The 72089-nt window shown below is 39.1% G+C and overlaps 1 protein-coding gene across 1 annotated transcript; it reads left to right on the top strand.

Annotated features, from left to right (window-relative positions):
• Positions 1-9324: 9324 nt before the first annotated feature.
• Positions 9325-43411, top strand: ALKAL1 (ALK and LTK ligand 1). The gene is made up of 5 exons (XM_084280012.1): positions 9325-9765; positions 33696-33749; positions 37666-37746; positions 39777-39853; positions 42757-43411. Exons 1-4 carry the CDS (start codon positions 9426-9428, stop codon positions 39839-39841), a joined length of 540 nt encoding a protein of 179 aa, XP_084136138.1. The 5' UTR covers positions 9325-9425; the 3' UTR covers positions 39842-39853; positions 42757-43411.
• Positions 43412-72089: the final 28678 nt, after the last annotated feature.

Consider the following 72089-nt stretch of genomic DNA (forward strand, 5'->3'; position numbering starts at 1 on the left):
GCTATAGACCTTTAAAATTAACTTTTATTAAAGGATTAACATCTTAAAAATAGTCAAAATCTACTATCAATTATTCCTCCAAACTGTTATTTAATTTTGGAGAACTATTAATAAAGTGGGATGTGGTGTAGGTAAAGCCATTGGTGCCAGTGCCTCTATTAACAGAACCACGCCACACCTAGTAGTTTTTTAAAAATAACCAGCAGCTGTATCTAAGTGAATTTGGAAGTTACAGGATCACTGCTCAACTATTCCATTTCCAATACTTTAACCCCATATTTTCCCTAGCCACCCAGTGAAAATAGAGACTGCTCCTTAGGCATCTCTTCAATGGCTCCTTTCCTTGAGGACAGGGAGAGGAGGAAAGGATTGGTATTTCTCTGTTCCTTTGAGTCACTGGAGACTTTCATAGATGGAGACAGTATGTCAAAAAGAACCATTAGTAATTCATTAAATTCTCAGCTGCTTTGCTAGTGTATCATAATTACAGGCTCATATTTAAATCAGTCACCAGGGCTGGAGTCATCATGAATTTTTTCCTCTAGGTCAGATAGGCAGAAGCATTCTGACATTCATAGCAAGGGGATGACCAGCTTCCTCGGGTTGGTTTATTTTAAAAATTCCCTACTCCTGCATGGCCTTCAGGCTTTGGCATTCTTGATTTTTTTCTTTATGCTCCTTCAGACATTTCCTGGAAAGAGTCCAGCGGAGGGTCACAAAGATGATTAAGGGCCTAGAGCATCTCCCCTGCCAGGAAAGGCTGAGTGAACTGGGTCTCTTCAGTCTTGAGAAAAGAAGACTAAAGGGGGACCTTATTAATGTTTATAAATATCTGAAGTGTGGCAGACAGAGGGAAATAACCAGCCTCTTTTTAATGGTCTGTGGGGACAGGACAAGGGGCAATGCCCTCAAGTTGGAGCACAGCAAGTTCCACACCAATATGTGGAAGAACTTTTCCACAGTGAGGGTGACAAAGCACGGGGACAGGCTGCCCAGAGAGGTGGTGGAGTTTCCTTCTCTGGAGATATTCAAGACCCGTCCGGATGCCTATCTGTGCAATACGAGCTAGGGAGCCTGTTTTGGCAGGGGGGTTGGACCCAATGATCTCTTGAGGCCCCTTCCAACCCCTATGATTCTGTGATTCTAGATTTGTCTTTTAGCCTGTTAAAGGCATTTTAAATTTACTCTAGACTATTAAAAATACTGCATCATCCAAAGTCTCTGACAGCATGTGGAGTGCATGTTTTATAGTCTGTTCCAGGTGGGTTTCTATTGCACTCTTAGAAGTAATTTCAGGTTTACAGACTGCAAGACCATGATGGTCTTTTCCAAATTCATGTTTCAAAATTAAAGAATTCTTTAGCATCAGATTTATGGTTTCTGAGTAGGTACTTTTAAGCTAAGTGCAAGGTTCTCTCTGACAAGCTTTAGTCTTTTGCTTTAAGGTATTTTTTTCCAAAATTAAAAGTACATTCTTTATTAGTCTCCAGTTTGTTGTTACTCTTTCTGAGGTGTGAATTGGCAATTCAAGTACAAAATTTGAGCAGCAGTCTCGTTAGTAAGAAGTGGTATTAGTTGAGGATCTTCTGGACATCAAGAGCAATGGTAGGAAACCACACTCAGATGGCTTCACTCCCTGCATCTAGCTGCATCCTGTATGACCGTGCCCTTTTAGTCCCTGCACCCATATTGGCCTGAAGCAATGACCAGTTTTCTTTATCACTTGTCAGTCCACAAATTGATTCTTGATGAAAAATCCCTTCCCAAACCAACACCAATGTGCTTGGTATGCAACCACATGAGGATACTCCACTATCATTTTTAATTTGAAGCTTCTCAGTGAACTGGTTGTTTATCCATTCAGGCCACGTTAACTTTCAAAGCCCTTGATTAAACCATCATTAAGATTCTAAATGCTTCTTAGAAATCTCTTGCATTGACACCATCAGTGTATAGCAGGTCTGGAGACTTTGCCAGTGTACTGAGAAATCCCCAAGCGACCATTGTGTAAATCTATCCCTAATGTGAATACATCAGCAGAAAATGTCTTGGCTGCAGGGAATGAAATCAAATGTCTGGACATCTGCTCTGAAGGTGGCATGGATCTGAACTGGCTTACTTTCTTATTTGAGGGGGTCCCCACAGTTCATTTTTTTCTAAAACTTTTCAAGCCTCTTCTTTCATTCCTGACAGAACATTTCCATTAAAATTTTCTTTCTTTTAAAGCTGATTACCTCAGCAGAGAGAGTCAGTGAGCTCTAGACTTGGGTCACTCTGCTGCAGCACACATGCAATGACTCTCCACCTGTGATGAAGGCTGCCCTTGAGCCTTTCCCTCCAAAAATCCCTTGGTCCAGGTTCCCCGTATTGAAGGCCCTCAGTGTGAGAGGAAATTAAGCAATACTCCAGAATTTGAATGCAAGGTGTTTTGCTTGTTATTGCCCTATCTGCCAAGCCCTGAAAATGCCACTTAGTTTTTGTTTTTGCTGAAAGGAAATAAATTTCTCTCTTTATGTGGTGGTCCTCATGGTGGCCAAACAGAAGTCTTCAAGGAACCTGTGTCACTTGCACAGTAATTCTGGTCAGCAGTCAGCTCTTTGATGGTGTCAGTGAGTTCCTGTCTGCTGGTATGAAGGGGGCATTATGAAGATGTTTTCTGTGTCAGGGAAGAGGTTTATTTTTAACCCATTGCATCTGTAAATTACTTTTAATCACTATAGTGATAGGTATAATTACCTTAGAAACAAGACTTTGTCTTCTCTGGTACATCCGGCACAGCTGAAAATCCAGGATTGGGTTCAAAAGAAAAAACCTCAAACCAGTGAGAAGATTCGGTAACTAATTCTGATTTGAAGATGAGGTAAGACAACAGCAGGTATCTGCTACTCGCTTCCTACATATAATCCTGGCTAAAATCAGAAGCTGACAATAAACCAAGGAACTACTGGAGATTTTCTAAGATAAACTGTCAGTCTTCAGAGTCATGGTAATCCAAATAATTGCTTTCAAATCATTCATGTCATAACGTTTATGAAGGGCTGCAAGCAGTTCAAAAGTTTCCTTTGGTCAGACTGGTTATTGCCTGGTCCTTAAGATCTGTTCTTCTTGGTACACCACTTTTATGTTCTGCAAAATCTGTCCAGATTTTAAAGTCTTTCCATTTTTCTTTGTGAAGTTTGCAGAAGATCTTGTCCAGGGAACAATTTAAAAAGCAAGCAATGTTCATTTCTTGCTATTAAAGTCACGATCAATTGGCCTAAGACTAAAAGTCCTAAAAGGACTATTTGGATTAGGTCCTTGTGAAAAAACGCCTACAGACCCAGACTCTACCTGTCAAGGTGGTTGTTTCTCCCATCTGCCTTCTTCAGCTGAATAGTCCCAGCTACTGGCAGATGGTGCAGGAATGAAATCTTCACAACTGAAACTGTTTCAGGAAAAACATGAGGAAGAATGACTTATTTCACAATTATTTCACCTACTGAATGATTTACAAGTTAGGACTTTTATTTGGTTTTGTTGAAATATCATAGTCAGAAGATGCTTCATGTTTCCAGCTGAGCCTTCCAGAGCACAGGAGAGTCATGGATACTCCAAATGAGACTTGATATGTCGTAGTTGCATGTGAAAAATGCCCCCCAAACCCAAATGGGGGTGACTTCAAAATATAATTTCCTAATCATAAAGCTAGTAAAGATCATGATATCTCTGTAGTAAAAATATTTAGATATGTTACAAGGCAAATGTAGAGTCCTCTATGCAGGGAGGAATAAGCCTAAGCACCAGTACAGGTTCAGGGTTGACCTGCTGGAAGTTCTGCAGAGAAGGGCCTGGGTGTCCTGGTGGACAAGAAGTTAACCATGACCTAGCAGCATGTCCTCATGGCCAAGAAGGCCAATGGTACCCTGGGGTGAATTAAGAAGGGATTGGCCAGCAGGTTGAGAGAGGTTATCCTCTCCCGCTACTCGGCCCTGGTGAGGCCACATCTGGAGTCCTGTGTCCAGTTCTGGGCTCCCCTGTTCAGGAAAGATGGGGAACTACTGGAGAGAGTCCAGCAAGGGGCTACTAAGATGATAAGGGGAGCATCTCTAGTATGAGGAAAGGCTGAGAGAGCTGGGCTTGTTTAGGCTGGAGAAGAGAAGACTGAGAGGGGATCTCATTAATACTTATAAATATCTAAAGGATGGATTTCAATAGCATGGGGTCAAACTCTTTTCAGTGGTGCCCAGTGACAGGACAAGGGACAATGGGCCCAAACTGCAACACAGGAAGTTCCATCTCAACATGATGAAAAACTTCTTCACTGTGAGGGTGACAGAGCACTGGGACAGGCTGCTCAGACAGGCTGTGCAGTCTCCTTTTCTGAAGATATTCAAAACCCCCGTGGATGCTGTCTTGTCCAACCTGCTCTAGGTGGTTCTGCTTTGGCAGGGGGGGTGGACTAGATGATCTCTAGAGGTTGCTTACAGCCCATACTCTTCTCTGATTCTGTGATATGGTTGTAATAATAAAAATAACTTTTGTTTGAATTGGAAAGATGATGATATCTATTTTATGAAATAAGTATTTGAAGCTGCTATCTGAAATTCAGTTAAGAACATCCCACAGTTCTCTGCTGTGCTATTTCTACAGCAAATGCTGAAAAAATAGCATCAAGTTACGAGATGCATTGAGTTTTAAGTCATGATATATATATATAATTATGCTACACTGATTCTCACTTCTCTTTTCGTAATACAGTTTTATTTTAACTGTACAGACTTCCACTGTCAGGCACTTCATTAGCATGTCCTATGCCTTAAAAGCTGCTTGCAAAAAATCTATAGATACATATAAAGAACGGACTGCAAAAGGTATTCAGCAGATCATCTGATCAAGTCCTCTGCATTGAGGCAGGATCCAGTATATTTATATCAGCCTCAACAGGAGTGTACATATATGGCTGTTCAAAACTGCTGATTTTAAGAGAATAGTGTGGTCTGAAACCAGATGGATTCCTCTATTACTTATCAGAAATTACAGCAGCCATCTATAAATTACTGCCTTGGCTAATACATTCATATTTTTGAGGTAATTTTTCATTTCCTCGCCTCTCCTTTAGTAACAGCCCTGCATTAAATCCCAGCTTGACAAAGTCAACAAGAAAATTCCCATGGACTTCAACAGAACCAGGTTTTCCCTCTGTTTTTCTTCTTGATTTAGCTGAGTGGCCATGGAAATCTTTGGCTGACAGATTTATTTAGTAACAGTGAGACATCTAAATTTTAAATCTTTGCTTTAGCCTGTCTGCTGTTTGAGCGTGTGCTTTGGGAATGCATTTAGATAATTTTTACATTTCAGTGTAAATCCTGAGGTAAAATGTCACTACTAAACCAACATTTACCAATTGTTCATTTAAAGGATTTGCGTTGAGGCGTTGAGCTTGACGGGGGAAAAAAAATAAAAGTTAGTTTTCTTAGTGAGCCTTGATGCCAGAGGTACAGTTGGCTCCATGCTGGGCAATGGAAAGCACTAGATCATCCCTCCAAGTCCCTGTCAGCCCTATGATACTTTGATTTAACTAGTTTGGTTTTAACTTCAATCAGACATAGACTGGTGGCTAAGACAGGTCAGAAAATGAAAAGAACATGCCACAGGAAAAAGAATGGGATGCACTTGTTTAAATCCATTGGCTACAAGAAGCAAATAACCAGACTTATTTAGGCTCACTTGAACAGGTTTTCCATTCCTGAATAAGATACTGAGTGCAGTCTTAAGATGTTCTCTTTGATGTAAACCTCACGCTGAGGTTCTTTCTCCATATAATGATGAGGAGGCACATTAGGCCTACTAACAAAAAGGCCAGGGTAACTGTGACCTGAAAATGGGCTTTCAACCTGTCAGAATTGCCTGGGATTAGTAAAGCAGTTATCTTCCTTTGGTTGTCATTCTTTCAAATGCTCTCTGAAGAATTCAATTATCAAAACAATTTAGAAAGAGACAAGGCTTTGAGCAATAATAGAAAACAAATCTTTCTTTGGTTTTATTTTTAAATAAGTCTTTACGGCTCATGGGCATAGAAAGAATCAGGAAAAGCTACTTAAAACTTGTGATTTAGATTTGCTTTGGCTCTAATTAGGTCTTTTAATTTTAAGGCTCACTCCAACTCCCACAGCAGTGAATGGGAATCATTGCAGTAACTTCAGGGCCTGATAGATCTGTCTCTCAAGCTGCTCTGCAGGGACACCTACTCTTATTTCCTTGACTTCTTGTTTATTCTTTTGAAAATACAAAAAGGATAACGTTTAAAAAAAAAAAAAAGAAAGGAAAAAAGGTCCAGGTAACAAATGAAGCAACCAACTTGTCAGTTTGGTTTAATTTAAACCAGTAATTAAAACAGTTTACTGGCCTCCAGATGGGTATACTGGGAATCCAAGGAAAGGAGGATGCAGCCCTTCTGAGGAAGGGAAGCAAATGAGAGTGGAAATAAAGAAGGATAAACTGTGTAGCCCACAATGACAAAGGGTCTAGCTGGGTTCTGATACAGAGATAAAGCCCCAAACTCTCATCCTGTATGTTAAAGTACAAAACGTAAGGGCTTTTTTCTAACAATATTTGTATTGTAGAAACCCAGTGAGGGTGGGGAACATATTTGGCAATCTTTGCTCAAGAAGTCACCAACTTTCCCAAGCTAGGGGCTCCATCATATTGTCCATAGTCAGCTATAGTAGTTTGCAGACCTCTTCGATCCTTTGGGGGGTTGTGTGGGAGACAAGATGAACTATTTGATTGCCTGTTGCAATATTGCTTTTAAATCCTACGACTATTCTGCTACCTGTCTTGAACAGATGTCAAATAAAGACTTTGATTTTGTCATGAGCAGAGAAATTCTTCTGTCTCAGCAGTGCCACATGGATTTCCTTCCTGTGTGACTTGGTCCCAGGGCTACAAGATGCAAACCTAATCCGTGACTAGTTATGGTGGTGGGCAGAGGAGCTCAAGTCAAGGTAACAGTTTGGTCATTTCTAAAGAATTCAGCCCCATTCTGCACTGGCAGTGTGTGTCTCTGAGGGCAAAATAAAGCAACTGTAAATCAAATGGAGAGAAACTTTGAAATTTATTTTTGAGCTGATCATTTAATATGCTGCTTGATTTCTCAGCTCATCCCTGCTCTCCTATTTCCTCTTCATGCAACCTGACCACCAGCTTGACCAAGAAAAACTCCTTCTATGCCCCCAGTAAAGAGGAAGGCAGAAGACAGAAATCATGTAGTGAGAAAGAGATTGACACTACCCTTCTGTTAACCTGGAAATCCACAGGGCACACCAGTACTACTGCAGTACACTGACCTCTAAAAAATTTAGTATGATAAACCCCTTTGGAACGCTTCATTAGTTAAATTTGGTTTGATCCCTGATCCCTGTGGCATCCATCACCCTGCAAAAGGTGAGTGAGGATGGCAGAAGAGGAGGATAATGTGGGGAAGAAGCTGGCTTTCCTTCCCATCACCAGTGATGACACAGTCCCTGTAGGATACAGCCCCGAGGGTCCTCTGCCTGAGACAGCTAGAGAAGGGTACGAATGACTGAATTTTGGGGAAGAGACAGAGTTTGTAGGGAAATTCCATGTGTCAGACAGATGCAGAATAGTTTAAATCTGTTTCAAATCTAAATTCTCCGTATACTTGCTATACTAGCAAATTCTGTTAACAATGTGAAATATTGTCTGGTATAAATTTAAAAATCTGTATTGCTCTCCAGTCAATCTACACCCAGATCGCCTGTATGCACTGCAGCCCAAAAGCTGAGGACTCGACCACTAATTATTTGCTTCCATATTTATGGCTCTTGGAGGCATTTGACCCGTGTGTTTAATAGTTTCATTAGGTCAGTCCCTTTCTTTGCTACCTTCTCATTAAGTCTTGTGGTGAAAAAATTAAAATAGCTATTTTGGAGAACCCAGCTTTTCCAAGGTCCTAACTTGTGTCAGTCTACCACTTTGCCATCAAAACAGAACCAAATTTATACACACTTCAGGCTTCGCTTCTTCGTTCAATAAGAAAGGGGGAGTGGGTGTGGGGGGAGAATCTTTCTCTTGCTGTATTCCCAAAGGAATCCCGCTAAGTTAAAGCACATTTTAATCTCTTGAGCCGGCAGCTTTATTAGTAAGCGTTTCCCAATCTTCGGGGAAATCTAATTTCACAAATAGATTAGAGCCACTTCAAACGCAGCTTTCAGTTGCCATCCACCGGGGGACAAACGGGGAGGAGGAAGTTTGTCAGAAAAGACCTTCTCTGAGCCCAAGAGTGATTACCAGAGGTGTCTCCATCGGCTGCCACCCACCTAAAGTCGATAGTACTCAAATGAGTACGCCGGTGCGGACTATATAAGAGAAGCGCATGGCTCTGGAGGGCGCATACCCCCTCTCCGGGCGCAGCACCGACCGCCCTTCTCCGCGCCCGGCGGAGCCTCCGCGGGGACACGGGCTCTCCAGCGACGGCATAGGACGGCTCTCCCCGGCCCGCACGCACTCAGCGAGACTTGCCTCCGTTTGAAGGTAAGCGGCCGCCCGCCGGCTCTCCGGAGGGAGCTTTTGGCACAGAGCGAGGGGGTGTCGCTGCCCCTGCGGCGAAGCCCGGGTCGTTCCCCGGTTACTCCCCGGGTTTGCCGTACGCCCCGGCGGCGGCGGACTAGGGGAGAGCCCGCAGCCGTCGGGGAGAGCCGGCTGCCCGGCGGCGCCGATTAACTCTTTCGCCAAGGAGGATTTGCGAGGGAAGCCAAGTATAAAACAGTTTGTAAATAACAGAATTTCCCCCTCCTCCCCCTTAATCCTAGCCCTTTGCTATAATTAGAATAGCTTACTTAGGGGCATTAAGCGCTGCTCTCGAAGCCTCAGCCCGTTGTAATTATTTTTGCCCTTTACACCCTGATTTGCAGCAGTTCCCGACGTAACCCCTAACTGAACTCCGTCCCCTTGCCGGTTCTACTCACTCGCCCGAAGCCCGCCGTGCGGCAGTGCCCGGGCAGATGGAGGGCGGGGGGCGGGCTGAGCCCTCGGGGGGTCCCCCCGCCGCAAGCATCCACAAGCGCGGGAACGCTGGGGGCAAAGGGAGCCGAGCAAATCCCCCGCAAAGCCCAAGAGCGCAAATATGTGCGGCGGGGTTAATACCCTTCCCCTAATCCGTGTCTATAAATGCGCCCTCCTGGGCTGCTCGGGGGGCTGGCGGGCAGGCGCGGCGGGGTCTGCCGGTGGCGGCCCGTCGGGTCCCCGCACTGCGCCGCCTCTTGGCGGGGCTGCACCCGGCCCGGGCGTGCGGGAGCAGCGGGCGGGAGCGCACCGCCTCCGCGCCCGCGGGGGTGCCCCCGGGCCATGGGGGGCGGGCGGGCGGGGTGCGGGCCGGGCCCGGCGCTGACCGTCTTCGCTCTCTGCCTCCTCCCAGCGCCGCAGAGATGCGAGGGGCGAAGAAACGCCAGGCGCTGCCCGCCATCGTGCTCCTGCTGCTGGCCTCGGCCCCGCCGCCGCCGGGCGCCGAGGGCAGGGACCTGCCCGCCACCGGAGCCGAGCGGGGGGCGCTCCTCGACTTCCTCCTCCAAGCCCTGGGAGACGGCGACCGCCCGCTGCCGCCCCGCCCGCCGCGGAGGGACCGGGTGATCTCCCGGCGGTACAGCGGCGGCGGACCCCCGCCGCCCGACCCCCGCGCCATCGCCTCCGCCGCCGCCCCCCGGTCACCCCCGGCCGTCGCCGCCGCCCCGCCGCCGCCCCGGCTCTTCGCCGCTGCCCGCCACGGAGGTAAGAGCCACCGCGCTACCCGGCGCAGGGAGCCCGCCCGGGGATGCAGCCCGCGCTGGGTCCCGTCCCTACCGCCTCCTCCAGCGGAGAAGCCCGACGGCGCATCCGCCGGGAGAGCCCGCTGCAAGCGGGAGGGGGCGAGGGGAAGCGGAGCGGGGGGTGCTGTCCCGGGGAGGTTTCAGCCTTCACTTGGGTCGAGTCCCGCCGAGGGCAGCGCAGCCCAGCCCGGCTCCCGTGCCGGACCCAGCATCACGGGGGACGTGGAGCGGGAGCATCGTGATGCCCCAGCCCTGCAACCCAGCGGGAGTTCAACCGTGGGAGGTATCCGGGACACCAGGGAGGTGAGGGCCACTTGGCCTTCAGTACTTTCAGCTGGGAGTTCAGTTGTGGCCACAGTTGACCTACAGCTCCTCCGAGCAAGCCACCCAACTTCCCCGTGTTAGAGCGCTGCCAGCTCTGAGGAAGCCACGTTTCCTCCTGTTTGGGACCAAGTAATTTGTCACATTCCCGAACTCAGGACCTCCAGTTTACACAAGGAGGAGATACGACTGATTTGAGAGGCAGATGCCTGGGTTTACTCCTTTAAACTTTCTCTTCAACCTGACTGTTTCCCATGTGCTGCATTTCTCTAGGTTTGCAGGGGCAGGTGCTGGAGATGGGCAGTGCTGGGCATGGGGGCTTCAGGCAGGGAGCAGTCCCTCTGGTGCTGGCACCGGTCAGGCATGGCCGTGGCAGACAGGAGTAGTTGAGGGTCAAGCACAGCTGCCTGCCGATGTTGACAGACCGTGCTTGGCCAGGACACTGGTCAGTGGGTCAACTCTGCTGCAGCTGGTTTTGATACAGAGTCACGCAAGACATTTCCTAATGGACTGGAGCTTCCAGAGAGGTTTGTGTGGATTAGTCAGGATGGTGCAGTTCAGCAAGGAGGAGGTTATAGTGACTGTCTCTGGGTTGCGTAGCCCACTACCATTTTTCTCTTGTTGTCTGCCAGAGACCATACGGGAAAGGAAACAAGTTGAGGAGAGCTGTGGAAGTTTGGTGCCCCTGGAGAGCACCCTTGTGGCTGGTAATAGGTGGAATTAAGATGCAGCCCTCCCCATGTCTCACTGGTAGAGTTGCTTTTCTCTGTCCAGTGGTCTATTTTATAGGAAACTAAACCACATTTTGGAAAAAAACCTTGAATTCAGGTGGCATATTCAGGAGTTAATAGGTAACTGATTGGCAGGGAAAGCACTTGCACAGTCTGAGGAAACTGGACTAAAAAAAAAGACAAATCAAGCACAAAGTAATTAATATGCTGGCCTTGGAAGCTTCTGCTGAGTGTGTTCTGCCCCAAGTATTGAGCATCATGAGTAAGGGGTTGTAGTGTCCCAGTGAACTTACAGCTGTTCTTGCTTTTTCAGAGCATTAAGTCTCTGGTAGTTAAGGGAAATCCAGCCCAAACCAGATTGCCACAGATTTGTTTGCTGACGGGAAAAGATGCTGCTGGTTATCAACATGACTGGTCATGAGTGATTACTTACAGTGGCTTGAATTCTGTATCTGCTGTAAACAAACGCTCAGTGTACACTTTTCCAGGAAAAAATGAAAAAAAAAGGTAGAAGGGTCATTTAAGACAGAATAAAGAAAATTGAGCAGTCCAGTTGCTTCTTATGTTTGAAACAAAAAAAACCCATCCAGAACAATGCCATGTACAGAGCAGAGCATTCAAGAAGCATAATTTCTGTGTATTTTCTTTCTTTTCCCTTCTGAGGATGCTACTCTGTATTATCAGTGAGCTAAGTACTAGGGCTGAAATGTGCTTTCACTCCAGTTCTTCTCTCCCTCACTGTCAGAACTAGTTTCAGCTTTCAGTGTAGACACATGATGAGTTAATTCAACTCACTGAGTAGCACCTTTTTTTTATTTCATGTGGGGGCTTATTTAGCTGTTTGCTTAGTAAGGAGGGCTGGCTTGGAGGACTGGCTTGGAGTGCCACAGGTTGAATTTTAGGAGCAGCATAAGGCAAGTGGCTGGAGTACAGGATTGGGGGTGAGGTTTGAGAGGGGATGAGACCTTCTTACTGTGATGGGGACCTGCTTATTTAGCTCAGGCCATAATGGAAAAGCAGAGCATCACAGAGTGTTTTCAACGAGGCTGGAAAAAGAAAGGTGAGACACTAAGGGTTAGACATCCTACATGTACTACTCAGTTATAGACACATAAATAAGATATAAAAGGAGGAATGGTTGGTCCGTGGTGCCCTGTCTGAATGTGGCTTGTGGGCCATTCAAGGACAGGTCCTGGGCTAGAGGTATGTTATGGGCCTAACAGCTGGACTTGACTTCATGCAGGTTCGTAGGAGGGCAAAGGGACATGACAGCACTGAAATAGATCGGACAACAAAACCTGCCCTGCCCTGTTGGGGCAGTAAGCTGCTGTGACCTGCCTGCAAACAACTCTTTAGGTGTTCTTTTTCTCTTCATAATCAGGCAGATATTCTGTGCTGTGTGTTCTTTGGTCATATGAAATATTTTTTCATGTGCCCTGTAGGACCCAGAAGGAACACCCCCACACGCAGCAATAAAGATACCGCTTTCACCATCAGTGTAGTTGCCTTAACTTCTTATCTCTTTTATCCCTATCCCTTGTTCTAAAGTCTTATCTCGCACAGATTTGTCCCTGTTTTTCTTGGTGACCTGATTAATGAGAGTGAGCATTTGCTCTGAAGAGTATATTCAGAAGAAATAATGTATTCCAACTAACCAAAAAGCAATCTTCCATCTTTTGCTAGGATTTCTGGTAGGATGTCACTAAAAATACAAGTTGTTAGTGTGAATTATTATATCTAGTGGGATTAGATTTTCTGTCACAACATCCTTTACTTGCCTCATTTCCATGAAGTTCTATGCTTGAATGTGGTGTTTTAGTTTTTAAGCTTCACTGTGAAAGCTCTTCAATGGACAATCTTTTTCATAACTATCTCATTTCTGATGCATAACCGGTCAATTTTTATTTATTTCTTTTATGAAGAACCCAAGTACATGTTTTCACAAAGAGAGGATTCAGCATCAGGTTATTTTTGACTGTCATGTTGGGGGAACTAGAATTGCTTGTCATTCTCAGATTTTCTTTGTTACCTTTAACCAAACACTTTCTGCAGAACCAAAATAGCTTTCCTGTAATTAGATTCAAAGAAATCTTGGGAAATAAAAAAGTCTGCATTAACTGTTCTTTCATTACATATTCCCCAAGACAGTGGAGAAATGAGCTATCTAAATTTACAAGGGGTAAGGGGATGAAATTCGTCTTTGTGCTGGGAGACCAGTGAGACATTTTAAAACATTTTGATTAGTTATTTCTCAAGCATGAAGGAATGAAGATAAATATTGCTCTCAATTTAACAGTATGTTCAAATTAGCCTCCTGAGCATATCTACTTCAGATTTAGAATAACATATCAGAGAAGAGCATTTGGCCCTCAGACTATTTAAACTTTGTGGTTAAACTTAAAGAGTTCAGTTTTATGCCAAAATTTCTTACACATCAGCAGAAGAAAACTATAAGTTGTCCCATGACATGGTGCTAATTTATCCATTATTCACTATGAGTTAGATTTGAAAGATATGTTTGAGGTTTATTTTAGTTTACAGTTGAATCAAACCCATGTAAGTTTACAGAAAGTTTTGTTCTTTTTACTCACATAAAAAAAATCTCCTGAAGTGTAGTGATAGTTACGGCTGAAGTCCCTAATTCTGCAAAACCTGCTGTGCCTAAACTACTTCAGTGAATGTAATTACTGATCAGAAATAAAAAATGGAAAAAAAGGAGACCATTGAGGAATGTAAACCTTGTCCCTAGGAAATTAAAATGTATGGTATGGCAGAGTTCTTTGTAATACTTATGTCCAATTATTTTTCCTATTAATAAAATTACCTTTTTTTTTAAAGTATATTGTGTTAAAAAATAATTGCTGGGCATTCAGGAGGCTTAAAAGGAGATGACAGTTAATTATTTAAAAGAATAACTGTTACACTAAAAAAAAAACAACCCCAAAATAAATGTTGGCTCATAGTAATTATTCCTCATTCCACATCTGAAGGTTTTGAATGAATTCATTTTAAAGTTAAGTTGTTGGGCAGGCTTTTCTGGAATAGAACTAGGCAAATATATTCTGCTTTCAGGGGTTTAATGTAAACTATATTCCAAACAGTTAAAGGACTTGTTTTTCTTTATAGCATATTCAAGATTAAAATATATTCCAATAAATAACAAACTTAATGAAACATTACATACTGTTCCTCACAACAGAACATCAGTACAGCAGTCCAGGGAGAGTGCAGCTGGCTTGGGTACTGGAAGTAGTAAGGATTCCATGGGACATTGTGCTGCCCAGACCAGTGGTTGCTGAGGCAGGATTGGAGGGGCTGTGAGGATCTCACTGCACCACGGTGAAGTATGAACAGTCCCAATGAGTTCAGCAGAAATGTTACCTTGCCTTGTACCAAGATTAGGTGCCAGTTCTACCCCAAAAATATTGGTAGGCAGGATAGATCTCTGCTACACAGTGTTTCATTTAAATGAGGAGATTTACTTTAAATATATTTATATTATTCTAATCTCAAAACCATCCTCAAATTTTCCTTGATAAATTGTCCTAAACAAGTTGATATTGGCCAATTTTTAATGACCTGTTACTTTTTCACGTAACAAATACATAGTTCCACACACCCACAGGTTTAATTCTGCCAAGTGCATATTTGTAACTGTACTTGTATTTATAAGCATATTTAACTTTTTCCATCTTTTTTAAATGGGATTTTTAATGGCACAAGCATTTCATTCAGGTCAGCTGTTATTTGTCACCAGCATTTCCTTCCAGAAAGTGTTATCTTTGTATTGGTTCCCTAAACGGTGAGATGTCTGTGATCTCAGTGCCCCTAGTTTGTGTGCTGACTTTCTGAGTGCCTAATTAAGTCCCAAATGCAGCAGAGGGCGTATGTTCCTTCAGCCTTCAGTTCTGCTCAAGTGCTTGGATCTATCATCATGCCCGGCTCCTTCACGGTTACGGTACCTTTATGACCTGTAACTTTGCTGCTGTATTTGTTTCCTTGACTTATTGGGTTTTTAGGTGTATTGTGCAATATTCCTTGTAATAGCAATATTGTGTGCTTGGCAAGAATGGCTGCAGGCAGGAGATCCAGGCCACTGAGCAGAAAGCATCTGAAATCTAGGATAAGCCCCATGCGATGGTGGAGCTCATGGACCAACCCTGACAGCTGATCAGTGAGTGAGCGAAGACAAAATGTAGTTGTTGTGTACATTGAGATTTAAAATGTAATGAAGTCTACCAGAGTAGTCCTTAAAATGAAAAATGGGTCTGGGGCTTGTTTTAGTTTTGATTCATATTTCTTTAAAAATCATAGTCAGCGTGACAGGGCACACAATTACTAATGGGTAAAGTTTTAGCCCCAGGAAAGTGAATGTCAGAATTTTCAGTGAATTAACCAGGATTGGGCCTCAAGTACCCCAGGACTCCTCCAATACGCAGGCAAGTGAATAACAAAACAGAAGCTTCACTTCAAAGTAGACCCAAGCGCATAACTGTAACTCAGGAACTATAGCATGCATTTTGAATTAGTCTAGCTTGGCACTAAGCCTTTGAGCAAACTGAAGAGTCGATATATTTTGTAGGGGTTTTTTTTCTTTATTGCAGGCACAATTTGATTTTTCAATCAAGAAAGAATAGCAGCTCTCTGTGTTTTACTGGTTTGTTATTTCAGGTGTTAATCTGCCCGACTAAAGCCTCGGAGAGGTGGGAGAATGGTAGTATGCAGATATAAGGATTTGCAAGACCTTTACGATTTGGTTGATAAGCTTGAGTCTTGAAAATACAGGACATGATTTTGATCTTTAAATGTGTCTGTTTACAGGGAGAAAGATTTAAAATGATAAGTGTAACTATACATACATACACACGTGTATATAGGCGCAAATATCTTTTAATTAATGGGTTTTGAGGGCAATTTGAGGGAGAACAATGTGGTGTTTCAGATCTACACATGAAAGTTAAAAAGGTGGCTTATAAGTGTAGAGTGCATTTTTCAAAGTCCTTAAAATAACATAAAAATCATTGCATAGTGGTAGTCGCCATGCAAAGCAATAAGCAAAACCTCATAATCAGAGAGGGGCTCGAAGAAGATGCACCAGATCAGGAAACGGCGACAGGAAGGCTGCAGAGAGACGGGCAGTTTGGTTCCATCCCTAAAGTGTGTGCAGTTCCAGTGTTCGCTTTGGGATCATTTCATTATTAAAGATTTCTCCAAGTGCCCTGACAAGAGGGAGAAAATATCCCCTTTTATTAACACCTGTTTTCTAGAGAACTAAAGTTTTCAGTGGTGTTTATCGAGTAGTTTTTGCTAAAGTAAAGAAAAAAGAAATTACTCAAAGGTAGAGTGAATCTTATGTTAGTGTTTTGTAAGACTTGCTTTTAGACATACCAAGTAAGTGTACTTTAATAGCTGTAGGTAAGCATCTTCTTTTCCAGTAGCTGCATTATGCTTTGGTCATTTGTTGCTTACATTTGGTTTTGATGATGAGGAAGAATATTAAAGCAGACTGTTGGGAAAGAGTATAATGGTTTGTGAATGTAGGCACACATGAGCAGTGTTACACAGGGTAATGTATGTTTTTTCCGTTGGAAAAAAATGTGTTCCCTGGGACATTTTTTGTTTGTTTTGACTCTTAAGCATTCGCATGAACTCTCTGCCCTCAAGGCTACAACCAAAACTTAACTCTGGTGAAGAAAATATGCCAAAACTTGAAGAACGACTAGAAATCAGGAGAAGATAGATGCCAGAAAGCAGTTTGTGAGAAAACGTGCAGCTGATCTCCTGTGTGACCCTCAGTTGATGGTTAGGCTCTTCTGTTCAGGGCAAGGGTGACTGCTTCATTTTGTCACTTGTGAATTAGAGGTTACACCGTTAGTGGAAGTCCTACAGGCTGTTCATTGGTGTTTTGGGCATTTTTAATGTCGGTCAATTGGAAAACAGTTGCTCCAGTGAGGGAATTGATTGGCTATTGATTATATACTGAGGGTGCAATTCTTTATCTCTAGGGTATAAACAAGATTGGTTGATTAGTGGCCATTTTTATATTATCCTATGTTTTATTATGTCTGCTGGGCAACAAAAAAAAAATAATTGATGTGCAATGCTCCACTGATTTTGCTAAAGCAGTGCCTAAAAATGTGTTTGTTTAATACAGAGCTGGAGTTACAGAGTTTTGAATCATGGCTACATTTTAAACCTAATATTTTGGTTTTAAAAATGCAATTAAAATGGTCATGTAATCTAACAAAACCCATTTATGGTAAAGGCACAACTTTGTGTAGTAACTATGTTTAAACTTTTTTGTGAGTTTTTTTTTTTAAAGTCCGTTAGATATATCTTTGTTAATTCAAGTAAATTGGTTAGATTGCATTTTAGTACATGTTCTCTTGCTTACATGATTTGAAATCAGTGCCTTTGACTGAAGAAAAAGATTTAATGTTACATCAGTAAAGCAACTTGGTTTTGGACAACTTCAGGAGTAACATGGTGCAAAACTAATTAAGGCTTTGCTACTTAACTTATGTTCTCTCTTTTATCTGACCCTGTGAAATAAAGGTAAAAAGCAAAATAAAAAGCTACTGGAACAGTCAGACACCTTTTCTTTTAACTTAACCTTCACTGTTTATTATGTCAAGCTGTATGTGGTATGCTTCAGCAGAAGGAACCATTGAAATGATGTACTAGGAAATGCATTTTCATCAGTATATTTGGCAGGACTGGATGTATGAGCTAGATTAGTAAAACCCTTACATCCCCTTGGATGAAAATAGCTGAGAGGGTAGCGGTGTTATTAGTACTGTAACCATGATAGTGTAATTCCTTCTTCCTTGTCTGTTAATGGCATAGCACAACGAACACATGAAAGATTTTTACCTTGTCATTGAAATATTAATTTAGGATTTTTAGGAAAAATATTTTCAGAACTCATCTTTTACATGGTGGACAAAGACTTATTTATAGTCAAAACTTACCAATATGAGTATTTCTTGCCATCTCCAGATAAATCTTTTGGGTCAGAAGACAATCTAGAGCAGGCTAAGCACTTTCATTTCATGGTGTGGGTCTAAAGTTTGAACCGATCTGTTGGCCAGATTCATTGCTACTAATTTAGCAAGATAGCCTGTGCAATTTGTGCTTCCCATTATTTTATGATTAGATCCCTAGTTTGCATATAAAGATAACACAACGTAGATTTCCTCCCCGTATTCAGTTACAAGCCCCTTTTCCAGATGTCAAGCAAATTTCAGACTTTCAGAAGAGGGATTACTATACAACAAATCATTTGTGTGGATTAGACCAGCACAGTTACAGCAAATTTAACACCCAGGTTAAATTTCATGAACAGGGTAACTCTACATTACCTACATGGTGGAGTCACTCCATGTCTATGTATGTGATTTGGCTGCATGGCACTGTAGAGGATCCCTTTTCTAAGCTGCTGTCAGGGCTTTCAAAATCCTTAAAATTGATCCAAACTGCACATTTATACCAAAGTCCACTGACCCCAAACAGAGAAGCACCTCCAGAAGAGCCTTACTTCTTCTTTTGTTTTGGATAGCTATCCCTTTTCTGTCAGAACAAGGAATGAAACAAGGACTAGATCTGGAGATTAAATAGTAACAATAATAAGTGTTATTTTAGAATAGATAGAAATCCTATTGAATATCAAGGGCAACAGTTCATTTTCTTTGCAGTTATGGTCTCCATCTCCACGTACCAGAGTAGTAAGAGCACTGTAAAACAGAGAAATACTAAACTTGCCCAGCCCCAGCACATGGAAAGTAGGTTTTCTTTTGTTGTTGTTGTTGTGTGGTTTGGTTTTATTTAAGACCAGTGCTTTCTGCTTAGCACATTTGGGCCCACTGAAATACGTGGTTTGCATTTATTTTACACCTGCTTCTGACCTTTAAGATAAGACCTTGAATATCAGTATGTCTACATAGCTCACTACGTTTATGCATTTATATATAACACTACAATAAAAGATTTTAATCCCATTTATCATGTATAAGAATTCTCCTTATGTAACTGTGTTAGGGTAAAATGACCTTAGACTGAGTATAAACATGGGACACGTTTACTGGGATCGGAATTAAGGTAGAGGTTCAGAATAAAGTACTTAGAAGGGAGAAACTGCGGATTATTAATCTATTATGGTAATTCTGAATCTGTCCTAATTCAGAAAGGAATAGAAACATTTCTAAAATAAGCACAGGAAATGTAAAGTACAGTTAAACATTACCATTTGCACAGCAATCAACCTGGAGTCTATTCATATTTCAAAAAAGAGCAGGGTCTAATTAAGCTCTGGCAAACTCAATTCTATTTCCTTTCACTCAGATAGAGTTTGCCTGTTTGTCAGTGCTGAGTTTGGTTTGTATGCGGTTAAGCACATGTCATCAGCTTTCATTCAGATGGTTCTACTAGTTCATATATTGCTTTTGATGTATTGCAGCTGTTCTTGTGTTTAATTTATGCAAATATTGTAGAATCTACATTTCTTAGCAGCCATGATAGTTAGAATACTTGAATAGAGTGCTGCAGAATTGCAAGAAGTGAATTTCCTCTTCATATTTATCAATGTGTGGTCTCTGTATCTCATTCTAAGAGGGGTTCTGCCGTCAGTCAAAAGCTCTCCAATAACTTTGCAGGCATAATTTGGAGTCTTTGGATTCAAATGAAATATCTGCCTTGACAGTTTAGTGATTTTAAAATAGCTGGTAGATGAATGAATGGAAATTGTTATCTGTTACAGAAAAAAATATAATTATGAATGGGGAAAGACAGCTTCAGTAAATCAAGGTCTTTAATAGTTTGACCTAACTTATCTATATGTTTTACTATTTTCAGTTAATTATCCTTTCATAGTTTAAGGAACAATTAGTATTGTCATGCATCTTTCCTCTTGGAAAGAGTGAAGTACATATTCACAGTTTAGTATTCAAAATAGCAAGAGTTTCATAATGCCATGCACTTTCCCATTTGAATTGCTTGAGGGATATCCTACCCTGTTTACCTGAATCTCTTAGAAGAAAATATAGCTCTTTCCCATAAACTCATGCATCTGGTCTGTAAGTTTTTAGAGATTTTTTTCTTTTGCTTTTCAAAGTCTCAGTGTTTTCCATGTTCACATCTATGACAGAGGAGATAAGAAAAAGGATGCTTTAGAATTATGCACATAGTGCTTATCTGTATGTGTGTGCTGCTCTTCAAGAAGCTTACAATGCAAAATAAAGTTGCTAAATTATTTTTTTAAAATTTCTTTTTAAAATGTAAAACATGTTAATCTAGTTCTATATCCTTTCCAGTTCTGTTTACTAAAGTGATCCCTAATAGTAATAGCAGAAAAGCAATTGCATACACTATGTTTGGCTTATTTCTTGATCCCACAGCATTTTCTGATGAAAACAGGGATTTGCAGAGTGGGGAAAAAAAATCCATGCTTCTTAATGTTCTTTTGCCAAACAAATGTAAAGGTCTCCACAGGCAAGGATTAACTAATACAAATATGCTTTCTAAGCAGCTGTTGAAGAATTACTAATAAACATCATTATAGCTCAGTTCAAGATATTCAACCTTGTAAATATATCCTGTTATAATTTCATTATGGTTGGCTGATGCCCTAGGAGAAGCCAATGTTTCAACCTCTTTGTTCATGTCTTAATGAATTATTGGAAAGTGGCTGATTAGGAAGCGCTGAATCAGAAGGGGCTGCCACATTCTCAACGTTACACTCTTTGATGTTGTTTACCTCCCAAGTCGACTCTTTTCCTTCGCCAAAAATCTCGGCACACAAAGCTGTGAGCCTACTTTGCTGGGCAGTTGTATCCCAATACATGTCTGGAAGTCAAATCTGGTAGGTAGCTACTTGGGGAATGTTGTAAGTGTTCATCAAAACTCATACCTTAGAATAGGATGCTGCCCAGAAGTGGGGAACAACTATATTGTAGCTAAAGGGGATACAGCAAAAGAAGTGGGATTGTGTAAAGAAGTAAAAAAGTAGTAAAAGAAGTAAACTCAAGTAAGAGCAGTGATAAACTACAACCTGATAGTTTTCATCTCTGTTAAGCTAGTGTCATTTAAAGACATTTTCATTGGGTACATCACCTGAAATAATATAAAAGGAGCAGCCGTTAACCACAAAGTTCCCCACTGAGGCAATGGGTAAAAACCACTCTAATTCTTTTCAGCTTTGGGGTACTCCTTAACACAGAGTCTGCTCTCTTGGGGAGGAGAGAGGGAGTTAAAAAAATTGGCTTGCTTGGATTGAGGGTCTTTCTTTAAGGATGACCTTGAAATATGATTGAATTCTTAAGCATGGCATTCACACATAGGAGTGACCTATATTTTTAAGAGTTGAGAGCTTTTGAGATGTCTCATTGGTAACGCGTCTTTTTCTGAAATACCACAGGAAGAGCTTCATAGAGGACTATGTTTTCACTTCAGTTACAATAGCCTCTAGATTACTGAAAATTAAATGAGTGGCTTTAATTTGAAGAAGCAAGTATGCAGGTTAAGGATACTTGAAGTGATGAGTGGTGTAGCCAAGCCTCTTACTCTTTCCCAAAGATGTCGAAGATTCAGAGGGTGCAAAGGAGGAGGAAATATCACAAAAGCTGTTTTTACCAGACAGGTAAAGACTTATTCATGCTGGGAGAATCTCCAGCTGGGAAAATCCATGGTTGTTATAGCCTTTGTGCCACCAGAAAAGAAAAAAAAAAAAAAAGGGTTGGCTCATAGAACAGAATCTGGCTCAAAGAACTTAAAATAAATATCAGATGTCAGAGCTGTGACTTAATTGTTTAGCTAAGTAGATCATGTGAATTACACACAGATTGAAGACCTGTTTTTGCTTCTGTTGAAATCAAGGAGAACAGAATCAGGCCATACTCTCCTTTCAATGTCTTTCAGCCCTCAAAAATGTGTTATGTGAGAGTACAGCAGCTCCTAAATTAATTTCTTGTACCAGTTGTGAATTCAGAGAACTGCTAGTACACAACTGCTTTGAGTTTTATTATTGTAGATGTAAGCTACGACTGTAAACAGAAGGCATTTCCTTAGTTGCTCTTGGTTTATATTTCCAAGTTTAACATTCAAAAAATGGCTTCTGTCACTCCAACCCTAGAAATTGGAACTCCAGGTTAAGACATGGGTTTCTGACAGTAGATAATTTCAAAGAGATACCTCAAGGCATACGTGTATTTTCCTCCGTTTAATCCAGTCTCGGAATTAGAGCTATGCCCCCACTCAAAGGCGCTAGCTTATAAATATCCCTTTGAGGAACTGTAGTTCAGAAAGCCTTATAATTTACGGTGAAATTTTTTTTTTACTTCCTTAATGATCATATAAGAGATGTTTCTTACCTTTATGAGTATGAGGAAGTTATTTTTTCTCTGATCATTACAATATTGCACGTTTCCTTTAGTAGTTTAAAACTCTCTATCAAATACGAAAACCCCCTTGTTTAATTATGAAGGTCTTGCAGGAAGGAGGAAACTATCAGAAGAAAGACTGTGGCAACTAAAAATTTTAAAGTTTATTTATATAAGAAAAATTTAATTACCTGACTAACAATCTTAAATTCAGGAAGAAGGGAAAGGTTTTGGGAGAAGACATCACATGTGCAATTGAAAGTACATTTCCATTACCTGGCTAAGGGCCTTCACATAGTTGTACTGACAGAGTGAAATATTGGTAGACAGGTGACAGAAAGAAAAATGTTTGGAAAGATCTACAGCCAAATTCTGTACCTCTAGAAATTTTGCCTGTATGATGAATGTCTTTTGGTACAGTGTGTAACTGATGACATTATAAATGAACAAAGCATAGAGAAGTTACTTAGTATCGTATTTCTGGACCCACTTGGAAGGTACTGTGGGAAATATTCTGATTTAGATAAGGCAGTTTTCAGGTGCTGGTTTCTGTGTTCACACTGCAGAGAGCGTCCCTGTCCCCTGGCCAGCCAGGGTTCTGCCTCTGTGAGCTCATGCTGGTGATAATACCATTACTGCAGTCTTTCAAGCAGCAACCAGCTGTGATTTCTTTTTCTGAGAAATGAAAGTAGTGTCTGAGAGCTTAGCGAGCAATTACTTGCCCTTTACAAATGGTGAGTTAAGCAAAGACAAATCAGAGTTTGAGAGGGAGGGGAGGAACATAGTATCACCAGTGTTGAAAAACCTCAGTTGTTCACAGCAGGCAAAAGTATCCTCCCCATCCTGTCCACCTATCCTGACACTTCAGGTGTGATTAAATGCTGCTTCTGTAGCTCAAGGGGGTGAGCTCCTTCCAGCCTCAGGTTATGTCCTTGCCACAGCTCAGTGCCCAGGCTTGGAGTAGCCAACCCTAGGGATAATCTGTTGCCCTTAAGAGGGTGTTGAACTGGAGGCTGGCAACCCCTTTCAGGCTGTAAATAGTCATTGCTCTGCTGAGGTAGGAAGGCCTCCCTGGAATTACTGTTTGTGCTGTCGTCTTCACAGCAACGACTGCTGCTAACTATTCCTCTCACTCCCTGTTCCCGTTCACAGCTCAGCAGAGACCAGCCAAGATGAGGAGGCCAAGCAGAATGCAAGGAAGGAGAGTAGGCAAGGTGTGATGGCTGGGCAATAGCAAGGCATGGGCAGGGAAGAGTAGGGGCAGTGGCTGACTGGGTACTTCCTATGGATGTGAACAGGTTTTTATGATGCTCCCATGACTGCAAGTCAACCTTTTCTGCTGCTAAGACTAGTGGAGGGACTTCAAAGCAATTTTCGTCCATAGCTTCTGAAGAATCAACCTAGGTATGGGTGATGGTGGGAATGATAAGTATGTGTCCTTCTCCTGCATAGGTGCTCCAAGTAATACAATAGGTGTGCCAAATGCTTCCATGCCTGTTTTTCCTACTTTTGTTCTCTTACTTCTGGATGTGTTTTCCATCCTCCTTCCTTGTGCTGTCACAAGTGCTCACACTTTTGTATGATATGGTAACGTGCATCACAGGGAGTGGGAAACTGAGACAACGTGAGCAGTTGTGGCATCTCAAAGATGGTCCTGTAAACTCAAATCAGAAGGTTGGGTCATAAAGGAAAGAATCTCTGTATCCTTGCCAAATAGTAGCATAATACAATGAAAAAGAGCAAGCTCAAGTAAAATTAATATTTGCTTTGTTTGCTCTTACTATTCTGATTTTGTGAAAGTTTCTGTTGAAGGACCAATTACTCCTGAAGCACAAAAAAACCCTAGACACAAAAATTTGTCTCAGAGGACTTTGTGTCACTTCGTGTCTCCTCGCTTGCATGAAGAAAGGGAGATGTCCCATAGATTGTGCTTGGGAGGGACTGTGTTGGTAAGAGTGCCATGATACTAACTGGGCAGGAGCTTTGACCTGGGCACTCTGCTTTCATTATGTCCTGGGAGATCCAGTAGAGAAGAAGGAGGATTATGGCACTAAAGGTCTCACTTCCTTAAAAAAAGAAGACAAAATTCACTTTCATTCACTTTCTACCCCAGATGAATGGACAGAAAACTGCAGCAGTGAAAAAAATGTAGATTGCAAATAATAAGCACAAACTTAAAATACAAACTTAGAATAAAATTGAGCACATAATGACTTCTGATGCAGCATTACAATTGTGGTTCTGGCATTTCAGAAAGAAAAACCTGAAAAAAGCAAACTGTTTTAAAAGCAATTGTCTCATAATGCACACCATTAATTACCTGTCATGAAAACAGCAGTGGTTTATGAACTGAAACATCAAAAAAGGAATTGGATAAGGGAAATTCTTTTCATAAAAACTAGCTGAATCAGTAGGATGCTACTTACGGATTTACTATGTGCTAGAAGTGTGTCGAGGTGCATGAGACATTTAATTTCTAATCCCATGTACTCCTTTGTAATGTAGTAATAAATAAGTTGAATTAATTCAGAAACGAATGCCATTTATTATTTTCCTGTAAACTTAGAATGAGTGAGGTAGCCATTAAACAGTATAACAAACAAATGTATTTATTCTCATAATAATGGACATGTTTTGCATGTCTCATTGTCATATATTTGCAAGTTTATATAGTCTTTAGGTAAGACATATCACTTAATCAAAAGCACTCTATGGGTGCAGGAGTAGTAGGGATTCCAGGAGAAATTCCTCCCTCCTAGGTGCTCACAGGCCATGACCCAATAGGACGTAACTGAGATAGCTATTTGTTGAATTAAAGCTACTATTTCATGCTTAGATGCATATGGCATAAATCTATTTGATTTATTAAATCCAGCCATCGGCTATTTCAGGCAACATGTCCTAGAACCTTGTTCATAACCTTTCTGAAGAACTAGAATGTGCCTAGCTAATGTAAGACTAGTCTTGCCCATTTATCAGTTAGCAGAGATAAATAAATATCCTTTTCTTATTGAAGAGTGATCCAGGTCACATTAACCTTGCGTTTTTGTGTTACTATTTATATTACAGCATGTGCAGAATCTTCCATACTATTTATAACTGTTGCTAAAGCTTACTGCCCTGTCCCTCAAATAAAGGGAACTGAAATCCAACTGAAATCAAGTGTCTAAAGTTAGTCACCTACTTCCTTGGTACCCACCTGAAGATCTCTGTAATAACAAAACAGCTGAAAAATATTTGGGTCCAAAACCCCTTCCATAATTCCTTTGCAATTGTATTAGTGGGGTGTTGATGACTGGGGGGCGGACTATACCCCATCAGCGCGAGTGGAATGTGACCTCAGTCACTATAAATTATTTCAGCGGCACTTTAAACTATTTCAAGACTATTTTTAAAAATCTTTAATATATATTTATATATTCCATTCCAAACAAAGGGCAAAGAGCTAGGAATTTGAAATACTTCAAATCTACTCCAAGCTGTACTCCACAGATGTCAATCCATCAAACAAATGTTATGAGGACATATAAACATATAGTTCTACAGACAAAACCAAGGCATGCTGAATTAGCAAGGCAGTATGCCTTTGCTCTCTATGTTTTTTAATCTGTTCATTTTCTCACTCTACTATAGTTTGTAGAAGGTGTCCTTGTCTGGTTTTATCATCAGTTTTAAGAATCTTTGTGCAATACTTCGTTCACTTTAAAAAATGTTCAGTGTTTGCTATACTGAAGTTTTGGTAGAATCAAAAAGATCGCAGTGACTCTCCTGTGAATAAAGACTTTTTAATTTTTATATATATGCAACACCAGATATTGTATTCATAACTCAAGTCGGGAGAATTTAAGGACATACCAATTACTCAGCGTTTAAGAGGAGTATTATTTGCCATGCTCACATCAGAAAAATATTACTGGAATGAGTATCAGGAAAAGTAAACGTTCAGTCACTAGTTTAAGTATCCTTAGAAGCACTGTTTAAAACCTGGACAAGTAAATAGGCATGGACGCATTTATTTGACATGGGAACAGAGCTAGCTTTTTAGGACTTGACTAATGAGGTACAATCATATATCACAATGTGCTTTCTAAATATTCTCTATAAATAAAGTTGAAATACTGAACAAAGATTTTATGGACAGCAAATAAATCCAGAGAGATTAGAATACTGTTTATGTCTACTCTTGGAGAAGCAGAAGATATATTGACCAAGTCATTCGTTATGAATTAATTGCACTCTGTTTGTAACCCTTAAGCTCTAGAGTACACTTTGTATTGCGAGAACTGAAAGGGCTCCTGTTAGATGGTGTAAATGGGCAGCCTAGTAAATTCCACTCTCAGAGTAGAAGGGTTTGCATGAGTACATTCAGCATTTTCTACATTCAGTAGATGGCACTGGTATGCAGTTGTAGATTAATTCAGGATTTTCTCTTGAGCAGATGCTCTCATCTTTGTGAATCCAAGAAGTGTTGATTTAGGTGCTTATTTGAGGTGCTTTTTTTCTTTCCCCCCCTCCCCAAAATATGAAAATATCAGATAATTTTTCACCTGATAGAGCAGACAGCAATAAAAAATGCAAAATATTTTGCTAATTTATTGTACTGTTCATTACACAACAGTTGGAAGAATCTGGCAAGTTTTGAATTTCAAACAGCAGTATTGCATGCAGAAAGGAATGCATCTGTCTGGAGTGTTGACTCATTTTCCATCTATGCCCCATGGAACTTGGTGTGTACTCATCAAAGTCTCAAAATAAAAGTATTCAGTAAGTGGGAACTGTGAGTGTTACTTAACAGAAGTAGGAACACAGAATAATGCACACAGAAATAGATCTTTTCCCTTGTCTAAAGGAATGAATTGCAGATATATTGGGGGAAGGAGTGTGTTTGTGGGGGGTTGTATGTGTGCACGAGAAGGAAGTTACTAAGAAAATTAGAAATTATTAGAAAGATTTTAATTACAGAAAACTGGAAGAAAAATAACAAATCAAAAGCAGAAATCCAGCTTATGTGGTAGAAACCGTAGATGAGGAGGATAAGACAATTAAATTACATCATTTAAGTATATATTTTCTCATATGGCAGTTATTTCTAACACAAATAATAGAAAATGTTTAATGATTTATGATTGTTAATGATGGAAGGAGTTGCTCTCTGTTGCACAAAGCAATGTTTTTTCTTGCCTCCCTATGGGAAACCCAGAATCAATTGGTGGTCCCCGAGTAGGGAATACAAATGTCACACATTTGCAGCTAAGACCTAACTGCATCCTCTGTTTCTCTGCTATATCAGACGGCACACTTAGATCCAGAGAAACATTTAGATCTATATTAATGTGTCTATTGTTTCCAGAACAAAAAGTAGTGCCATTCTGGTAGCAATGAAATATCAGCATTAAAGGAAGGAAGGGGGGAGAGGGGTGGTGGTAGGGAAAAAGCATTTCCAGCATAGTAAAAGCTTCTGAAAATCCTTGGTTGGGCCAGTAAGGACTTTGTCCAGCCACAGGACCAGAAGTAAGAGTTTTGTGCAATCCGATCACAGCCAAAATACAATAACCAAAGTAGGAAATTAAGACCTTTTAATTGGTTACGGTACTGAAGAAAGATGTATGCATTAAATGATTCAACTCTGCTTAGTGTCACCTGCTGCTGGGGGCTATTAGGAGCCATTGTCCTGAGTCTGTGAAACCTGATGTGACAAATACCCTAGCAAGGGAGGGGGATTGACTCCCTGTGACAGCTGCCCACAGTGGTGACCACATGTTTCTGTCTACATCTAGCCAGAATACCTGAATCAGGTCTCTAGATGCATGCTTCATGCTCCTTTTACCCACAAGGTATTTTACAGTGTGGTTCCCATGAATGGCACTGTGGTCAAACACTTGTGTTTTACTCAAGATTACACCATACTTGGCAAAATTTTACCACTGGGATGCCTTACTGCCTGATCTTTGCACTGTTTTCTATACTAATTGTTGATTTTGAGAAAAAAAAAAAAAATAAAAACCTCAGGCTCTACGTCTCTTCCTATCGTAGAAAAAAATAAGGCATACAGAGGAAGGATGGTTCCTGTCATTAAAGTTTCTGAACAAGTTATAAGTTTGGAGGTTTTTTTGGGAGTTTGAGGGGCTTTTTTTTTCTTCCTTTTTCTTCCAAGCATTGCTCTTTCTAAAGATTTAATGTATTTTTAAGACAATCATGCTGGGGATACTTCTATCCTGGCATTGCAATGTCATTCCATTCACTCATATTTCTAGTATATTGCATTACTTGGGTATTTTTCTCTTCTCCCTGTCTGTTTTCACCTCTGAAATACTTAAGATATCAATTTGAAAGATTTTATTATCATTTTCACCACCATAGTTTTTCCATAAACTAAATCCATCTTGGCATTGCGGAATTTATGCAAACCTACTGCTGCTGGTATTTCACCTGGTAGTATTGTCACAGTAGAAAAGGGTCTACTCCCCATCTTTAGGTACTATGGGGAATTGCTGGTAAAGAAAAAAATCCACCCAAAGAAACACTTGTTTTCTAAATGCCATAGTTACAAAATTGCTTTAAACAAATTATGTGGGAGTTAAGTTTTTTTGTAATATTGCATGTATGATGGGTTGTGGAAAATCAAGATTAATTGATATTAGACTAGGAAAAAATATTACAAGGTTGGTAATGCAAGACCTTCTAAAATGTATTTCTTTTTATGAAAATAAATGTGGGTTGAAAAGGATTATAAAATAAAATATGACTAGGAAAGCAGAATAAAAAGCAAAGAAAGAAGGGTAATTCTAACACATTGCCCATCTAAAAAACAGAAAAGTACATTAACTCAAAATGGCTTTACCAGAATGAATGAATGCCAGATAAAGATCATATAACTGTTATATGATATAATAAGGTGTATTACCATTGCTATGGACTATATCTTGGACTATGTATGTATTGTAAAAAAAAATTCTGTGAGGTTATAATCATTTGAACTGTCAAACTCTGTAACTTCTTGAAGTGCAGGACAACATGAAGCCATGAAACACCTATTATTCCATCATGTGACATGTCATTTCAAAGTATGTTGTACAAAATAACAGTGGTTATTTTGAATTAACAATGGATATTATGGGAAACAGATAGTTATTAAACCTGGCTAAAGATATTAAGCTTTAAATCCTGTAATGGAGAGCACTTTAGCACCTGCATGTGAATCTGACAAATACTTAGGTGGCAGACATAGTTATAATGTTAACTAACATGATTTCTGGTTTTATGATTATGTTTTCCTGAAGCATTTACCAGCTATGGAGAAGCTTTTCATAAATGGTTTAAGGCTTGATATTTATTTATTTATCTATCTGTTTATTTTTTTATTTATAATCATTGAGGAAAAATTGCTTTGGATTTTTTTGGAGTGGTTTTGTTTTTTTTTTTTTTAGATGCATGAATATTCTTACAAAAAGAGATACTGACTATGACTTTTATTTTTACATAGCAAGACTGAGACCTGGCCTGAGTTCTGCTACTGAGATACTGTAGATCCTCCTGGTGTAGACCTGAACTAGTGCATGATCTGAAGTAATTATTGCTGTCTGATTTACACAGCTTCTCTGAATAAGCTAAAAACAGACAAAGGCTGCCTGTTCGGACCATAAGTGAATCGATATCTTGATTTTTTTTTACCCAGGTGATATCACTTGAGGATATGGAGTTTTTATGTCCCAAGTAAACAAACTGTTGTGGGGATTTGGCTTATTTCAGTGTTGTGAGAACAGCTCTTTTTATTTATTTATGCTACAGCAGCACATGAATTTTCCAGGCACAGTTATGGTAATATGGTGCTGGAGATAGTGCAAGCACAAAGTAAAAATCAGCACCTGCTGTCACATGTCACAGCTTCACAGTCTGAACAGACAAAACACAGAGAGACCAATGGCAAAGAAAGGTGAAAAGCCTGATCCAAGGTGAAGAAACTATGTCGTATATTGCAGGTTAAGCATATGCCTGAGCCCAGGGCCCTGACGTATTTAGTCTACTACCTCTCTGTAATCGTGTTCAAATTAATGAAAAGTTAAACATTCATGTCAGCTACCAGGTGCTGAATAGCAACTGAAAAGTGCACAGAATAATTTTCTGGGGAATTAGCTTAAGAACAGTGATTTAAATCAACTTTGGAAAGTACAACAAAATGAGAGTGCAGAGCTGGAGCAGCTGTTGCTTGCTGCTTCTTAGCTCAGACCTTCTTAGCTGTCCCCATCATCTCACTGATCCTAGCATGGAATAGAAGTCAGGCAGATGCAGTCACCTTCTACCTAAAGCCATGACAACTTCTGTGAAGTGTCACAACTTGAGAACATTTACAGTATGGATGGTTTAGAACCAGATTTTCAGTGTAAATTTAACTATTCTGTCTGTGAAGCAGAGCTGTAAAATCCTTTAAATTAGTCTTGTCCCTAGATTTTTGCCATAAATACTCTTAGGGTTTTAGACAGAAAGTCCAGTGGCAGATATGTTCTAGCACCATTTATTAGCTGTCCATGGTCATTGCTGCTTCTGAAAGGGGTGTAAGATGGGCAGCATTTTGCCCAGATGAATAATCATCAGAGGACACACGTAGAGATAAATGAGAAAGAAATCCTTGGACAAAGATTATTTATGATTATAAACCAAGACTGTACCCAGGTCAAAGCCAGAGTTGATAGCACCAGTCCCTTTTTTCTCACATCTTCTCTCTCTGGTGAGCAGTGCAGGTTTTGTAAGCCTGAGCACAAGAATGTCACAGTTTGAATATTCTCCCAGCTGATTTTAAGCCAGTTATTATATCCCATGGGATGTGTACTGGCTTTATTTTACTAGTTTGTATGATGTGCTCTTCAGGCAAGAGTGGATTGAATATACTCTCTCCCCTCAGCATTTCCTGTTCATGTGGGTTTCATACTTAAAACATTTTTATTTCTTCATTTCCCTGTTTCTTTTGTGATTTTGCCCAGTGTAACTTTCAAGTGTTTTGATTCTAGTAATGCTTTGCCAATCCATCATATTGTATTCAAGTTTCTGCTTTTCCATTGTGAAATTAACATGCCAAAGGAATTTAACTCGCATTGTGAGGATGTGACTGTACATAGTGAGATTGGTTATTAAGCTATCTGTCTTAATAGGTGATAGATACCTCATGAGTTAACTAAGAGCTTGTTAGAAGTCACAAGAAGCTAGTGTAGAGGTCTTGTCGTGATGATTTTTTTCACTGCTTTATAAAAGCATCCTGTATGGACCTGAGATCCTGTTTCTGGCTGCAGCACGATCTGCTCAGGAGTCAGCATATTCTGTTCAAAAAGAAGTTCACCAGTTTGATTGACGTACTGAGTCCTTTGAGATCTCCACCTCACAGTTGTGTATCGACAGGAGGGTTTCCCTGTGCTGCTGGAAGATGGAAGAAAATGACTGCTTGTGTTGGGCAATTCATAGTTTAGGCGGAACTGCCCCTGCCCTTAGAGCCTGCAGACAGAAATGGTCCAGTAACCTGTGCTGCCCGTGATTTTCATACGAATGAGCCTAGGTTGGCTTTGTGGAGGGCTGGGGGTTCACCCATCGTGTTTTACCAAGTGAATGCCCTGTACTAGTAAGAAAACAAAAACTTGAAGAGATCTGCAGTGTGGGCACATGTTGAAAAGCAGATTGCTGCCTGGAGGGATGGCAGCCGCAGCAGGGGAGGAGCAGGCATGCACTCAATATCCTTCAGCCACTTTCCAACACACGACTGACCCAGTTTTCCCTACTGGGACAGGCGTAGATGAGCTGGTGTGAACCTTGGGCTGATGTAGGTTACTCGTGGGAAGCAGAGTCTGCAGCGTTCCTTCTCAGGGTTACTGACACAGCTGCAGCTGAAGTTTTATGCTTGCAATGCCTAGCTCCTTGCCTGAGCATCAAATCTGTTTTACCTTCTGTGTGTTTAGCACTGGGGTTTTGGCTGTGTACTGTTTGATGGGCTTCTCCTAAAGAATTGTGTCTGGCAAAAGGCAGCTACTGTTCCCACAGCAAATTCTAAAGACTTTGGATGGACCGGGATAGAAATGTTATTTCGAGCAGGAATGGCCTGTTCTTAGCTCAACCTCCACCAGGCTTTGGTTATTCATCAGTACTGGTCCACTTGAGGCATCTCATTCAAAACTCACACAATTTGACTGTTTTGTCTTTTCATTCTGTGTAATTTTAAACTACCTGACATGTCAGAAAAATTCTAAGTTTAATGGATAAACGGTGGTATTTCATTTGCAACGAGGAAACAACTTAGTTAAAACTGAGATTTTTGAGGAATCTTTGGTAAATGAGGTTCTGTAACCTTGTTAAATTGCAGTAAGATTTGGGCATTTCAGCTTAAAATCCCAGCCTAAAAATACACTCATGTGACCTCTGAGAGACTGCCTAAAGCCAGTGGTAAGAATGAGTTTTGGCAGATAACCAACATCTTCCTACAGTATGAAAGTAAACTTGCTCTCTTTTGAGTTGAAATATTAATTCAGGTGGGGACTTGGAAAAAAATAAATAATGTAGGATAATACAAAGAGCTGAAATGAGATTACCAGTAGGGAAATATATTAGTGAATAAATAGGTTTAGCAGCAGGTCCTAATGCTGTGAGTTAATCATGTTCCTTGTGCAGTGCTAAGAAAGACTTTTGTTTTGAATTGAACATAACATGCAGCTGTTATATACAGTAATAATAACTGCAGTTATCCAATAATTTTTAATACTGTATTTCAAGGGTAAATTTATGAGATTGAGGGGCAGTGGACTAGTTATGAGGATATTTACTTGCCCCAAAAGTTTCTGCTGTAAGCTACAGGCAGTGTCTCACTGAAAAAAATAAAGGTTTTGTGTTCGCTCCCGTTTCTGTTCTGCCCGATTCCTTGGGCTCTTCTGAGACTTGTGTTTTCTCTTACACTTTTTGGAAAAAATTCCATATATGGAAAGAGATTTTTTAAAATTCCACAGCAATTTTTGCAAGAGAGGAGTACTGTTTTTTGACTAATAGTGCAATGAAAATACGCTGGGCCCACATCTGTCTTAGCTGATCTGTAGGAGACTTTTCAGGTACCTGTTATTTCAAGACCCAAAATATGATATTTATCTATGTATTTTACATAATTTGCTTAGGTACTCAAATACTTGTCATAGATGATGCATTATTTATATAAATATTCATAAAATTATAGCTCAACTGAGACCTAAGATATTTAGAAATGATCTGTAGAAAATTTATTAGTGTGTGTTGTAGAATGGCCTTCTGGTATTCATCTGTGAATTACTTGGAACATTTCATATTATTGTTTACACAGACACACAAAGCTGTGAAAATGAAATTCATAGTTAATTTGGGAAGCTTTTGGGTCTCTTTACAGAAGACGTCTTGGCATATTATGCTTTCAGACTGTTTTATTGTAATTTCTATATTATATATGTATTTTTTTCTTCTCTCCTCAGAAATTTTTCCAAGAGATTCCAGTCTAAAAGACAAATTCATAAAACATTTTACAGGTAAGGCAGTTGCTTGCTCTTAATTTACCCACATATGCATATTCTAAGTAGCCATGAGTCACACCATTACCTTTTTTATGTTCTGAACCAAATTTAACGTGTTGTTAAATTTGCATTGCTTAGGATAGAGTTTTTTACAAAATTCTAACTAAATTTGAGTCTTTCTTTGAATAATCTAGTCTAAAATGACTTAAAACATGCTAATTTTCCATTCATGGTTTAAAACTTACTATTTTTATCATCCTATTGTTGCTTGTTGATTTGGAGCTATGCTAAAAGTTTTATAGTGGTAGGTATTGAATGCATACCAGTCTGTATGCTGTAGATATTCTATTGTGTATCTACATGCAAACAATTTCCAGAATGATGTTACAAATGTGGTATGTGTGAGCACCTATCTGCTGTCTCTGGCAGGTAATATTTTAGTAAGAGAACTCATTCAATTTTAAAGTTTTAAATCTATGTATTTTTTCTGTAATTTTTCTCAGTCCTGCCATATTTGTTTTCAAGGTCGCTAATTTTAAAACTACTCACTGGACTGCATGTATCTTTTAGAAACAGAAATATGTGGCCATGTAAATTTTCACTATATCAAGGAAACCTTTTGTCTTCTGTCTTCTGTCTTCTGTCTTGAGATGTATATGTGTGGATATTTATTTTAACATGGCAAACAAATAGAACAAGGAGGGATTAAACAGTGTAAATGAATCAGAAAAGCACTGTGCTATTTCAAATATGAAAGTTTAATATGATTAAGGTCAAGTACTTGTACTTGAAAACTGAGATGGTGTTGTATACTGTACTTAACTTTGGTACTGTTTTGTAACAACTGGAAAAATATTGTACCCTCTGAACATAAGCAAAAAGAGTTGCCAACAGCAAGATGCTTGCACTGCTGCTTTATTCTCCAGTTCCAAATGTTCTGTAATTAAGAAAAGCGAAGGTTTCAGAGTACGACACTGCAAATGTATAGGTGTTTTGAAATGTTATTTGGATTAGTGAAACTAAAAACTAGACAAATACTGTAAGTTGGTGGAAGAAAAAGATACTTGTAAATATAATTATGCATTTCCTTTTTGCTGGAAATTTCAGACAGGCCTTGGCAAGAAAAGTAAGATTTTGTTGTCTCTTTTGCATGGTGGAAGTCTCCTCAAAACTTTAGGATAAGCACAACTTTAAGGATCTTTCTGCCAGCCTCTAACTGCAGCCTAACAGCATCTTCAAGAAATGTGCTCCACCCAGCTGGCCTTTCGCTCTTAGAGTAAATGAGGAACTATGAACGTTACCATTTTCAGTCCATATGAGAAAGAAGTGAAAATAACAAGACATCCAACTATGCTAGCCTATGTAGCACAGGAATAATGGAAATTATTCTCCTTGGGAGGACAGACAAGATTTGCTTATATTACTAATTAATACATTTCCTTTTCATTTTGGACTTTGGAAACTGCTCAGCTACCATAAAAAGCTCAGCAAAAGAATCTAAGAAAATTAAATACTAAATACAGAACAAATTTAATTACTCAGAAACAACAGTGAAAAGCAGCCATGAGTTTTACAGAAGGCATTTTGAGAATACTAAATCATAGAAAAGAAAAAGCAAAAAATTAGTTGAAGGCCTGTTTCCAGAGCTATTCATTAAATTAATAGTGCTTTTCTGCATGACTAGTTGCCATCAAAATAGCTGAAATTATTTGACAAACTTTAGCTGGAATGAAAGAGGAAAGCAAGTTCATTCCAAAATTCTTGAAGTTTATTTCCTTGTTGGCTCAGTAGTTCTGCATGTATCCTTTTACTTTGGTTCTCTGTCTTTTTTCTTTTTGTTTTTCTTTCTTTTTTTTTTTTTTTTTCCGTGCTTGTGTGTTTAAATTATGCTCTTAAGATCTTCAGTGATTTTCTGCTTCTCTTAAAAAAATTAATTTATTTATTTATTTTCAGCATCTTTTTCTGTGTTTTCTTAAAAATAAAGCCTAACTTTGTTTTTCTTGATTCTGTTCAAATCATAATCCTTTTCTAAAATCATCCTTAGTTAAATAAGTTGTTCAGATAAATTCCTTTATTAGTTTATGTGTTAGAACATCCTAAATGAATGAAGTTCTGAAAATGAGGAGAAAGGGGAAAATCAACATTATCTTTACAGTCCATTTTCTTTACAGTTTCAGGGTTAAGAAAATTATTGTACACTTCTAGTATGCCAAGAATAGTAGACACATTTTAAAGCCAAATAAGAACCATATGTAACACTACTTGCTTATAGGAAAAATCATAAATAATCTTGTGAGTCATAAAGCTATCTATCAATTCAGCTTGAAAAGCCAGCTGACACAGAGTTCTCTGTAAAGCATAAATAAAATTAACAGCCTATTTTTGATGGCAAGGAAGACAGCTAGAAAACTATATGTTATTTAAAGGGACATGGAATTTATTTAGTGACAAAAGCTGACATTATCTCCTTATATCTTGGATAATTTCGATTTACATACTTTCTCTTCAGCCAAATTACTCAGATAAAAAATGGCAACAACCTTCCAGTTCAAAGTTGCAAAGGATACTTTGTCAGCTTACTGAAAAGCTTTTTTGTGGCTGAAAAATCTCATCAAATCTACATAATACTGTAAAATATATCTAAAGTTCAAGTGTGTTCACTGTCATAGAGAGGTATCTTCTCTCAGGCTTGTGGTAGTTTGGCTCCATTATCTAGACAGAATTGGACTGATATGTTTTACTAGGCTGATCAACTGCCTTTCAAATTGTGAAATAAATAAATTTTGCCCGGAAATGCTTACTATCTTCCTCTGACAGGAAAGTTAGTCAAAGCAGCGTGCTTCATGTGGAGCCCTTTGTAGCACTGCTTGAAACAAGCTATTCCTATTCAGGGTTCCTTTTTGTGGTGAATTTAGAAGATGCAAGTTAAATTGAGTCTTGTTCAGTTAGTGTCTGTTTGCGTCAGTGTTTTCTGTCCAAAGCACAGGAAACTCATCCTCAGCTGTCAGTGGCAATACTGTTAAGCAGCTTATGTGATGCAAATACTACAATTTTATTCTTTTTTTTTTTTTTCTAACTTGGATGCCCTCAGTAGTACCTTCCCAGGACCATCAGCAATTATGGCTCTTTGGCAACTTGTTATCTTTGAGCCATGTTTTGAAGACCAGTAGCTATATATTTTTATCACATATTAATGCAGGTAGATGATACTGATATCCAGAAGCAGAGGCTGGAAGAACAGAGACACGGCACAACACCCTGGGCACAGGGGGATTTGCCTCACCCAGCTGTTGAAACATGTGCTGCCCTTTGCACATCAGCATCCCTTCTTGCTAGGGCTAATTTAACAGGATATCAGGTTCCTAGATGCTATTCAGCTGTCATTTTTTCCTCAACACCCATACTGTACATTAAGAACTTCCTAAACCATCTCTCTGCAAATTAGAAGCATTAGTACACGAAACTGCTTCATCTTCTCAGGGCTTAGAAACTCGTATTTGCTTAAAATTATGCTTGTATTTATCTTTAGAAATAATACCAGTATTCCTTCCACATTATTCCTTCTGCATTTGAATACAGATGATGGCTGAGAAAACTAAATTCTGTTGTAGTTGCACCATTCTATTTTTTACCATACAAGAAATTTTACTGTTGATTTTGAATTACTGGAATTTCAAGGCTAAGACAGTCCATCATTTCAAAGGGCCATTTTTCTGTGATTCAGATAATGAGCATAACAGCATAGCAACAATATTTCTTTCTGTTATTTCAGTAGCGTTTTTGTACTTGTAGATGCTTAAGGTGTAGTAAAAATGAAATGTAAATTTGTCAAAATGCGTGGAAATTAATTCTGTGTGTTGATATCATTCACTGAAGCTGTGAAGTGGTGACACTGAAAGCTTGTGGTTAATTCCTGCTTACTTTCAAACAGGGCCAGTCACATTTTCTTCAGAGTGTAGCAAGCACTTTCATCGACTGTATCACAACACCAGGGATTGCTCAACACCAGCCTGTGAGTAGCAATTGAACTACTTTGTGATGCTAGTTGTAATGCTTGTTTAAAAGTAACCTACTTTTCTTACAACGTGTTTGATGAGTGGGTCCTTTTACATCTGTTGCTCTTTAGCACTACACTGCTAAATATACCCAAGGACTTCTGAGACACAAAGAATTTCTATCAATTGGCTTGCAGTCAGCAATGTATAATGGAGTTGCTTCAAAATGAAACCAACATAAGTGAAATGAAAGCTACTCTCTAAAAAAGCAGTCAGGCATGGTTATGGAAAAAGCAGATATGAAGCCGTATTATCCTTCCTTCTCCCTTTATCTTTAGTTACTAACTTGTGCAATAAGATAAAATCTAAACCATTTTATACTTTGTCTTAACAATCAATAGTATGCTTATATCTTGGGGTTTTAGTAGATTTCAGTTTGTAATTCTAGTGTTCAATGCCCATTGTTAAAGAACCTACAATCAATCATTTTTGTTATTGATACATGCAGTTCTTCTCAAACAATATTCTAGTATGAGATCCAAAGAAATTTTGCAGCCTGAATGTAATTGTCAGACACATTGAAAAATAAAACTGTTCTAAGGTGTTACAAAAAGGAATAAACCAACCAAACCAACCCAAACAAAATGGAAATACCTTAAAAAGAAATTACTTCAGCATTATCTAGTGCAATGGACAATTCAAATAAAGTGAGTGGAAAATAAGCAATAGCATTTAATTGGAAAAGGTGAAGCTTAGTGATGTGTAAGCACAAACTGTGGACCAAGGTGCTTTGGAAATATTTCAGGTTTTCACTTGAAAAAAATAACACTTCCTGTCTGCAACACTTAGAAAGATGGCAAGACCTTCCTGTACACGTCTGAGATACTCTCTCACCAAAGCTCAGCATCTTGGAGGACTGGGATTTTTTGAAGCAGTCCTTGCTTCCATACTCCCTCTTAAATTGAAATGTAGAAATCCATGGCTGATCCTCAAAAGGTAGACATACAGATTTGTAAGTAGACTTATGAGTGGGCTAGACATATATCTATTACATGCTGCATAACAAAAATACAATGAATGTTGCATGTTGTGTACCTTGATATATGGATTCAGGGTATATTATTTGGACTCCCTTATATTAGGCACCCAAGTGCTTCTCTTTATTTATGAAGAAACACAGTCATAAGATTTCTCATCTAATTAAATAACTTTTTTCCTAAATTTAAAAACAAGATTTGGGTTAGGACTGTGTGAAGAATTGATTAACTACAACTATAAAGATGAAATGTAAAATAAAAATAAAAAAAATTAAAACCAAAGCAGAGGGGTTTTTTTCTCCTTTACATCAACCAAACCCAAAGCAAATAATTATTTTCATTCAACCTAAAATATTCTATTGATCTAAGAAGGAGAGCTAATTATTCATAACTGATTCCACTGTATCCAGCTCTCAGGGTTTAGAGTAATTTTCAAGGGTGATGGTAGCCAGGATCTTTTCCTATCTCAAAGTATTTCTTGTTACCACATAGTCAGATCTTTCCATCAGAAAGAACAACAGTGGCTTATGGACCACTTGAACCAAGTGCACATTTGAACCAAGGATACCAGAGAGACACATAAAAAGTAGGACACTAGTGTGTCTAGTCTGACGATTAGGAGATATACATGGGAAGTATGGATTTCCATCAATGTGGAACAATACAATAGCTTGAAAGAGTCAGACCTCAAACTATCTCACAGTCTGCTGGTTAGAATAGCTTCCTGGTTAATGAGGTAAATTACTGGTCTGCTACATCTTAGGAGGAAACTACTTGGTAGAAAATTGATTGCTACCATCATTCACATTTCCTCTGGAGTCCTGGTTAGGATAAGGTAAAAATCTGATTTTGCATCTTGCACACATAATTTCATGAATTTACATCAGAGAATGTTTTTACTCTGTAGAGTCTGAAATTCTAGTACAAATTCTACATTTAATTTTATGCAGTTTTTTGAGGGTTTCTGGTAACTGAGATTCATTATTGCTGTGGGTAATTTTGTTTTACAGATTATAAAAGGTGTGCAAGGTTGCTAACAAGATTAGCAATGAGCCCTTTGTGTACACAGTCCTAGGATGTTTGCTATGTAAGTATCATTTTTCCCACTCATTTTCTTATTTGTTGAATGGTCTAGTGTTTTCCTTCATACTTGTACCTTGTTATCAGGTGTGCATACAGAAATGTGACATTAACAGAGTGCATCAACATGAAGCTCTGGCACTGCTGTAAGGACTGATTGGTTGGTTCCTCATGGAAATATATATAATCACAGATACAGGCCACACTGAAATTTCCTTCAAGTCACGTGTGGCACCATAGTGCACAATTATGCACATAATTGCACAATGGTGTTCAGAATTTAGGAAGGAGTCTGACTGGTGAAAGAAAAATGCATGAGAACTTCAACATGTTTGTTTCAGGTCTTCTAGAGGAGGGATTTGTTTTTAATCCATGGAAGAAGCAGAATGTCTTGGTCTCAGGTTTGCCAATTCAATCAATCTTCATAGATACCCTGTTACTTTGATCATATTTGGGACCACTTTTCATTCCCAGATTGTCTCCTGAGAACTTCTTTCTAGCTAATACCACTTCATGGTGATGAAAGTAAACTGAACATAAAGATGTGATGAAGCTAAAGGCTTCAAGTAACAGGCTGTGGGAGGAACCAATTCATTCTTGTTTATGAATAGCATGTTAAATGTGTTAATTAAACAGCTTTGTTGCTGATAAAATGAACATCATTGAGTGGGCTGTTTTCTCCAGTTGTTTGCATGTCAATAAGCTTCCAACAGCAAATAGAGAAACTGCACTGGTTATTATTGACCAATAAAATGTATAAAATCAGTGAATTTAATTCATTTCAATTTCTTCAAAGATGGTTTCCTTTCACCACCTCCTACGGAGAAATACTGCAAGCTTGGAGTTTGGGGGAGTTATGTATGTCACTTCTTCCTGCATCAAGACTTCAATTCATACTAATCAAGAATAAGAAAGGAAGAGTAGGATATGAGTCAGTGTTAGCTGATTTGATTTCCAAGTGGAGGTGGGATTCATTTGGTGGCTGTGAGAAAATGCTGTGAAGAATATGGCAATATTTCAGTGCTGAGAAGAAATGACATCATTTCTTTCTCATCTTCTTTTCATTTCTCAACTATTCTCGGTCTGTTTGGCCTCTTGCCTTGAAGTTCTTGCAGATGTCGTTTTGAATACATCGGGGGAACTGAACCAGAAACAGGCAAGGGATCCCATTACTTTGCCAGGATCTCCTTTTCACGACTCAGGACAGGAATCTTTTTCTGAGTGCCCTTTTAGAATATTTTTGTTGTTGTTTTGTAGTGCCTAAGTTCTTACTTGTTTTTCAGTGATGTCACTCAAATCTTATCTTTCTAAAACATCCCAGCACTCTCCCATTTTCTGCATTTTCACCTACTTAGTCTGGGGGTTTTGCCCCCATCTGTATCCCTTTACACCTCTGGCTCAGGTCTTCCAGAAAGATTTCTGGGTGTTCCAATACTTTTTTTTTTTTTTTCATTTTATTTCAAGAGGATGAGTCAAAGATCTATCTTCATAGCCACAGCCACAGTGCAGAAGTACCTATCTCATCTTATTTCCACCTTTAAAATACAAAGGGATCAAAAGTTGCTTTGATTTTCAAATCCAGGTGTTCTAATTTGCCTGCCAAAAATAACACTCAAAGAGATGACATGTGGGAAAGAGAGGGTTTAAATGGTAAGCAATACTAGCGGCTCGTGTGCACTGTGTTCACTTGAAGTTTTATCTAGGCTGATTTTCTCTCTGTTAAAAATTGAGAAACCATAGAAAAAAAAGTAGAGCTATGATCTGAGTGTTTCCCAGCTGCTTCTGTGCTCCTTCCCCCTCTTCCTCCAATAGTGGCTAATCCCAGTAGAATTAAAACAGTCTCATCTTTGTGTTTACTCATATCTTTTTTGGAATGGAAACATTTTCCTGAGCAGAATGAGGAGTGTCAAGAGTTGCTCTTTCTTCCCTTTAAATATGCTGGGCATCACAGGAGTTACATATGTTCATCCCTCAGTAACATTGCACTTCTAGCACAATTCTGGGATCGCTTCTGCTCCATCTTTTGGCACAGAGGATCTGTTTACCCCACCACGCTCACACTCACTTAGAAAGGACAAGGTCACAGTTCCTGTTTACTGCAAGGGACTTTGCCTTTGCTTTAGCATCTGAGAGTCTCAAGAGACTGTCGATTGTGGTGAAGAAGGTGTCTCTCCCACTGGAAGGATTCACAGCTATTTTTAGCCATTTCTCCTACGTACACTAAAGTAGGCTGCATTTTCCTCATTAAAATAAAAAAGAAAAGAAAAAAGAACTGCGGCGCTCTCATGCAAATATTTTCCCGTTAGAAATGAGGTTTTGGCTGTGAAAAAGCGATCACCCCACGGGAGTTGGTCGCCCAAGCTGTACCCGGACCTGCCGGGGAGCGGCCGCGGGCTGCTTCAGGACCATGGAGAAGGACACCGAGGGGGCTCGGCGCCGCGCCCCGGGCGGCTCCCGGGATGCGCGCAGGGCGCCGTCTCGGCTCCGGGGCTGGGCCGCGGGGCACACGCTTCCTAGCAGTTAAGTTACTAGACGTTACGGCTTGTAGAAGGGCTTTTGTTTGCTTTTGCCCTGTTTTGTTTTGTCCTTCCTCCTAATTCGGATCCTGGCAAATTTTGATGAAACGCCAGAATGGAGAAACGCACGTGACTCTGTGCCTGGGAAACTTCCCTGCAAGACACAGCAGCATGGACCACTCTGTGCTAAACATCTCAGCATCAGTGCCAAGGATTTGCCACGGCAAAACTCATTAGTGTGCGCAAGAGGGCAAGACCCACTGGCATTCTGGAGTTAATCTGAAAGATTTATGCAATCCACAGGAAACTGTGATTTATAAACAGAGTTATACTGAGCAGTCTGCCTCTGTGTTTTGAAACTAGATATAAAACAACATGTTCTTTTCTCTTGCAGACTTTCTACTAAGGAGAGAATTCTGATTTGCCAAGAAAGTGCCTTGAAATCTTCTGAGACAGAGAAGACATCTTTTACCTTTTTGATTTACAACGTTTTGTTACTAGATGCATTTTATTTTCATATATTTGTTGGACATTCCATATTTGTGTGAAACATTATTTTATTTTGATTTGTAAATTTGTTGCCTATAGTTCAGACAAGCCAATTATTTAAATACATTGTATATAAAGAATACTAATGATAAACTGATTAAATGTTATAATCATATGCAGGGAGTTGGTACCGTTTTGCTGTTTCTCTTGTTCCAGTGTATTTACATCATTCTGCTCAGGCTCTTACTTTCATTATTTGCACTAACTTGAAATGCAGAAGTCTGTGTAACTGAAATCTGAATAAGCTGTAAGTGGGGAAGTTTTACTTGCCATGGAAGAGATTTTATATTATGAAGCTTTGTTAATATATACATATATATTATTGCGCATCAGAAAAAAAAAATTGCTCAGAAATGCACCTTGCTTTCAGGAACATTTGTATGACTATTCTGGATTTTCATCAGTTACATTTGTACTGGCACTTATGGAAAGAGTTGCAAATAATGTAAATATAAAGACTGGAAAACTGCAATGCAGTTTTGGTGGAATAAAGAACATAAAAATAAACTATTTTTCAGGAGGGGTTATTTAAATTTATTAAGAGGTTGCTTATTTTATGTATAATTCAATTTACCTGGTGAACTTGAAATAATTTTCCACTCAGTGTTGCTTTAGGTTTTTTTACAGACTTTCATTTTCAAATGGCAAATTTTATTCAGATATTTATTTTTCAACTGAATGGGGTGCAAACAAAAATACATCGTGCAGAGAGGGTAATAAAATAGCCCAGTAGAAGAAAATACTTTAAAGTAGAATGTCATAAAACCAAGGGGTATAATGAATGAATTTGTCTGCTGATGCATCAAGTTTAACTGTTTGGAAAGCATCCAAAGCACAACTTCTGCATCTTTCTTGTTTAAAATCAAATGGTGATGATAACACTTGCTACCAATTTGCCTCAGCTCTTTCATGGCAAACTTACACAGTTGCTTTACAAAGAACCTAGTACAAAGTAAGGCTTTTATGGTCAGGCTGAGAGTAATTGGCAACACACGTTAACTACTGTGACCAAATCAAAATTCTTCTGCTTAACTGACCATTCAGACTAATGCCCTCAGATCAGATGTTGTCTCTATCCTTTCCCTCAACGTAGGCTTCATGTGCCCCTTAACTGTTCGGGACAGGACAGACAGAAGCTCTGCCCTGGGATTCCTTGTCAAATACTAAAAAGATGCTTTATTGTTCAAAGGGAATTTCTTTCTTCTCTTTACATTGTTCAGTGTGTTTCAGCACTGAAGTTGTACAGTGTCCTGTAACGCACCAGTTAGTCCATCCCACAGCTTCTGCAGGTACTACCATGTTCTGTCTGTGCAAAATTACAGCAGCTGTTTCTAACCAGGACCTTGGTAACAGCTGCTGATGGAGTTGCTCTACCTGCAGTCCTGGCTAGAAGGTTGCTCTGTACCATTTGTATTTATGCTTAACACAGTGGTTTCTCAAACCTTTTGCCATCATGTTCTTTTGATAAGAGCAGTTTTCCAGCCTTGTTCTAGACCGTGTTGGAGGCAGTATTCATAATGAAGATAGACTAACATATGGGAAATCATAGAATCATTGAATCATTGGGGTTGGAAGAGACCTCGAGGTCATCGGGTCCAATCAGGATCATTGGGTTCATCCTAGTGGCTGAATGGTGAGATGGATAGTCTTGTTCTTCTGTGTGCAGCATATTTCATAAGAGGATTATTGGCCAAAACAGAAGCACTGCAGCCAGAGGAGAAAGGATGAGGCCCAGAACAGAGATCACAGGCTCTGAAAAAAAGCTTCTGTCTTTAGTCGTGATTTTGTATTTCCACTCTGATTTGGTTTCTTCTCAATTTTTACAAAAGATCCCTCCTTTTGCTCCTCAAGAGGCTGAGAACAATGAAAGCAGAAGCAGTTTCATTCCAGTTAAATGATCACCTTTCTCAAACAACTTAATTGCTTCAGACTTCTGACTGTAAAGAAAATCACTGCAGGCAAATAGTATTATTCCTTCAGCATAATGAGGAGGGATTCACAAGGCCACCAGCAATGTAACCTTGGTCTGAGTGAATGAAGACTAGAAAGCAAAGTTTGATTTTCTCTATTTTTGAGACCATCTTACTTTTTTATCACAAAACTGTAGAAGGATATTCTAGTCTGTGTTTTAGGTGCTATGCAAATACACCACAAATACCCTATTCTTAAAGAGGTTAAAGCCATAAAGTAAAGCAGTTTGAGGAGGGTGTGTACGGAAGCAATGACCTTGTGATGATTGGTGATGTGAATAATGACTTGTAATCTCTCTAAAGGCACACTCAAAAGAGAGATTTGACAGCAGACAATACAACAGACAGACGTTTATAGGGAACTCTTCCCACCATGAGGGCTCTGGTTGGAGAGGGGGTTCATGGAAACTTTTCGAAAAACCAACAAACCAACTCTAAATCCACATGGGCAATAAGTGACAGTATAAAAACTTTATAAGGATCAGAGACTGAACTTTCAACGTGTAATGAGATATTAGCTTTAAAGAGAAAATTACAACCATTAAACACCTGGAAAATGAGGACACCTAAACAGGCAGAAAGCAAAAACCTGCAGAATCACATTGGACACAGGCAGTTGGTCACCTTTTATGAAGGTGAGATTTAAAATAGCAATATGAATATGTACTTAGATTGTATCTTAAAGGTTACATAAATGGCTATAGTGGTTGTCACCTGTGCAGGAGGAGAGGAGGGAAAGGATGATGTTTAGGCTTGATGCCCAGATTGATGAATACAGTAGGCATAGGAAAACCTTATTTTTTTTCAACCTGGCCAAAGAAACCAGCTTGATCCTCCTGCCCTGCCATAGGATCCCTAGCTTTTGTGGTTTTAACTCCAGCCAGTAACTAAGCACCATGTATGCCCATGGGGATGGGGAGGAGAATGGAAATAAAACACCTCTTGGGTTGAGATAAGGGAAGTGTAATAGGAGAACAGATGAAGATTATAATAATAACAAAAACAAAATAATGATAATAAAACCCAAGTGATGCACAAATGCAATTACGCAATTTCTCACCATATGTGGAAGGAAAAAAAAATCCTGATGCCCAGACTGTTTCCGAGTAGCAAAACTGCCTCCCAGCTAACTTGCCCAATCATACATGGAAAATTATGTTATATGGTAGGGAACATCCTTGTGGCCAACCTGTGTCAGTTGTCGGGGCTGTGCTTTCCCAGCTCCTTGTGCAGCTGGAAGAGTGTGGGACGCTAAAAAGTTCTTGCAACTACCAAGCAACAACCATCAGTGTGTTATCAATGTTATTCTCATGCTAAATCCCAAACACTATACTAGCTGCTGGAAAGAAAATTAACTCTATCTCAGACAAAACCAGGACAGTGACTCACCTGGGTCAGAAGCTTGCATTGTAGAAATGACTCCCAGACATGTCAGAACAACCCAGCAATGGGTGGCTTAGCGTGAGACTGTAAGCTGCAATATTTGGTTGTTGCAGAAGGCTAAAATGAGTGGCTGCTATGCTGGAAAAGCATGTATCTGCCTGATATATGCCCTACTGCACTCAGCATCCCATGGCCAGGTGCTACCTACGCTGGACCTGAGTGGGGAAAGATTGCTGAGTTAAACAGAAATAAAGGAGAAATGCAAATAGAAGGAGTATGGATAGGCAGCAGTTTTTTGCACTGGGGTATGATTGAACTCTGTATGCTAATATTTGCTGTTGGCTTACATTTCATCTCTTTTTTCATTAACTGTCTTAAAAGCTGAATTTATCACCCAGTCTTGGACATTTCACTGTCCCTGTGAATACAAAAGCCCTATCACCTGCTCACAGACAGGTGTTAAAAAATCAGATTAAGCTATCATTATTAAAAATCCAGTAGGTTGGGATTTATGAGGTCATAAAAGAGAGGAGTTCAGAGGAAAAACGGGGTAGAAAAATTGTGAAACTTTCGTTCAGCTTCACAGTAAGAAAATAATACACAAAGACTTTGACAGACAAGTTTGTACCATTTGATAGCATGTGTTTTGCTTTGGAAGGGTATTATTTTCAACCATATCAGCATCATTTTGCCATCCATGTAGAGTGTTATTGATGTAATTGCATTTCACTTGCAGTATCAGAAAATCTCTGTGCCCTTTTATCAAAGACATTTCTGCTAAGAAGAATATTCTTGTAATTGAAATTGCTGTGTGGTTTTACACTGACTATGGTAATTTTTGCATCTTGTACATGAAACAAGTTAATGGAATGATTACTACTTCAGTTACTACAAACAAAACGGGTACCCTTTATTTGAAATGTTCCTTGATGATCATAAACTCTTCATTGCGAAGCACGTTTTGCAACAGTCTTCTCTGCAATATGAACTCCATTTAACCGTTTGCCTCTGTTAAATGCATTGTCTAAATAGTACATATATTAAATGTTTCTGATTTATATAACTGATGTTCCTTTCCTAGTAACATTCACCCTGTTTATTTAACTACCGTCACACAATGAACTTATGTTTTCATGAAAACATTTCACTTCCAGGTTCACCTTTTGCTAACAAATGTTGGCTCAAAAGCCTATAATTAGATATCTGCATAAATATGCAATGACTATTGTCACGTGCATTAGTTTGTGATTATCCACACTGAATTTAATTATCTAGTCATTGCTGTTGTTCAGTATCATAAGGAAACTTTTAAAGGTCAACTTTCAGCTTTGATACTCACAGTGACTTCTTAGCAGCAACAAAAACATTTAAGATTGATCAATTTTTGATCTTGCTTCATAAGAGAGGGGTATATTTGGTCATAAGAGACACCTAGGAGGAGGAACAAACCAGTCTTTACACTTCCCTTTTGAAGCCTACTTCTCCCAATAAATATGCCTCTAGCTTGCAGTACTCTTACTGCTCCAACTAGAAGCTGTGAAAAGCCATATAATCACTTGCTTGCTACATGGCACCTTGCAGGCTTAGATAGAAATACGGGCGAACCCACCCTCTGTAGTTCCTTTGTAGATTGCTCAGATGAAGGGGTAGAGACATAAATACTGGTTTCTTCCAAGCATGCTTTATTTACAGAAGACAAGCTGATGTTTGCTCACCCAAATGTTCAAAACTAATAGGTCCAGCACCCAAGCCACTATATTTGCCAATTGTCTTCATTCTGTGCACAGATAGGACTGTACCGATGCCTAAAAACTGGAGCGTGAAGTTAAGCTGTGACAAGGGTTGCAGCTGATTGCATAGGGAACTGGACAGGACATACACCCACTCTGCCTATACTGCTGATAGTGGTCCTGTGTGTTACCTGCCCCAGTGCTACAGCATTCCCTCTGTCAGGGGGGCTGGATCTCAGCATGTTGTAGAATTTGTTGTAGAACTGGTATTCAGCGCTCTCTGGTAAGGGTTCCTGATAGCCGGGGTGAGGCTGTGCTAGAACAGAAGTAAAAATGAACCGAAAAGGAAGATGTCTCTATGAACCTTTAGTTGGAAATCAGGAAGTAGCAACGTTTGATGTGAAAGAAGGTAGAGAGCCATCTTTTTGGGATGTCTCGATTTTTATCCTGAAAGTTGCAATGAAGGAGCTCAGATGAAGTATAGAATAGGTACTATATAATTTCAATAATTTCCATCAGCATTACTTCACAGTCAAGAATGTTTCCAGTCATAATAAAAGAAAAGTTATCCTCAATCCTATATTATATTTTTACCATCTACACTGTGCTTTTGCAGCAAAGCTGGCACTATCAGTTCTATGACACCTTTAATAAAAAATTAGACAGCTTATTTCAGGGATTTCCTTTTTAACTGTTAGTTGTCTGCTTTTTACAAATAGCTTTGCTAAGTACATCTGAGTACCTCTAAGCACTAAGGGGAAATACTCTCAGAAGTGCATAGAAGAGCTTTCACAGGTAGAGAATTTCTCTGCATTTCAAAGTAAAATCTCCACTGAGCAAATGAAGTTATATGAACTGACTCAGTCATGAGGGTAGTGTATACTCAGGAATATTTTCATACCAAAGTGTCTTTATCCTTCCTTCCATCTGCTAAATATATGAACTTTTACCAAACAACCTACACGGCTTTATCTTTTTAATCAAGGTTATTGATACAATTATTGTCTCTTATTGCTTAAAGGTTTTGTGCATCTAAAGTTCTGCAAACTTGTACAGGAATGACAGTTTGTTATACTTCTTGATAAATCAACTCATTGGGAGGCGGTGTGGTTCTGCTCCCAGCTGGGGGCTGGGCACCATGCAGCCACTTGCTCGGTGCAGTGGGGAAGAGGAAAAGACAAACCTTGTGGTTTGGGGTAAGGATAGTTCACTATGGCAGCAGAGAGAGAAATAATAATAGGACTTCTATAACAAAAAAATGTATGAAACTGGTAATACACAATGCAGTTTCTCAACAAACTACACAACTCCGGCCGTACAGCTCAGAGGCACACTGGAGCTGGACTGCCCCCAAAAGCTGCACATCCTGGAGCTAGGCACTCCTCCCCTCACCAGCCCCTCTTCATGCTGAGCATGACATCATTGGTATGGAATACCCTCTTTGGCCAGTTTGTGTCACTTTTCCTGGCTGTGTCCCCTCCCAGGTTCCTGGGTGCCCCTGACTTCTTGTTAGCAGGGAAATACGAATAACTGAAAAGTCCTTGACTGCTTGGCAACAACTAAATCATCAGTGTGTTACCAGCATCCCTCTCATCCTGTCTCCCAAACACCATTACACCAGCTGCTAGAAAGAAATTAACTCTATCCTAGCCGAAACCAGGACAGGAAGGACAAGGAGAATGGGTTTTTCTCCCATCGAGGCACATCAAGCAGACTCACTGTGTATTTACAGGTGAAAACCAGGCACAAAGCACAAAAACACCGATTATGAACACTGGAGGTTTGAACAGGCCTAATCATACCCAAAACCAGGGTACACAACAGACTGACTTCGCACTTAAGTCACAGACTTAGATTTGGTTGCCACCTGAATAACAGCTTTTAAGTATATATAGGCCTGAACTCTTCTTGGTGAGACCAGAATTTGTCACTTTATGGAGTTACATTATATTTTCCCAAGCAAAATAAGATTAAACAAGATATCAAATGTATTCTTGCAGTTAATTCATACACACAGGCTCACATTGGAAAAGTGACACCAATACAAGTGCCAGACTGCTGAGAGAACTAGCTTGTCCTCCACTGTTTGATCTCCTCAGTCCAGGAGGCATAGTGGATCTTCAGGCTCTGTGGAAACTTAATGGCCAGTGGCAGAATCATAGTCATGGCTTGCTCAAAGAAGGCTTTGGATTAAAAGGTTTTTCTAGTAATTTTTTTCTTTAAGAGTTGAAGGCATACCAGTAGTAACAATCTGAGAGAATTTTCAATTTTAATTATAATCTACTTTGAGTAGTAACGAGAAGGATCAATTGAGTCACACTACATCATGAAACTGATTTTTGGAGAAGAAGTGAGTAACTCAGAGACATATTAGCATGAGAAAAAGCAGTGTATTTCAGGCATGGGTTCTAGCTAGAATCTGCCTAGACTCAAGAGATCCTGGAGACCTCACTTGAGGTGAAGACTGTGAAAGAGAAGTAAGCTTTGTTTTTGTATGAGTAAAATATTATTGGAAATAATAGAATGTAATAGTTTTTGTTTGAAAGGAGGGAATGATGTTTAGAACTCCCCAAATTAAATCATAACCCTTAAAATTTGTAAACAGAAAAGGAATGCAGATGCCAATGGAAAAACTTCTCTGAATAAGTCAGAGTTGAGGAAAGAAGCCTATATTCTTAACAGAACAAGTGATCATGGAAATGACAAAAGCTCCTTTTACAAGTTAAATATCTATATAGTAGCCATTCTTGAGCTCAGGAGGTAGAAATATGCAGAAATTATATTAAACAAAACAAAAAAACAATAGAGGGAGTCCCAGATGGTATGAGCAAGTGACAAAATGCATCATGAAGAATGCAGATATAAAATGTAGAGCATACTTATCTCTTTCCTAATTTTAAAAAAAAAAAGAATTAAATAGGAGTGTAAAAGCTTTTCCAGATATCCAAGGCAAGTCCACGTAGGAGTAGCTAGAAACCTGCTGTCTTGCATGTAAGCTCAGTAGCATACATCCTCTTCCAGTGAATAAACCACAGAAATTTTGGTTTGTTTTAATTTTAACTTTTCCAGCATAAAATATTGAACTACTTTATTATTTAATACTGCTAATACATGTAGTGGGAGAACAGGGAAGAGCAGAGGGATAGGTATGTGATGTTTTCAGTAAACTCTCTGGTGGACTAGGGAGTGCATATTCCAAGGCATCTTTCCAGTTGGGGCTCTGCCCAGAATAGAAAACCCTAAACCAGAACCACAATATGTGAAGCTGCTTCAATAAATCTGGCTTGCACAAGTGTTTAAGTTTATTAAGACTTCACTGCCTGAAAGCTACTTGGAATTATTGCTACAGCTGGATTATAACATTCTTTCACCAGTCCAGTATTCTTTCCTCCATGGAAATCTCATAACTTATGTCTACTCCATCATGATGATTACTAGCTTTGAGCCACAGGAGGCACATGTACGATAATATTTTTGTCATGTGGAATTTTTATTTTTAAATCAACATAAGGTCTAATAATAGCTTGCAACATGATGTTTGCAAAATATCTTAAGGAAGATGAGATATAGTCAAAACTTCCACTAGAAAAAGCTGTCTGTATGTAAAATCTGTCATTCCTAGATAGAATTCCTGTCACTTGTTAACTAAAGGAAATGTAGCAATAACAAAAAGAGCTGGACGTGATCTTGAGGCTTGATTCACTCTCTACAAGATTTAGCACTCTCCTTCACTGATAAAAGTTAGATTAATTTATTTTATCTTCTGGCATTTAATCATAGAAAAGAAGGGATCTGGCAAATGGGGAGAAAAATGATGTGATTTGCCCAGGCACAGCAGACTCAGTAACAGCTTTCAACCAAGATAGTCCGATCCTACCACATGTATGATAAAGTCCATTCTAGTGTCTGGATGCACTGTGTTTCTGTGGCTGTAGTCTCCACTAAAAAATACATGCTCTTTACCCTTTCACCATCTCCCAGTGCTAACCCGAGTGTATGAATAAGGAGAGAAATACAGTTTGTTTTAATATGCTGCCAGTCCGGAGAAAGTCAGGATTAGGAGTGGGAGAAGAACATGTCTATTCCCTTCATTGCCTCACAAGAGATGAGATCCTAACTGACAATGACTATATTAGAGGCACAACATGAAATAAAGACTCTTACTGTTTTTTCTGGATTTTTTTTTGTGTGTGTCTGTGTCCTGCCCCAAACTTCTAGACACATTTATCCAAATGGATTTTCTGTGCTAGATTAGGTATATTCAAGCACCTGATCTTAAAGACAGCAATATGTGGTCTTTCATAATTTTAATAAAGTTTATCATATGCATAGCAAGCACCACTTCTTCTGTGTTTTATATATTCTAGATTTTTGTCTGTAGAATCAAAGGCAAGTTTAGATAGATTAGAAGTTGCTAAACTATTGATCTTAAAGGAATTGTGAGTGACAATTTCTTATTAATTGGGAGAGTTGTTGAAAAGGGAAATTAATGCCTTTGAAGCCTATTAAGAATTTTTTATTTATGGTTTGTTAACAGTCATGTTAAATAATCACAAAAATGTGGCAATTATATGGAATATTTGGTGACCAAACTGATTTATAAGACAGGCTTGCTTTGACATTACTTTAATCTTAGCAAAATTAAGGCTGTACATCTAAAACTATGAAATGCAGACCTCATATACAGAGCAAAGAATTACTTCTGGAGAGAGTTCTAGGTTCATATTAGGTGTGCTAGGGAGCTTTTTCCTGACAGTCAAAAGTGGCACTACATATGTAGTAAGTTATCTCACAGTGTTTTTCTTCTCTTTATGGCTATCTGTATCTTCTCTGTAGAGCTCTAAGGTATGTAGGTTTCTTGCATTAGTGGAGAGACAGCATGGAAGGAATACAAATATCTGGGAGCTGGAAAGTACATGTTAGAATGACTGAATTAAAGTGCTTGGTCTGTCTAGTTGGTTTTTAAAGGCTACCAAGTAATGAATAAATCTACATGTTTAATTACTTTCCCAAGGGAAAAGCACAAATGGACTTCATAAATTTGTATGGAGAGCTACAATAAAGACCAAAAGTTGGAAGCTGGTGTTATGCAGATTCAGATTTGGAATGGCTGTAAATCACTAATCATCTGTTCAAAAAATTAATCTGTCGAGGAATGCTGGATTCTCTGGAAACATCAGGAAATAATTTAAGATGGAGGTTTTTCTAAAATATGCACTAGGTTAATTCATACGTTATTAGGCTTAGTAAGTAGCTAATCATATTAAGATGTCTTGGCCTGCAACACATAAGAAGTTGGATAATCTAATGATGTTTTCTGGCCTTAAACACTATGCTTTTCTTTCCGCCTGTTTCTTTCTAAACAGGAATTCAGGAGGAGAATGGCAATGACTACAGTCTGTAAATAGGTAGTCCTGTAAAACCTGGTAGGCCTGGCCTTTTCCACAAGAAAATGCAGTTTTATTGATGATGTACTTACACCATATAAATAACCTTGATGTATCTGAAATTTCCAATGAAAATAAACTATTGGAAACCAATAGTCAAGGGTAACGAATAAAACAATTTTTATTGACACTTCTCTCCTTCCATTCCCTAAACTATTGAAATGAAGGCTCTTTATTGACAGCTTTCTTCTAGGTACAGAACAGACATGAACAAGGCAAATATCCTGGTTATATGACTGAGTTATTAGGTAATGACACATCATGTAGTTTTGACTTCCCCTCTTAGTGGCTGTATATGTGATGGGAGGTCAGATAAAGGAAACAACTGTTCTGTGTAACTTTCTCTGAAGTTGACAGAACCCAGTGAATGTTTTTCTTTATTTAAAATATTCTAAAAACTTCCATGTTTTCTCAACATTATTCTAATGCTGTACTTGATATGTGTGTTTTGTGGCTATTAGCAGCTATGAGAGCTCTGTGCAATTGCTATGAAGAGAGAAATGGAAAAGGCAATGTCTTTCCTGAGAGATCCAAACTATAAAACACCCAGGAATTCTTGCTGTACTATGACATTGAACTGTCTGAGGATGAGAACCAGGCTATGATTAAAAATGCCAACCCAATAATTTTGTAAAAAATAAATTATTTTTATTTTAAAAGAGTTTTCAGATTTATCTTTTTTCTCTGCCTTCTTTCTTCTAATATGACATACCAAAAAAAGAAATATATAGCAGTCTTTGGCCTAAGTGGTCACTACAGGAGAGGATCACTGGCAACATTAAAGCAGTGCTAATGAATAGCAAGGTGGTATTTTATGCACTGAATTTATATATGTCACCAACAAATGGGCAAATGCTTATGATGTCTAGGACAAAAATAGAGAAATAAGGGAGTCCTGCTAGCACCGTTTACTTTGCCTGTCATAGAATAGGCTATACATCTTCATCCATGCTGAACTTCTACATAAAGGTCTGATAGTCTAGAACAGTTCCCACAGTCTTGGCTTGTGATGAAAGTGACCCTCTCTCTGTGTCCTGCATGGCCTGCTTCCCATTTGGCCAAATCTGAGTCCCTGCATTCCAGAGATCTGCGCCATATATCCTTTGTATATCTGAATCATGACAAGGATCAGCTGATATAAAACATGAGGAGAGACATGAAGGCCATTTTTGCAAGAGCCTCGTGACTGCAGGAGGCAGATTTGCACTAATTCACATCAGTGGTGTGTGTCTTCAAAGAATGTGAAGCTATGGTTATGTGCAGAAGAAGAATATCACATTAGCATTACGTTTACGCCATCTGGCACTCAGCAGCGCTTGTCCACAACTTTCACAGTGCCAGACTTACTTTGCAATAGCAACACGTATATCTTGACTGTTTCATCTTAAGGATAATTATGTAGATCATCACTAAGGGAAATGCTCCATTCTGTAGCACAGATGTGATTTGAAAAACAGTTAGTCAAGTTACACAGGTTACTCCAGCGTTCTGGATCATTGGGGTTGACTGCATTGCTTTATGAAGTATATTCTGACATGTCAGAAAGCTATAATAACAGTTAGATAGTCTAAACCAATAGCATAGTGTGGATTTTACCATGTTATTAAACTGCATATATGAGTAGTTCCACACACCTCTTTTGGTAATCTATGTAGAACTTGTGTTTTGCTGTTTTACAAGTGTCTTATTGTGTGTTACTGCCAACCAGAACTATCTGAGCACACTGCACAGCGATGCTTTCATGTAAGTGTCACCCCTGGCTCTTTGCTACCAACAGGTCATATGATAGAAGTTATTTACTTCCTCAGATTTGATCAACCACTAGGCCAGTGAGCTGGTATAAAGAATATATAGAACATCAATTGAAGTCCTGTGTTTGCTTAGTTATTCCCCCTTATTTTTAAAGGAAAGATTTTCTTCTGGAGTGATCAAGCAATGCTAAATGTTCCAGCTGCTATTTCCAAACAAAATTCTGCTGTCAGGCACCACTTGTCTTTCAAAGTAGTCTGAATTTATCTGGGCTGCTCAGAGTACTTTCCTGTTGTATGTTGGCAGAGAGATGAAAAGATTCGATTCTACTTGGAAAATGGTAAGGAAGTTTAGGAATTAAACTTATGCAGTAGTCAGAACTTAATACTCTGAGAGTTTGTCTCCAGGTATCTTTAATTAAGTATAGGAGAGGAGTCTCATATCTATGTAAGACAGTTACTGTTCAATATCTCAAAGGTACCTGAATGTGGTCTAAAAATTTCTTTATTTTGCCAGTGTACATAGAAATTATTGCCAGTATAGTCCATGCTGTGGGAGCTCAAAAGAAAATAAATTAATTTGTAACTGATGTTCTGGAAAATCCTTTGTATTCTTATGAAAAAGTAGTGGTAGTATTTGTTTCATGTCTTTATACTACACTGCATCCTTTATTTTATTTGTTTTATCGTTCTCTATCTATAGACAATCTTCAAAATCACCTTATTTTTTCTGTGCTGTGGGCTACAGAAATGAAAACCTTACGCAATCTGAGTGCTTTTTCTTTTTCTCTTTACATTTTACTTGTTGAATAACTCACAACTATTTTAAAGACAGTTAAATTATTGTTTCTAAATTCCCCAGGGTGGTTCAGCTTAAAATTTCAGTAGTGTCAACCACGTTGTTGCCTGTCTTGAGAAAGCTGCAAAGTCTGACAGTGCTTAGCTACCTTTGTCACTGGCTACTTTGCCCATAATCAATTAGTTAGGCTGGAAAAATGATTTGAGCAGTGTTTCTTTGGTTTATATTTCTATCCTCAAAAGCAATGCTTCAAATTCGATACACTGAAATACACATAAACATTTTCTAAATAGCGGCATTACTGCAGTTGTTGAGTTTACTCCTGGGGTTTGGTCATGTGTTCAGGGCTGAATCTAAATTAGGAGTAAATTTGTCTACTTTCCCTACATAGTAAAAGAAGAGAGAAAGAGAAACGTTCCATGAGTCCACATAAAACCAAAAACTACAATCTAACTCTAATTGGAGGAGCTTTATTTTTTCCACTCTTATTCAGGGAGTTTATAGTGAAAGCACTATTCTCTCAAACTGATGTTAGATAGGTAAATCCTGGTGCTGATGTGTAAAAAGAAATGAGAAATTACTGTTATCGTGAGGAAGATAAAAATGGAGGAGGGAGGAGGATAGAGGATTTTGTGTGTTGCTGTGAAAGTGTTCCCTCCTAAGTGAAGGAAGTAGGGGATGTTTTCGCATGTTGTAAAACATGTAGGAATTGGAGCAAATGGTTTCCACTTGTAAGATGGTTATATTAACACTGCCATTTGATACAGTGGATGTAAGACATGTTCCATTTTTGTATTCATGGGTTTTCTTTGGGTTTTTTTTTTCATTTATTTTTTATTTCCTGAGTAGAACAGCGGATTTCAAGCAGGGACAGAAATGAGAAAGGGATAAATGTGTTGAAAAAATGCATTTCCAGTGCGATGGGACATGATGCAAGCAGAAAGTGTTCATGACAGGAATGAGACTTGGGCATAGTGCAAGGTGTGGGAGGGGGGAAGGAGGAAAGAGGACCACGGCCATGGCACTTGCTGAACTCATATGGGAAGTCAGCTTGTAAGGGAGAAGGTAGTTTAACTATTCATGGTAAAAAGACACACAATGTATACTTCTGTGTGAGCAATTCAGAAAAGGAATCACTAGCTGTGCCCAGGTAAAACTCTTAACTGCTAAGGGAAAAAATTAATGGCTGAGGCGTAATGATATTGGCAAAGTGCAACACTTCGCTAGATTGGAGTTGGCACTAACAGAATCAGTGTGTCCCAGGTCAATTGGTAAAATGGAAATAAATAATAGTGGATGGCCTCTTTGGCTAACTGGGTAAGTAAAGATCACAGAATCACACAGAAATTTAATCTTTCTAGCAGCCAAGAAAGGTTGTATGCTGTGTCTTGATGCCATGTTAGCCTGGAATCTCCAAGCACAGCTGGTCTGGGTAAGTCTGCCCAAGACAGAAAGTTAATTATTCCTAAGGATGGAATAGTTTAGAAATAAGTACTCTTTGTGGTTTTTATTCATATTTCTGCCACCAGAAGATTCCGCACACCCTTCCTCTGCTGTGACCATTGCTGAAGGGCTCACCTTGGTCAGCAACTACTCTGGCCTTGAGCCAGCTGGTGTTTGCTCTCTCGGGCCTGCAGAGAACTTCTGGCTGCTTCTTGCAGAAGCCAGCCCTGCATCTCCCCGTTCTCCACCAGAACCCAGCCATGTAAAACTACAACACAGATTACCTGCTTTGCTTTTGGTTTTGGTTTGCGAGCAAAGTTTTGATAGTGGTGGGGCTACAGGGGTGGCTTTTGAAAGAAGGTGCTAGAAGCTTCCTCTGTGCCTGACATAACCAATACCAGCCAGCTCCAAGATGGACCCACTGCTGGCCAGGGCCGAGCCAATCAGTGACAGTCGTAGCTCTTGTGTGAAAACATATTTAAGAAGGAAAAAACCCCACTAAAATAGCAGCAGTTTTTACAGTCAGAGAGATGAGTGAGAAGATGTGAGACACTTTGCAGACAAAAAGTTCACTGAAGAAAAAAGGAGAGGAGGTGCTCCAGTGCCTGGAGCAGAGATTCTCTGGCAGCTTGTGGCAAAGGCTGTGGTGAAGACCATGGTGAAGCAGGCTGTTCCCCTGCAGCCCATGGACAAGGATGAGCAGACATTTGACCTGCAGCCCATGGAGAACCCCACAGTGGAGCAGGTACAGACACTTGAAGGACAATGTGACCTGGTGGGAAGTCCACACTGGAGCAAGCTCCTGGCAGGACCTGTGGCCCCATGGAGAGAGTAGCCCACGCTGGAGAGGTTTGTTGGCAGGACTTATGGCCCAATGGGGGACCCACATGGGAGCAGTCTGGTCCTGAAGGTCTGCACCCCATGGAAGGGACCCATATTGTGGCAGTTCATGAAGAACTGAAGGCCCTACAGGAAGGTCTCCTGTTGGAGAAGTTAGTGGAGTACTATCTTCCATGGGAAGGACCCCCACAATGGAGCAGGGAAAGAGTGTGAGGAGTCCTCTCCCTCAGGAGGAAGGAGTGGCAGAGACAGTGTGGGATGAACTGACCACAACACCCATTACCTCTCCCACTGTGCTGCTTGGGGGGAGGAGGTAGAGAGTTCATGAGCAAAGATGAGCTTGGGAAGAAGAGGAGTAGAAGGAAATGTTTTAAGGTTTGGTTTTATGTCTCATTAGTCTACTCTGATTTGTTTGGTAATAAATTAGGTGAATTTTATTCTTTGTTGAGTCTGTTTTGCCTGTTATAGAAATTGGTGAATGATCTTTCCCTATACTTATATCAACCCACAAGCCTTTTCTTGTATTTTCTCTCCCCTGTCCAGCTGAGAGGAGTGATAAAGTGGCTTTGGTGGGCATCTGGCCTCTAGTCAGGCTCAGCCAAACATAACTTTGTGTCTTTAGCATCCTTTGTATCCTACTTCTTTCTCTTCTGCATCCTGTCTGAATAACTATCCATCAGTAACCTTGCAGCTGTACGTACAAATACATATGCATATGTATACATATCTCTATGGTCTAGACTTGATCTCTATATTTACAGAACTGATTTAGTGTTTGCCATAGACCAGCTCTGAGAGGTTGGACTAGGCCTACGAAAGCTCCTTCTAGCTAATATTTCTGTGATTTTTACATTGCTATATGTATGTTACTGCACTCAGTTTTCTTCTTGCAGGTATCACTTTCTCCAGTATTTCCTGGCAGAAAGTCCAGCTGCCCACACAGAAATGCAGTTAATATTTTTCATGTGAAGAATCCAACTTTCTTACTCAGGGTGCTTATTCATTACAAATCCAGTTAAATGGAGAAGACAAAACTGAATCTATTTGCAGAACATTGAAACATTTTTTTACTGTGACATCTGACTACTTCTCAGCTTTTTAATTTATTCATCCTCACAATTAAATTTTGGAGGTAGAAAATCTGTGTTAACTGTATTATACCTCTAAGAAATGGAAATGCAGAGATAATGAGGACTTAGGGGCCTGTATTTGATCCTTAGATCCTCAGAGTTACTTTTTAGCTGTTGCCAGCCCTGGAAATGAGTATATTTCTGTTCCATTAAAGCCTATAGTTTAAACATGGAGCAGATCTGAAAAACAGACCTGAAACAACTCCTCCAGTCTCCCTGGACCATGCTTTTGTCTCTAGGCTTTGCTGTACCTTGTATATGAAATTATTATTAATAGGAAATGCCTGGAGCTTGATTATTTTCACTGTTGCCTTTCTGTATCTTGAGGAATTATTTTAGTTTGTTGTGTAGAGAGACAACTTCAAATATATAGATGAAGCCACCCACACTGAAAGATCCCTGTGAGCAATAGGTATGGATTGAAAATCTAGTAAGAAAAAAATGAAGAAGTAATACAATTTTTTTGGGGGGTTGTGAGTAAGATAAAACATTTCTATGTGCTGAACCTTGATAAAATTGCATCCTTTTCTTACCATCTTATACTTTGTAATGGAAAGATATAGGCTGGTGGCAAAATCTGATGCCAGAATAGGGAGTTTGGTTTTGAATTGCAGTTTAAGAGTAGTGCCTAAGTCATTCTCCTCAGTGTGCGTGCGTGTGTGTGTGTGTGTGAGGGGGTGTTGTAACTGTTTATTTACTTTTGCTTGTTTTTTAATGAAATCCAGATTTTTAGCCCTTTGCTTTATCCCTGTTTTGTAGCAAGTTTTTCTACTTCCTGACCTTTGTCACCTACCTTAGGTTTAACCTTAGCTTTAACTTCTCATTTTACATTATATTTTAGAACTGTCACAGAATTTGTTTTCAATGCTGTTAACAATATGGTAAATCTCAAGAGAAATCTGCATAGGTCAACAATTCAACATGCATTATGCAGAAGGAAAAAACCTTCCATGGTAATCAGTTTATGTGGAGAAAAGAGATTTGCAGAGCTGGTAGTGCCAGTTTTGTTTGTAAACCCCTCCTGTCTTCTGTGAACCTTTGAAAGAAGATTACTATTTGGTGGAAAATCCATTTACTCTGACAAATTTCAAAAATGTAGACGTGTATTTTAAATATCAATTTTGGAATAGTCCCTGGTTGAGGGAAGAAGTTTTGTGTTGGGTCAGCACTTTCCTTGGTCTTATGTAGGACTGTGCCACACCAGACTTTTCATGAAAGTCTGTTCTGGCCGTGTCAGGGAACTCCAGATCAGTCAGGCCCTAGCTGTTGAGGACTAGGAAAAACTGAAAAGTAGTTTAGGTCTATGAAATAGACACTTTCAGTATTTAGAGGATGTTGAAAAGTTGGTGAGGGTTAACATTAAGGATAAAAGATTTTGAATTGGTTCCATAGCTTTCAGAATGAAATTGATGCACAAGAAAATAATATACCCATAAAGAATTTAATTTTTTAACAGAGACTTTGATGCAAAATATAGTGTGTATATCTCAAGCCTGACTTGAACTACAAATGTCTAATTCAGGCACAGAAACCAAGCTATTGGTATAATTACTTTGGCAAGGATATAAACCTGAAATCTGTCTAAGTGCTGTAAGATTTACTTATTTCTCAGGGGATTAATTTTGCACACTAAACATTTAAGCATGGAATAAGTTAATAAAATGAAAATAGGATAACAGTAATATTTTCAAATATCACAAACCCAAGCTTTTAAATTTTCTTTCAGGGAAAAAAATACTTCTATTAAAACATTCAGAAATAATAAAATACCATTCAAAACAAATACAGATACTGAGCATATAATGGTTTATCTTTCATTTTCTGCCTCTTCTACGAATGTTTACTCATCAGTGCTTTTCTTCATTCATTGTCTTCAGTATTTTGTTACCAGTTAATATAACAGTATCTTCTAAATAGGACTTTTGTATGTGGCTGGTGTGGGATTTTTCTTACAAAGATTTATAAACCAATTTGCAAGTATTAACTATGAAGAACAGTAAAAGAGTACACACTAGCACCTTTGGTAGTGCTCTTTGCAGATTAAGCATGTTTGCCACCAAAAGCAAGGTTTTAGATGCTGCAAAAGACAACTGAAATTGCAACCTTACTGAGTGAACAGATTATTGCTTGAAAAGCAGAAAGAATTACACTGGGTTTTCTCTTCTGTAGTTTTATGTAGTTATCTTTTTGCTTACACTATCATGGAGATGATAAGTGGGCACATATGCTGAAAAAGACACACTTGCTTCACTGTGAATAAGGAGGATGCCACATGTGTGCTTTTCCATAGGGAGTGCATATAAATATTTGGGTACACTCTGCTAAGGCCAACCTTTCTTATTTCAGCCTTTTTTTTTTTTTTCAGCTTATCAGCTTCGCTGCTTGTTCTGTATCCTTTCTGCTTTAGGATATCTACTCTGTTTCTTCCTGTCTTAGGCATGTCTCCTTGTGAGTAACTGTACACATGTATCCATACAGGAAATATTACCATGTCACACTTTCTAGGGATAGTCATGTGCTAAATCAGTCCCTACAAGTACTGAGAGGAAGATAGAAAGAGGCAAAGAGTCATTCTCCGGAATCTTATTTTTCCTGCTTTTCTTCTCTCTTCAGAAGCTGGCTTGGAGCTACAGTAGGTGGTCAAGTGTTTTCAAAGCAGTATCATGTTAAAACCATTGAGTGATACAGCTGCATCCTAATTTTATTTTTTCAGCATTTGTATGACCATCTTTTATTTCAAATTAAGGAACGAGAAAAAACATAAAAAAGGAAAATGAATTGAATTGAGTTAATTCAAGTTTTCATTTTGTAGAGATTTCTGTAGAATAACTTTGCAAGAAATATGGTGTAAGCCTTAGTACTTGAATGTTTAAATGTTAATTGAACAAGCTTAGAAAAATACACTGTATGGAACATTCCTGCTTTAAAAAATTGGATGCCATGACCTAAAAGACAGTGCTTCTGAATTAGATTCTGCTCTGAGATGCTATCATCACCAACAAAATCTTGAAGAGCTAATGTCTGCTGCACCTAGTCTGTGTAGCGGACTTGAGCTGGGTATGTGCCTATGATTCGAGGGTTATTCAAAACAGTGGGATATCAATAGAATGTGTTATATACAGAATGGTCTTTATGAGAGTTTATAAGGGGTCTAATAAATATGCATTAATTTCTTTTAAATTTCTTTTTTTTCCGTGTGATGGTTCAACAGCAGCAGCTGATGAGTGGGTGACATACAATGTCAAAAAATAACAAAAAATGACACAAAGATCAGCGAGACAAATAAATGTTATTAGTATATTTAAGATTTAAAAACAGATGGTGCAGGGTTGAGCCGAAGGAGATTGGAAAAACACAGTTGGCAAGCAATGTCTCTATTTTGGTTAATAAGACATTCAAGATTGTACATGCTATTGCAGAGCTCAGTTTGATTACATGAGAAATGCAGAAGATGGATAAGGTTAAGCTTTTGCACACACTGGACTTATTCCTCAGCTGTCTCCACAGAGGCCTGAAGATAGATGCCCTGCTTTCTTCCTCAGCCCAAGTCCTCTTCCCAGTCCCTCCCCCAATTTACTCCAGTCCATCTTCCCAGTGTGCAGCAGAAATTAGAGCCAAAGGTTGATTGCATTTGCATTCCCTTGCCTAAGGGCCAGGCTTTTGGGATCACAGGACTTTCCCAAGATTTCCTGGTCATGCATTTTTCCCTGCCCAAATGCAAACCCATAGAGGCAATTCAGGGAGTAATGGCAGGAAGGAGAAATGGCAGTTGTCTGCTCCAGGATCTCTCACTCCTTGGAGCGCTTTGATTCTTGTTCTGTAATATGGGCCACACTTTTCCTAGACTTGTAGTCAGTGCTTTTGTTCTAGGCTCTCTGCTTATTTTGCTTATTCAGTAGTAGAATAAGCAGTTAAAATAGATCTTTCAAAATATACTTTTAAATTCTTAACAGCATGGGAATGTAAGAAACACTGTGAGAGCAATAGTTTCTGTGATTCAGTAGGGATCCATTCTTTAAGATATTCATTGCTCAATAATCTGTTTCATTCTTTTAACCACCTCACATAGGGTTATGTTCCTGAGTCTAAGTAGTAGTCTATTTTCAGTCATTTCTCATTACTACTGATCTGCAAAGTCATTCCATATTACCCTTCTTAGAGTGCTCATCATCTCCATCATTTTAGTATTTCCAAGTCCAGTAGTCAAACCCCTGCGTCCAGATACACGAGTAGTTTTTGGCCAGCTTAATAAAAATGTTGGAAATGTATTTGTGTCCACAATGTTGATATTGTATTAAGCTTATTTTGCTAGAATAAAAGAAATCTGTACTTCAGAAACTTCACCATTAGTATGATAGAAATATGATAGCAGAGTAGCAGTGTTAAAATTCCAGAAGAAATTGAAGTATATTATTTGTCTGGGTATATGGTGATGGTAGGATACCAGTTGGTTAGAAGCCTGGCAGAAGGTGAAGTCACAGAATAATGTGATTGTATTACTTACAGCACACCTATGTTTAAGGATTATTAAAATCAAATAAGAATTAATACCTGAGCTGAGATTGTGACAGACTCAAACACAAGCAGTAGCAAAGCTGAAGTTAAACTAATTAAAAACTTGTCTAAAGTTTCCCGATTAGAGAGTGTTTTTGTGCATATGATCAAGGACAGCAAAATATTCATGTGCTTCTGTTGTGGTTTAGCCCCAGCTGGCAACTGAAGACCACACAGCTGCTCACTCACTCCTTCCTGACAGGGTGGGGGAGAGAATCTAAAGAAGGAAAGTGAGAAAACTCAGGGGTTAAAATAAAGACAAGTCAATAGTTAAAGTAAAATCCCCACACACCAGCAAAGCAAACCAAGACATTAATTCTCCACTTCCCATGGACAGGCAGATGTCCAGCCATCTCTTGGAAAGCAGGGTTCCATCACACATAGCAGTTACTTGGGCAGAAAAATGTTATCACTCTGAATGCCCACCCTTGCCTTCTTCTTCCCCCAGCTTTATATGCTGTGCATGACATCATACGGTATGGAATATCCCTTTGGTCAGTTGGTGTCAGCTGCTTCAGCTACGTCTGCTCCCAACTCCTTGTGTACCCCCAGCCGACAGATTGGTGGGATGGGGAGAGAAACAGAGAAGGCCGTGGCTCTAAGCACTGCTCAGCAACAGCAAAAATATCACTGAATTATCAACACTATTTTCAGCACAAATTCAAAGCACAGCCACACATATCCAAATCTGTTTGGACCCACTGTATTGCTTGCAGCTTGTCAAGTTCTATTGAAATTATATTGCATAGCTAAACAAAAATTGTATTTGTTCTCCCATGATTCAAAACTATTTGTCAAGGTTTAACCCCAGCCAGCAGCTAAGCACCATGCAGCTGCTTGCTTATGTCTTCCCCACCAAGGGAATGGGGAGGACAATGAAAAAAAAATCACCTTGTGGGTTGAGATAAAGACAGTTTGATAGGATAATACAGGTAAAGAACAGTAATAGCAATAACTATAATAATAAGCAGCAGCAACAACAACAATACAAGCGATGCACAAATGCAATTGCTCACCACAAGTGAAAGGGAAAGAAAAAACAACCCAATGCTCTATCTGTTTCCAAGCAGCAATCCTGCCTCCCGGATTGTTCCCCTTTGGGCAGCCTGGGTCAGCTGTCCTGGCTGTGCTGTCCCAGCTCCTTGTGCAGCTGGCAGGTGGGAAGTTGAAAATTCCCTGACCCAGTGTAAGCACAACAATGACTTACCAACAAACAGAAATCATCAGTGTGTTATCAACATTATTCTTATTCTAAATTCAAAGCACATCACTGCACCAGCTACTAGAAAGGAAATTAACTCTATCTCAGCTGAAACAAATACATTATTTTATAAGCAGAAACATTAATTCATATTTGATTGGGTTACTAGCAGAATAGCACTGAGTTTTACTTTTTTAATGCTTTTGCACATGTATAGAACTGGAATCTCAGGTTTTAAAATATATTCCTATGACTAAATGATCCTTCCTGGTATTAAATAAATTGTATTTAGTAGTAACAAAATTAAAATCTCGTTTTGAAAATTCAACAAAATTCCTTTTCATGGAAATTTTGGTTGTTGTGAGCTTATTAATCATATTTCAATATTTAATTAGACATTAATTTGTGTTTTCAATCATTTTGTCTTCAGGGAATGAATAAATTATTATGAATGGTACATGTTTTCTTCTCACTTAGTAGTATAAGGAAGAACACAACTTATCTTGTATTAGAACAGTTTAAAATAAAGATAAACATCTGCTGAAAACCTATTTTGTATCTATTTCAGGTAGTATGAACAGGTATGCTGCTTATATTCATATGACTATTTATAAAACTTAGGAATATAGAAAATGATGGGAAAAGTTCATTGAAGGTTAATCAGTGAATTTTCAGATATTTATGGTGCTACCCCAGTAGTGTTTGGGTAAGCATAGTAAATTTAAAATAGTTTAAAATAGTACCATTCTGCCCTCTCATCCACATGCCTCATCACACATGAAATATAAAATACCTAAATTCCTTGCAATGATATCCTTACAGGTAATTCAAAATAGAGAAATGATAATGACAGCAATAGCTAATATATAAATCATGGTGTAGTAGCAATCAGTCTGTTTGTTTGGGTAATTTTCCTGAACACAATACTAAGAATAGTATGTGCACAGTTTAGATTATTAATGCTTTTTACTCAGATATCTGATATCCATGCAAACTTTAATCACACTATACTGTTGCTATCAAATTAAATAATTGTGATTTAGTTCATTACTACTTGCTTAATATAATGTACTAAAGAGAAAGTATTTGATCCCATTTATATAATATACATCAGGGCTGCAACACCTCCATATAGGCAAATAACATTCCAGCAGTAATCTAAGGCATATATGAAATGCTTGTGATCTACTAAGCAATTACACTAAAATTCAAGTATCTGTAGGCATTATTCTTCATTTTTGATCATCCACCTAAATTGTGAAGAAATTAATTACTGTTTAATCTGGTCACTGACAGATTTGGAACTGACTCTTGCAAGTAAAATCCCAGAACACTTGTTGGAACTGTCTCAGTCAGAAAAATTAGACATTTAATTTGTGTCAGCCATGTGACTAGGATGGCGTGTTGCCTGCATGCATTTTTTTAAAAAATCAAAAGCAAATACAGCTTCCCCTCAACTGACTCTGTATTCAGATTTATTCAGACAGTGTATTGGAAATGTCATCCTGTCTTGTCTGGGAAAATTCTGAAAACCTAGAGTATTCCTACCATATGTGTCTCACAAGGATATGCAGAAGTTGTGCACAAACTGGGTAGAAACAGAACAGTTTTTGTTTCATCTATCAATCTGATATTATCTTGAAATTTGCATCTTTTATATCCTAATTAGGCTGAGCAGAACACACTGGTTTATACACTCTATAAACAGAAAGCTTTGTCTAAATGCTCTTCAAGGATATAATACATTAGTGTGCCTTTAACCTAAGGTTATTCCACTGCTCACAAGGCTATGGATTAGAGGCACAAAGGAGGCAAAGACAGTCTTGTTCTGACACCAAAAACCTTTCCTATGCCTGGGGAAGACTAAATCTATCTAGGTGTTAGAGTTTTCAGCATACAATTCCCAGGAGTGCCTACCTACCTATTGCTTGTCACTGTTGAAATCTTGACAGAACTGGTGAACTCCATTAGCCTGAGTACCTGAGGGACTTGTCAACAGGGGTATGCCTCAAAGTCAAGAGATCTTGTGCTGCCCATACTACAACCGGTCATGTTTACCAGCTGCAGTCCAAAAGCCATCTAGGCTTTAACACAGCTCTGCTGGGGGAATATGTTTTACTTTAGGCTATGGCCATGCTAAAACAGATCTATAGCTTCCAGGCCACAGCTGGCTTGTGTCTGTGAGCTCAGAGGGCTGACAGAGGAACTCTCAGATGTCTAAGGCAAATGTGTGGGGTAGATTTATGTATGTTTCTTTGGATCCTGCAGAGAAGAGAGGCATTCTGTTAGATAAGCATACAATGCTTATCCCCAAATAAAACACAGCAGGGGAAAAAAATATAACCTCTTAGCTCAGTTCTGATCACTCTAAGGCCCAAACTGAAACCCCTCAATTTCTTGGGATGATTCATACTTCTCATTGCCAAATTCATACTCCTCATTGCCAAATTCATGCTCTTCACTGCCAAGTTAGAGGGCAAAGTTATATCTGGACAGGGTCTTTCAGCTCTTTTCCTTGAAACTGTTCCATTTAGTGGTGGGCTAATTGTACAGAGAAAAAAACAATCCAGTGATGTAACATTCAGAATTGCTGGTGTTGTGTGTTAGGTATTTCAAAGTGGGACAGCTTCACTTAAGAGATAATGAGTAAATTCCAACCTGGAATAACTTAGAGCTTTTAACAATCTGCACGCTTCTTCCTATGACATGCAAGAGTTGCAAGTAGGAATTTAAAAGAAAAAGGTGGTAGAAACCCAACTGTGATTTTCTGTGTTAGTACACAAGTTACCCAGCTCTCTTTCAATTTTAATGAAAAAAAAAAATACTGCATATCATTTTAGGAAAACTTAAGAAGTTCAGCTGTTATTTCCCTACCACACGTTTATATAGCTGAGTGGTAAATCTGTTTCTTTCCGTTACTAACTCTAGTTAATCACCCAGGGTTAAATCCCTCTATAGATGTTTTAACTTATATCAGCTTAGCATTTTGCCCCAAGGCTTTCATGCAAATTTTCAGTGTTTTGAGAACATTATGGGACTTGACTAAAAGCTCAACTTAGTCTTTATTAATCGGTTTAATAGCAAATACCTCCAGGAATGTTTGCCTCAAAACACTTCAGTACAAAAAACTCTCTAGCAACCAACATGACAGGCTCAGTTTTACAGTCTTTAAACTGTTAGCCATGTCATTCTTATTGCCTTTCATAACATAAGGTCAGCACGATCAACTCCTTTGTGAATTTGTCCATGAATGTAAAGTACCTGACACTTCTGACATGTTCAAACTCTTCTATGAAGCTTAATACCCTGCAGCAGCACTTAAATCTTGAGAGCTGTCATTCTTTTAATCTCTTTCCCACCATCAGGAAAGTGTTCTTCAAATGGTAGTGTGGCTAATTCACAAGTTTCAAATGAAGCTTTGAAACACACAACAGATTGGACCTAAATAGAACAGTGAATGTTGAATGGAAGAAAAGAAATATTTCCTTTTGGTTTAGGGTTGAAAAAGAAAAAAAGAACCAGTTTCACAGGAAAAAATGCTCTCAGGTGTCGTTTGATCACAGACCTAAGGTACTGTTACAAAATGATGTAGAAGTATCTCAGACAAAAAGATTTATCTGGCCCTAGTTATGTCCTTAGACCTGAAAGAAGGGGAAGTATTATTAAAACAAAAATGGTATAATTCCACATGATGCAGCCCAACTAAAAATTCTTTTTCCACTGGCATGATTCCATGCAGTCCTTTTCTCCTATGACATGCATTTATAGCTTTTTAGACATGAGAAAGTCATCTATTTATGCTAAGCAGACATGACTCTGCAAGACCACCATTCAGTGTTTATAAAATGTATTGTGAATTAAGCATCTGTTAAAGGAGGAAATCTGCAAAAAGAACTTTGGGAGTCCTGGTTAGAAGAAAGTGAGGTTTTCTTTCCTTTCCTAGTGTGTAGCATTTTTCTGCTCTTAAAGGACAGGGGAGATCAGCATGTTCTGATAAAACAGATTTTTGAAAAAACATTAATTTGTAGCATCCCAAAAAGCTACAATCTAAACTTCTAGTAAGGCAATAGCAGGAATGAACTCTGTCTGGCAAGTTTAATTGATGGCAGCAGAAAAATACAGCTCAAGCAACACAACTGGCATTAGCGGCAATCCAGTCACCCTTAGAAACAGACTCCATACTTCTTTACATAGACTTGATCTGTCTTCTTGGTGCAGGGTATGAGTAAACACCAGGTTTTGGTGCTGCAACTTATAACTGAGGCTGAACTTTAGGGGAAATGGATGCACTTACAGGTGAAATTGGCACAGAGTAAACAGTCAATAAATGGATTTTTAATGGTGAAAAAACCCCAGAATATGCACTATACTGTAGGAAAAGTATTCTTTAACTATTTACAAAGTGTGAGGCTGCATGAATTTTTTTAGACAACTTTTTTATGATGATACAATTTGGCTGCACAATTGTTATACAGGAAAGGTAGGATTACTAAACTCTAGGAGGACAAGAGCAGCATGCTTCATATTGAGAAAAAAAAACCAACCCTGTCAAAGGGTCAAGTGCAGCTTGACTGCAAAATTCATATATAGAGAAACTATGCAGTTGCATTTTTCTAGTGATAGAAGAGTAAGCTGTTTTGATGCAGTCATAATCCACCTTTGGTTTTCTGCTTCCTCAGGAAAAAAAAAAAAACTGTAGAGGAGGTATAGGTGGAAATTTGGATTGATGTGTATACTGACAAAAGAAATAAGCCATCCCTTCATGGATTCAGTAATCATTCCAAGAAGATGCTTACCAGACTTGTTTTTTATTAAGAATTTTAGTTTCAACCACTTCTGTGTTACAGAAGTAATGCAGGGACTTTATAACTATGTAGTTTGCATATATTTTAGAGTTTAATAAGGTGATTAGAAGCACCTTTTTTCAAGCTGTGAAATGTATTGCTGAAGCTGGCAGGGACCTTTGGGTCATATAGTCCAACTCATGCTCCTTCATTAACTGCTTATGGAGCGAACAAGCAAGCAAGAAGATATGATCTAAATTAGGCAAATTCAATAGGAATATTAGTTAAGCTTGTGAGCAGAAAAAGAACTAATCCATTAAAGCATCCATTTGTAAATATCATCATGTTTCTTAATATTTTCTTAAGGATAGAAAAGCACAGCTGTCTGCCCCTCACATGGGCTGCACACTACGGAGAGGAAAATATGCCTTTTAATAACAGGAAGAGGAAACAGGTAGTGCTCAGCTTTTTGTGTTATGAGAGAAGGAAAAAGAGAGGAAAGGTTACATGACCAGTTTCACTTTTAGCCAAGAAGATGAGGTTCTTCAAATAGCCATGAATTGATAAACATAGTCTAGAACTGTGTTTTCTTGGTTTGTGGTTTTTTTTTGTAGTTGTTTCCACTATAGGGCACACATTACAGTCCAAACTTCATCAGAGCTAAATTCTTTTGCCCTATATATTAATGAATATAAAAATTATCCCAGTAACCTGTCAACAAGCAGTTCCATTCCCACAGCAGCAGAGCAAATATAATTAGGGTGCATTGATTACTCCTGAATGACAGGCAACACAGATCTAGAAAACCAAACAACCCACGGACCACTTCTCTGCCTTTTAATTGACTGTGCTAGAGTTGTGGAGGGAAGACTTTCCCTTAGTCAAATGGGATTGTTAATTAGAGGGGGAAAAAAAGTGATTTTTTTGAGAGTAATGCAATAGTGTGTCTTGTTCCAATATTTTTATGCATCCTGCAGTACTTGTGTGATTGTTACCCTTCAGGAAGAGAGGATATTTTTAAACTTGGGTATCTGATACTGAACTATATGATAAAAAGAGAGAGAGAGAAAAGCAATGAGAGAAAGCAAGCAAGCCTTCTCCTGTTCTAAGCACATCCAAACTATTTTCTTGAAACTGCAAACATTGCTGCTATTTGAAGATTCATTCAATGTGATATGATACATTGCATTGTTTAGAATTTTTCTGTATTTAAAGTATACTACAAAATCACAGAATCACAGAATTGTAGTGGTTGGAAAGGACCTCTGGAGATTATCTAGTTCAACCCTCCTTGCCAGAGCAGCGCCACCTAGAGCAGATTGCACAGGGCAGAGTCCTGGTGGGTTTTGACTGTCTTCAGAGATGGAGACCACGACCTCTCTGGGAAGACTATCTCACTGCTCTTCCACCCTCACAGTAAAGAAGTTCCTCCTCATGTCCAGGTGGAACTTCCTATATTCAAGTTTGTGCCCATTACCTCTTGTCCCGTCACTGGGTACAAATGAAAAAAATAGACTGATCTTATAGTATTTATAAGCATTGATAAGATCCCCCCTCAGTCTCTCTAGGCTAAAAAGTCCCAAATACCTCAGCATCTCTTCATAAGAGAGATGTTCTAGTCCCCTCATCATCTTTGTAGCCCTTTTTTGTACTGTCTTCAGTAGATCCCTGTCCTTCTTGGACCAGGGAGCCCAGAAATGCATGCAATATTTCAGATGAGGCCTCACCAGTGCAGAGTAGAGGGGTAGGAGAACCACGTTTCTTGATTCACTGAAAGAGTTGTCAGGGCCTGGAACAGGCTGCCCAGGGAGGTGGTTGAGAAACTTTTAAGGAATGATGTTTACAAAATTACCAAGGTCAGCTGAATTTCATGAGGAAAATAACAAAAATTAACCTGGATGATTTTGCTGGAAGAGATTACAAAGAGGTCACAGAATGCTTTCCAGAAGTGCACTGTATGTAGCAGAGGAGGGTTGGGAGATGGGGGAAGAGGAGAGGAGCAATAAGCATCTGGAGAATGTGCATTATCCAAGCAACACAACTGGGCCTTTGAGAAGATACGAGTCTTCATTGTGCTGGCAAGATCTGTGTGTGGCACATCCAGCAACAGCTGCTAAAGGTGCATCTACTGCCAGATGACACCACGGTC

This window comes from Gallinula chloropus, assembly GCF_964237585.1.
Source record: "Gallinula chloropus genome assembly, chromosome: 2".
NCBI classification, from domain to species: domain Eukaryota; kingdom Metazoa; phylum Chordata; class Aves; order Gruiformes; family Rallidae; genus Gallinula; species Gallinula chloropus.

Coding starts and splice junctions, on each gene's coding strand:
- ALKAL1 (XM_084280012.1), top strand. CDS start 9,426: ATGCGAGGGGCGAAGAAACGCCAGGCGCTGCCCGCCATCGTGCTCCTG. Junction 33,750..37,665: donor ATTCATAAAACATTTTACAG/GTAAGGCAGTTG, acceptor ACTTTCAAACAG/GGCCAGTCACATTTTCTTCA. Junction 37,747..39,776: donor GGATTGCTCAACACCAGCCT/GTGAGTAGCAAT, acceptor TTTGTTTTACAG/ATTATAAAAGGTGTGCAAGG.